This window comes from Spinacia oleracea, chromosome 5 (genome assembly GCF_020520425.1).
Source record: "Spinacia oleracea cultivar Varoflay chromosome 5, BTI_SOV_V1, whole genome shotgun sequence".
Classification (NCBI taxonomy): Eukaryota; Viridiplantae; Streptophyta; class Magnoliopsida; order Caryophyllales; family Amaranthaceae; genus Spinacia; species Spinacia oleracea.
Window position 1 is genome coordinate 11,565,156 of NC_079491.1, and position 71,747 is coordinate 11,636,902.

General features: G+C 37.5%; 5 protein-coding genes across 10 annotated transcripts; 3 read left to right on the forward strand and 2 right to left on the reverse strand.

Annotated features, from left to right (window-relative positions):
* The first annotated feature begins 1,365 nt into the window (after positions 1–1,365).
* On the forward strand, positions 1,366–6,131 carry LOC110799876 (pentatricopeptide repeat-containing protein At2g02980, chloroplastic-like). Of its 4 annotated transcripts, none has more exons than XM_022005146.2 (5): positions 1,366–3,520; positions 4,218–4,393; positions 4,612–4,716; positions 4,818–5,065; positions 5,718–6,131. In XM_022005146.2, the coding sequence occupies exon 1, from the start codon at positions 1,390–1,392 to the stop codon at positions 2,980–2,982; it is 1,593 nt and encodes a 530-aa protein (XP_021860838.1). In that variant the 5' UTR covers positions 1,366–1,389; the 3' UTR covers positions 2,983–3,520; positions 4,218–4,393; positions 4,612–4,716; positions 4,818–5,065; positions 5,718–6,131. The 4 variants fall into 4 exon arrangements, with proteins under 4 accessions (XP_021860838.1, XP_056684725.1, XP_056684726.1 ...); XM_056828747.1 differs by having other exon boundaries at positions 1,366–3,195; positions 3,282–3,520; positions 4,612–5,065; XM_056828748.1 differs by having other exon boundaries at positions 4,612–5,065; positions 5,708–6,131.
* On the reverse strand, positions 4,401–8,985 carry LOC110780505 (flavin-containing monooxygenase FMO GS-OX-like 9). The gene is made up of 7 exons (XM_056828749.1): positions 8,344–8,985; positions 7,984–8,054; positions 7,426–7,581; positions 6,899–6,981; positions 5,750–5,885; positions 5,462–5,635; positions 4,401–5,039 (listed from the first exon to the last, which is right to left on the reverse strand). The coding sequence occupies exons 1-7, from the start codon at positions 8,903–8,905 to the stop codon at positions 4,842–4,844; spliced, it is 1,380 nt and encodes a 459-aa protein (XP_056684727.1). The 5' UTR covers positions 8,906–8,985; the 3' UTR covers positions 4,401–4,841.
* Positions 8,986–28,055: 19,070 nt separating this feature from the next.
* Positions 28,056–32,400, forward strand: LOC110799891 (uncharacterized). 2 transcript variants are annotated; one of them, XM_022005163.2, is made up of 2 exons: positions 28,056–28,216; positions 31,045–32,400. In XM_022005163.2, the coding sequence occupies exon 2, from the start codon at positions 31,172–31,174 to the stop codon at positions 31,943–31,945; it is 774 nt and encodes a 257-aa protein (XP_021860855.1). In that variant the 5' UTR covers positions 28,056–28,216; positions 31,045–31,171; the 3' UTR covers positions 31,946–32,400. The 2 variants fall into 2 exon arrangements, with proteins under 2 accessions (XP_021860855.1, XP_056683839.1); XM_056827861.1 differs by having other exon boundaries at positions 28,067–28,216; positions 30,996–32,400.
* Positions 32,401–34,314: 1,914 nt separating this feature from the next.
* Positions 34,315–39,206, forward strand: LOC110799899 (uncharacterized). The gene is made up of 2 exons (XM_022005173.2): positions 34,315–34,572; positions 37,046–39,206. The coding sequence occupies exon 2, from the start codon at positions 37,083–37,085 to the stop codon at positions 38,940–38,942; it is 1,860 nt and encodes a 619-aa protein (XP_021860865.1). The 5' UTR covers positions 34,315–34,572; positions 37,046–37,082; the 3' UTR covers positions 38,943–39,206.
* A 2,690-nt stretch (positions 39,207–41,896) lies between these two features.
* Positions 41,897–45,699, reverse strand: LOC110799908 (transcription factor PIF7). Of its 2 annotated transcripts, none has more exons than XM_022005180.2 (6): positions 45,231–45,699; positions 44,153–44,762; positions 43,467–43,565; positions 43,242–43,307; positions 42,736–43,146; positions 41,897–42,121 (listed from the first exon to the last, which is right to left on the reverse strand). In XM_022005180.2, exons 1-6 carry the CDS (start codon positions 45,395–45,397, stop codon positions 42,005–42,007), a joined length of 1,470 nt encoding a protein of 489 aa, XP_021860872.2. In that variant the 5' UTR covers positions 45,398–45,699; the 3' UTR covers positions 41,897–42,004. The 2 variants fall into 2 exon arrangements, with proteins under 2 accessions (XP_021860872.2, XP_021860878.2); XM_022005186.2 differs by having other exon boundaries at positions 45,172–45,553.
* Between the last annotated feature and the right edge of the window lie 26,048 nt (positions 45,700–71,747).

The following is a 71,747-nucleotide window of genomic DNA, read 5'->3' on the forward strand; positions in this document are numbered from 1 at the left end:
AGTCATTTGTGAGGGGTATTTGGTGAATTATTGGAACTTGATGGGCATTTGGTGAATTAAGGCAAAACTCGGGGGTATTTCATGAAATATCCGCTTTTTTATTGTACTATAATGGTGAGTTACCCACCACTCTCAAATAGAAGAAAAGCCCAAAAAATAGGAGACAAATGTCACTTTCTACTTGGACCACATGAAATTTTGCTTGTTTTCCGTTAGAACATGGCTCGTGAGACGTGAGCCGAGGATGTCAATGACCCGCCAGTCACCACACTACCACAGCCCCATCCCAATATCTCATGGGCAAGCTAAGAGTCACAATCTACAATGGTGATCTCACTCATAAGGAGCAGAGAGAGCATTGTGACTTGTGAGCATAGCTGTCAAAAAACCCGACCCGAGAAACCGACTTGTATTTTTAAGGACCCGAGACCCAAAGCGTTGTTAAAATAGAAAACTTGTACCCGACTGTATCCAACCCGTTAAAACCAACGACCGATTTCGACCCGTTAATGTATGACCCGAACCCGAACCTGACACCCGACCGAAATATAACAGATAACAGAACTGAGTCAACTGACCAGACCGAAAAATGACCCGAAGCCGATTCAACACACGAACCGATGTTAACCCGAAACCGATTATAACCAATGAAACCTGTTATTGACCCAACTCGTGACAACCCCTTACCGGATTTTACGCGACCTGTTGACAACACGATTTGTCATTGAGCTAACTAAATAATAACTTAAATCAAGTTAATATTATTTTTTATAATTACCTAATCTAGAACAAGTGAAAAGCGTTAAACCAAATTTATAAAAGTTAATTATAAGGTTGAAACTTGACTCGACCTAATAGTTATTGGGCCCGGTCTTAACCCGTGTTCGATAGTGAACCCGACATGAATTTTAACCGACCCGATAATTATCCCATCCAAACTTGATCTGAACCCGAAATTAAATGCTACAAGTCTGACTCAAACCCGACTCGTTAAGGCCCGAACCCAAAATTAAATACTACAAGTCTGACTCAAACCCGACTCGTTAAGGCCCGAACCCGAAATTGTACCCGACTAGAAAAAACCCGACCTGAACCCCACCTATACCGAAATGATAAAATAACACTACGTGACCCGACAAATAATCAACCTGACCGAACCCGGCCTGAACTGAGCCTGCACCCGGATAATAAAATGACGGACACATCCGGCCATATCATGATCCAAGACCCGAGATGACCAGATCCGAACCCGATTCGAATAACCGTTTTGACAGCTCTACTTGTGAGCAACCACAAACTCACTATTGCTCAGGCTCCAAATAGCTTAACCCATGGGTTTGATTATAACTTATTATGCCCGGTGTTAAAACTAAACAGGCATTTAGGACCATGAAACTTTTTCATGGCAGGTTAACAACTCTCTCGTATGGTTGGCAACCGCCAAAATCGACATCAATTTTGAATTGTATTCTTTCTTTTACACGTTCAAATTCATCATCAGACATCAATTCTTCCTTGCATTCAACTAAAATCCTGCAAAAACTCTCAAACCCTTCTCATATGAAGCAAATTCTGGCCCAAATCATCGTCAAAAATCAACAATTGGACCAATTTTGTCTCATGAAACTCATCGATATTTGTGCTTCTTCAAATGGGTTCTCTTCCTCTGCTTTAATTTTCTCCCAATTCCATGAATTTATTGATTCTTATATTTGCAATTCACTTCTTAGAACTTATACCCATTTAAAGAAGCACTGGCATTCAATTTTTGTCTACGTACAAATGCATAAACATGGTATATCCCCTGATATTTTGACTTTCCCGGCTGTAATTAAATCAACTGCTCATTTATGTCGTCGTAGATTAGGGAAATCACTTCATTGTTGCGTGATTAAGATGGGTTTTGGTTCAGATATGTTTGCAAGTACTGCACTTGTTCATATGTATAGTTCTTGTTCATCGGTTGATGATGCACGTACTGTGTTTGATGAAATGCCTGAGAGAAATTCTGTTTCTTGGAACGCCATGATTACTGGTTATGTACATGGAAGGCGGTTCTCAGAGGGGTTTGATGTGTTTAGGGACATGATGAGGGATGGGATAGAGTTGGGGGAGGTGACTATGGTGGGGCTATTATCGGCCTGTGCTAACTTAGGTGCTCTGAATCAAGGAAGGTGGGTTCATGACTATATTAGGCGAAATGGGATGGCGTTGAATGTATATGTTGGCACTGCTCTTATTGATATGTATGCAAAATGTGGGAATGTTGAGGAGGGTTTAAAGCTTTTAAGGGCAATGAAGGTGAAAAATGTGTGCACTTGGAATGTTTTGATTTCAGCATACTCGATCAATGGACAAACAGAGGATGCTTTGATGGCATTTTACAGCATGATTTTTGAAGACTATAAGCCTGATCATGTAACCTTTTTGGCTGTTTTATCGGCTTGTTTTCATGGAGGTCTTGTTGGCGAGGGCAGGTCACATTTCAAAAGTATGAAAGGGGAGTTTGGAGTGGAGCCAAAGATGGAGCATTATGGTTGTATGGTTGATCTGCTCAGCCGGGCTGACTTAATTCATGAAGCTGTGGAACTAATCAGGAATATGCCCTTGAAACCAGACCCGACCATTTGGAGGGCCTTGCTTCGTGCCTATCAAGTTCGTGGACATGTCCACTTCACTGAGCTTTTGATTCTGAAACTCATTGAACTAGAGCCACAAAATGGAGACAACTTTTTCTTACTGTCAAATCTATATAGCCAACAGCAAAGGTGGGCAGAAGTTGAGGTAGTGAGGGAAATTATGAAGGATAGAGGCATCCAGAATATCCCTGGCTACAGTTCAATTGTTATCAACAATGAAATTTTTGAATTTGTTGCATCATATGATGTTAAACCAAGACTTGAGGAGGTAGATAAAGTTTTGGCACATATGTCCGGGGAACTAATTCTATCAAGTTCTTTTACTAATACTGAAATTTTGTAACATAATCCAATGGAAGAAGAAGATGATGTCTTGGTTTCCACTTTGGCATTTGTAAAATAACTATTACCTGGATATAAACTCTTACATGAGATTTGGCCGAAGCTAACATACTCCGGTTCTTGGGATAGCCTGGTATGAAGTGGTCGCTCCTTAAAGAAGCTGAAGGCATGAAGACTATAATGTATCAGATATACCTGATAAAATTTCAAGAAGGTTAGCTCGAACCCAGTTTTCTCTGACCAGGTTAATACATGTCACAAAAGAACGAGTGATGACTTCTAATTTTTATACTGGTTCAGGAGTTTAACTCTAAGTATTGTTGAAGTATACTGTTTGCAAGAAAGGGGATATGTAAGGAGGAGTACAGGGAGCTGCTGCATGAAAATCAATGGAGCAGTACTTTTGCAGGGAGTAAATTAGTATACTAAACACAGAATTAACTCAGATGGATACCGAAATTAGCTGGATTCTAATTTAACCAGTCCAATATGGAGTAACACATATTGGAGTTCATCCTCTTCTGAGCATATGCAGCAAGGTTAGTGGGACATATAATTCCTTGCTTCTGTTTAGTTACTGTTTTTGAAGTTATCCTTTCCTGGTGGAATTGTCAACTTTAATTTACATTTTCCCCATTTAATCATATAATCCCAATCAAGTGGGATAACAATTTTTCATGAAGAACAAATTCTCTTGTATGGAATATTATGTGTAAGATTATCTTTTTGGACAAATTAACTGTATTCCAAAGGCACCATTCATTCCCAAAATTGACTAGCTACGAGTATCTTTTGGTAAAGTTTACACTACAAAATAATCATTTTATAGAGACGAGGAATTTCGTCTCTAAATAGTCCAATTCCGTCTCAAAATGATGATTAGAGACGGATTTGAGACGGAAATAGGGCGTCTCAAAATTTTTGAGACGGAATTTTGGCAAATCCATTACAAATTTGAGACGAAAATTTTGAAACTCCATATACAATTCCTTCTCAATTTTAACTTAGAGACGAAATTTTAGTATCCGTCTCATATTCCCTCTCTAATAATGCATAATTTTGTAGTGTTACAGGAATCCTTCCCACTAAATATTTTTGAATTTATTCTGAATTTAGGCCAGTATTAATAAGATCTGGTCTTGATTTCCCACTATTTTTCCTCCCTAAACTCTTTCATTATGATACTTTTTGGCATGCAATACTTAATATGGAATGTGGTGTCGCTATGCATGACAGGTTTATAACCAAGCAGAGAATCATTTTCACTTTTCAGCATGGTGCCTGCTGCCCCCTATGGTTGAGGGGACTCTGTTCTTTTTCGCGGTGTTGGAATCATTGAATGTTCATCATGAGGCTGTGTTTCGGGGAGCATATGTTGAAGCTTAACTATGGAGTACTGTGTATATTTCTCGGTATAGCTAACAATCATTCAGCAAAGAGTCTGAATATATGCCTTACAGTTAAGCAACTAATAGGGGCGAAATGTCAAGCGGCCCTTTGGCCTTAAATCCAAATCTGACTACGATTTGCTCATTAAGGGTATTTAGGCTATTTCGCCCCCTGTTAGTTACGTAACTACTTAAGCAAATTGACTTTTTCTTATTCAAAATGGAAAACACTTTTCTTGTAGGTACAGCTTTCCCTACATGGCATAATTTTGCCTGTTCTGTTACTAGCAATAATTCAAAAAGACTGCATAAAGGGCGCCCACTATCAAATATCAGTACACAAAAAGGTAAATATGTCAACCTCAAATCTTTCACGCTGGAACTGTTGTATCATTGTATGTTGTTGTATGTAAATTACTGGTTATAACTTTGACCTTGATTTGTTAAGCTGGATGAACCAGAGTATATGGCTTTATACTTCAAATGCTTTTTCTCCAAGTTGAGTGAAATGAGGACTTTGACGAGCTACCTGAAGCAGTTCAAAATCATCATAAACATCACGATACATCTCCAAATTAGCCTCCGCGTTTATCAGAGATGACACACATAGCTCTTTCCTCCATTCTTCCAAGCGTGGAAATCCCACTTTATCTGCGTACATGTCACAGTACTGCAGAAAAAAAGCATACATTAGAGGTAACTGATATCAGAAAGAATATTGGACTTAGTAACTTCTTATTGGTAATTAAACAATCTGTTTAATTGAAGTGCTGTTATTTAGGCTCCGTTTGGTTTGGTGTTACAGTGTAAAATGATTTTCCAAGGAAAAACACAATTCCAAAATAGTTTTCCTTTGTTCGGTTCCTTAAAAGAAAATGAGAGAACACGGTAAAGTGTTTCCCTCCCTTTCAAATGAAAAAGGTCTTTCCACCTTTGAGGGTATTATGGAAAATTGTTTTTCATCCCTTGCCAAACCAAACAACGTAAAAAGATTGAAGAGGGGAAAATCATTTTTCCTGAAAATGTTTTACACTCTACCAAACGGTGATGATCATGTAAAAGGAAGATAAGTTAGAGGACATGATCATTTACCTCAAAATCAGCAATGTCATGAGTGCAATGCTTTGGGATGGCAGCAGCTTCCCTGGACTGATAAAACTCTTTGATTGCTTTCATCATTTCTTCCCAAGATGGCAATGTTTTTTTCCCTGAGAGCAGCTGAGCAATCCATTTTGCTTGTGACTCGAAGAAAGGGAACCCTATTATCTATTAATTTCATAAATAAATTCCATCACCATATCAAAATGTGTTAGTCTATAAATCTTTTGAACTATGTAGTGATTTGCAGAAGAAGATCCGAGGATTAAAGACAATATATACCTTCCTAGGTATTCCAACGAATGAAAGAGAAGGAGCGAGTGAAGGAGGGAATGTGTGCTCGTATAAAGGTCCAACGCGATCATCATCAACCTCGATGATTCCTTTGGTGTCAAGGAACGGAAATGTGTATGAATACCTACAGTAGTAAACAGTAAGTTTCTTCATGGTTAATCATCATGTCTCTTTAGCAAAATTATATATTTCTTCATGGTTACATAAAATTATAGATGTCTCTTTTGTTTACAACTGTACATAACTTAATTTCCATCTTTTGTCAGACTATCATTTTCATTCATAACACCATTCTGATTTCTGAAGAAATGTAATGTATTTACAGTACTTTCTGCTTAAGGAACTTGCATGTCACCATGATTTAATATTACTCCATACTATTAAAGAATGGTCCCATGAAGTGGGATCTGCGTGTTAGTTAGTATGATCTGTTATACTATTGTTGGAATAACTTGTAATACAAGATGCATGCTGACACAGAGTGCCCAATCTTTGAGTCACCGTACCAATTAGGGAATCATCATGTCTGTTACTCTGCTAGGTGTAAGTTTAGCGACAATTTCTTGCTCACATTCAGACATCGGGTGTAGTTTTTTTAGGTAAGGAGAAGGACCCTACTGGACCGAAAGGTCCGAAACTCCTCTCAATTATTGAAATGTATTACGGAGTAATATTTAATACTAAGGGCATGCTTGGATTGAGGGTAATACATTAAGGGGGTAATAAAATTCAAACTAAAAAATATAAGGTAATTGAAGGTGATGATGAGAAGATGAAGTGGTGGCAAAGAAAATAAGCTAGTGTTGGAAAGAAGAAAATAAAAGAAAAGGGGGAACAAATACCCTTATTATGGAGGGAATATTTACCCACCTCCCACTAGGGTGATTATTACCCTCATTTGGGGGGTAATAACTCCCTCCCTTCCTCCCTTCTCCTCACAACACCACCACTACCACAACTTCTCATCACAATACCACCACACCATCCTCCTTGCAACCACCTCAATTCACCTTCATTGGCCTTTTATTAAGGTGGTTTGACTTTTATTACCCCCATAACCCATTACACCCAATCCAAGCATGCCCTAAGGATTGCATATATATGTAACAAAAAACACAAGGAGGAGTGTTATATTACCCGGTGCAATATAAGATAGTATCAGCAGTGACACTGGAACCATCCACAAACAACACTCTTCCATCTTCTTCAAGAGAGTCAATCTGCAGTATTATTAACCAAAATCTTGACAGTTAAATTTCAGATTGCTAGTAATGCATTCTACAAGACCTGATCAACATATATGAGCACGGGCTACCGAGCCAGCTCGAATTTTTACGGGTTAGGGCAGAGCTTTTAGGCCCGGCCTGAAAATTTTAAAATTTCCCCGGCATTTGGGCAACGTAAAACTACACTTCTAGTTATAAATTTGGCCCAGCGAAAATGACAGAAAAACCGGTATTTTAGGCCCGAAATAGCGAGTTGGGCACAAAAAATCGGCCCAACTTGACGGGCTGATTTTATGTCTCGGCCCCGGCCTAACACGCCTTTTGATCAGGTTACATTATACTTACAAGGGTCGTTAGACTCTTTAGCAACGGAATATATAGAGGAATAAGAACAAGAAGTATTTATTTTTAATTTATAGTTAGTCTGAATTGCGTTACCTTTGGGCAAAGATGCAGATTTTTATGCTTGGCAAATACTTTGGAGAAACCTTCAGAGATAGAAGATTTGGCACTGAGATAGATTTCCTTTGCTACCCCCACTAATTCCATTGATAGATCTTGTCCACTCATTGAACTTCCTACAATCACCACTACCTGCAACATACGAATTCTTACGTTACGTATCCTTCATTCGGTATTGGAATTTACTTTCTCGAATATAAACATGAAGATGACTTCATAAATTTTAACATATCAAACGTGGAACGAACTGTGTGTACTTGTTGACATTGTTCTTCTCAGAGTTTGGTTTATATCGGACCAAATTGTAATTTTGCGGGTGTTTTGTTGTTGTTGTTGTTGTTGTTGTTGTTGTTGTTGTAATATATATCGTATACGGTTTGGATTTGGTTTGATAAAAAAAACCCGAACCAAACCGTAATCTGTATTCCATGAGATCTAGCTACCCTTATGTCAATTCTTACAAATGATGCATTGCATGATATTGTTATGCATGAAAATGACTGCAAATATAATATTGTGTAGCTTATACATTACCTCATCACGAAAAGGATCCGGTACCCTATAGATATGGCTGTGCATTTGTCTTCTTTTCCAACAATTCATACCTTTAAACATGCATACAAAAGCATTAGGAACGTGTGTTACGTGACCACGTTTCCTTAAAAATTCAAAGAGAACTTATTCGAAAGTTTATTAGAATTATAACAAAGGTAGAAATTCAATAAAAATCCCTTTGTTCCCGAAACAAAAACAAAAAATATATTCGAAAGAAATTAAAGAGTAATTCTCGTTATTGCATGCTTGACGTATACTTCAATAATTGTAATTTAATCCATTTTTTAGCCATTTGTTATCATGGGAATTAAGAAATGAAGATGTATGATCCAAGCATACCTTTAATTATAGGCAACCTAGGCTGAGAATAATGGCCACTAGCAACAACCACCGCATCAAACACCTCTTCCACCACTCTCTCACTCTTCTTCTCCTTACTCTTCACCACCCATCTCAACTCTTTCGCAACCTCGAGCTCACCGAACTCCGCCATGCCCACATACTCAACCCTAGTGTTAAACCTAATCATACCCCTCAACTCAAAAAACTCACAAAAATCATTTAGGTAACACAAAACTTCCCTATGGCTTGGAAATCTCCTCATGTCCCTCCCTTTCTTCTCTACAAACGGGAAGTCGGTAAACCCCATGATCTCCCTAGGAGAAGCCAACCTTAAGGAATGATACATACTACTATGAACCTTAAGAAACTTGTTTGCCCTTCCTAAAGGATCTTCTCCCTCAACTTTAGGGTTATAAAGCCATTGACCACCTATGTCATGGTTTTGCTCAATGACTACCACTTTGTGACCTTCTTTTCTTAGCTCACGGGCCGCCACGAGGCCCGATGGACCCGCTCCTATGACACATACACTCTTGGATGGGTAGCTTTCTGAAACCATTGTGGCTTAGCTTGCTGGTTTTTGGTTTGGTGGGGAATTGAAGTTGGTGAATGTTATGGTTGGAAACTTGGAAGAGAGTTTGTGTTATATATTATATATATATAGAGAGGGGGGGGGGGGGGGGGGGGGGGAGGGGGGAGAGAGTGTTGCATATTTTTGGTGGTGGTGTTGTGTAAACGAAGGTAATTAAGATTGACTCTATGATTCATTACTTGCATATATAATATAGTTGCTTCACGGGGAACACATGCGGACATACCAAATCATTATATATACTATTTCACCTTTGGTATTACCCAGTCCTCATTCATTACACGTTGTCATTGAGGAATTTGACCACTATATAATACTCCGTACTTCCTATGTCCCTCAATATTTGCACCGTTTTGACTTTTTACATTATTCACGTAATTCACTTTGATCCTATTTTATTTCTAGTATATGAAAACAAATGTTAGTATATAACCATTTTGACTTTTTGCATTATTCACATAATTTACTTTGACCCTATTTTATTTCTAGTATATGAAAACAAATGTTAGTATATAATATATATATTTTCAAAATAGTAATATTTTTATAAGTTTTTATAATATGTAGTTAACGATATTGGTGATCAAAGTTGTGCATTGGCAAGCGTGTCCAATAAAAACGGTGCGATTTTTAAGGGACGGAGGGAGTATATTTACTTACGTCTTACATAATTAAATTAAAAAAGAAAAAAAATCTACCTAAAAGAAAAAAAACGATTTATGTCTCAATTAACAAGACAAGAGGTAGGGGAATGATTAAGCAATAGATAGCATTATATGTAAGTTAATCTTCTACGTAGTGGAGTATGAGTTTAACTCTTGCTGTTTAAGCTATATTCACTATAATTAAAGAAAGTTCAATTTACATGGAGAGATGACAATGGGTCCAGAACCATGTGCGACACTTAATTTAGAACTCCTTCCGTGTCTATTTAAGTGTTCACTTTTTAAAAATAATGCTCCCTTATAAGGCCCTGACGCCTGTTCTTTTTGGCTTAATTTCAGTTTCAGAACTTATTTGGCAGTTCAGTTCAGTTCAGAAGCATTCAGTTCAGTTCAGTTCAGGAGCATTAAGTTCAGTTCAGTTTAATTCAGTTTAATTCAATTCAATTTAACTTAATAATAATAATATTATTATTATTATTATTATTATTATTATTTTTTTTTATTTATTTTTTTATTATTATTATTATTATTATTATTATTATTATTATTATGAAACGTTACAAGCTTAACAAGCTACAAAGATCAAGTAAACTACAAGAAGTTGGAGGGGAGCCGAGATACAATCTGGGCCCCCACTCCTCTAGCAATGGCGAACCCGATCCTGCTGAAAATGTGGGCAGCTGCCCGTGCCCCAATGTCTTGAGCCCTGGAGTACGTCTGGACCCGCTTCAGCAAAGAAACAGCCCCTTTCTCTAATTCCCCAAAAGAAGAGAAGGAAAAAGGAAAGAAACTGTAACCCAAAGCCCTACAACGTGCCGCATACTTATCCAGCTTTCGCTGCGCTGCAACCGCCACAACCCGACCCGGAACGAAGCCTGACAACCCCGATTGCGTCATAGGGGAAGACCCAGTCAAGTCAACACACACATCTAGACCGCCATTCCATGAATAAAGCAATATATCTGCAGGACGAAGAGCTCCATCACCCTCACTAGTCAGCCCAACATCAACCTCCTTGCGAGCAGAAATCCCCGACCGATAGCAAATATCCAAAAGGGTATATTATTATTTTTATTTCTTTTTTTATTATTATTTTTTTTTTGGTAAATAGAAATTTATTACCAAAAGGTAGAGTACAGGAAGAACCAAACAAAGCAACACCAGAAAACACTAAAAAACATACGCAAAACTGAACTGAACTATTAATCATTAATTATTTATTATATAGTTATTTAGTTATTAATTAATAATTATTCTTTAGTTATTAGTTAACATTTTTTATTATTATATATTATTTATTAATCATTAATTATTAATTATTCTTTAGTTATTATTTATTATTTATTATTTATTATTTATTATTTATTATTTATTATTATTTTATTATTTATTATTTATTATTTATTATTTATTATTTATTATTTATTATTTATTATTTATTATTTATTATTTATTATTTATTATTTATTATTTATTATTTATTATTTATTATTTATTATTTATTATTTATTATTTATTATTTATTATTTATTATTATTATTTATATTTATTATTTATTATTATATTATTTATTATTATTTATTATTATTTATTATTTATTATTTATTATTTATTATTATATTTATTATTTATATTTATTATTTATTATTTATATTATTATTATTATTATATTTATTATTTATTATTTATTATTTATTATTTATTATTTATTATTTATTATTATTATTTATTATTTATTATTTATTATTTATTATTTATTATTTATTATTTATTATTTATTATTTATTATTTATTATTTATTATTATTATTTATTATTTATTATTTATTATTTATTATTTATTATTTATTATTTATTATTATTATTTATTATTATTATTATTATTTATTTATTATTTATTATTTATTATTTATTATTTATTATTATTATTTATTATTTATTATTTATTATTTATTATTATTATTTATTATTTATTATTTATTATTTATTATTTATTATTTATTATTTATTATTTATTATTTATTATTATTATTTATTATTATTATTATTATTTATTATTTATTATTTATTATTTATTATTTATTATTATTTATTATTTATTATTTATTATTATTTATTATTTATTATTTATTATTTATATTTATTATTTATTATTTATTATTATTATTATTATTTATTATTATTATTATTATTTATTATTTATTATTTATTATTATTATTTATTATTTATTATTATTATTTATTATTTATTATTTATTATTATTATTTATTATTATTATTATTTATTATTTATTATTTATTATTTATTATTTATTATTTATTATTTATTATTTATTATTTATTATTTGTTATTTGTTATTTGTTATTTATTATTTGTTATTTGTTATTTATTATTTATTATTTATTATTTACTCCTTATTATTTATTATTTGTTATTTGTTATTTGTTATTTGTTATTTATTATTTATTATTTACTATTTACTAATTATTTCGGTAATATATTCTGTTAAGCTCAGTTCACTTCAGTTCAGGAGCATTCAGTTCAGTTTAGTTCAGTTCAGTTCAGTTCAGTTCAGGAGCATTCAGTTCAGTTTAGTTCAGTTTAGTTCAATTTAGTTCAATTCAGTTCAGTTCAGTTTAGTTTAGCTCTAAAGAACAGGGCCTAAGTGTCCACTTTCCATTTTTGAACTACACTTTTTCCACTTTTCCATACACTTTTCTCACTTTTCCATACACTTTTCTCACTTTTGCATAAATCATGATTGTTTTTTCTTACAAATTCAACACTTTTCCCACTTTTCCATCCCCACATCCACTTTTATTTGTACTTTATCAATAAACAATTATCTACTTTATCCTTTCCCCAAAAAAAACAATCTCAACCATTGTTTTTCTTACACACTTTTCATTTTCTTTAATTACCGTGAATTCCTTCAAATTAGACACTTAATAGGAACGGAGAGAAGTATACCTTATGGGTAAGGGTATAGTATGAGTCTATAATGTACTCCATCCGTTTCGATTGAATGATTACACTTTAAATTTTCATTTGTCAATGTAAATTTTGAACATTAATGTCTCTCATTTTGTATTCATAAAAATTACAAAAACTTGATATTCCGAAAGTACATATTGAGAAGGATTAAATCAGATCTCGCACGACTATATTTTTCCTTGCACATAAATCCTAACTCATAAGTGATAGTCTGTAATACCCCGAATTTTTAAAACTCGATTAAGTATGCTTAATTATTTTTATTTAGCTAAAATCATTTTAAATCCTAATTTCGAATATTTTAATAAACGAAATTTTATTTCACTTGAATTTTTAATATTGATTACACGATTTATCTTTCAAATTTTAACAATTTAATTTACGAGCTTAAGCTATTCTTTAAATCTTAATTATTTCGTAATTTATTTCGGATTTTGAATAATTTCGGAACGTTCTTATTTTACTCGGAAACTAAATTTATTTTTCATTAACGATATTTTTATATAAAGAATTATTTAAAAACATGATTTTAATTAAACATTTTTATTTCTAACAATTCCTAAAGTAGAAACCAATTTTCAGAAATTTCGGCCTAATCTTGTGAAATGACCAAAATGCCCTCAAAAACAAAATTTCATTTTCTCTTGTTTTCTTGTTCTTCACGTGTACCAGGAAGAAGACTTCCTTCCCCCTCCTCCCTAAAATCAGTCCCCATGCATAGCCAATTCCAAATATGCTTCTTTTTCTTCTTTCATTTACAAATTCAAACATTTCAGAATTCAATTTCAATATCAAAAACAAAACCCAAATTCAAATTCAATTCCCTTTGTTTCTCTGTAATTCGAAACACCACCTTCCCAGTTACCCTCACCAACCACTACCACCACCGTCTCCCACCACCACTACTGCCCAACCTCACCTCCAACCACCGTCGACCAACATCGCACCCTCTGTCCCCGCTCTCCTCCTCCTTCGTCGCAACTCTCCCCCTCCCCTGCTCTTCCCTCTCACGCACTCCCCTGCTCCCTCCTCCCTTTCGCCTGTCGCACCACCAACGCCACGCCCCACCACCTTCTACCATCACCAACACCAGCGCAACCCTGATGCGCCGCCCAGACATTCGCCACCGCCCTTTCTCCTCCCCAAAACCGAACGAAAAACCTCCATAAAACTCCCCTGTTTTTGCCCAAGTCGCGCCCCTTTCTTCCTCTCTCTCGCCGTTCTGCCGCCACCAAGCAACCACCACCATCATCGCCTCGCCTACGGCGCTGCGGCAAACCACCGAGCCACCCAGACCGCCGCCTCCCTTCCTCCTCTCCATTCCCTTTTCGTGCTCCCCTGTCTCACCCCACCCTCTGCCTTGATCCTTTCCAGAAACCAAAATCAATTTTGGTTTTGGTTTTTATTCTCCTTAAAACCCACAAATTAGTTGGGCCACTTTCATTTGGGCTTTTGGTAAGTTAGAACCTAAATTGTCATTTTAGATTTTCTAAATCATTGATTTTCATGTTTTAATAAACTTTTATGATATAATTATTAACTAATAAATTGTTTAATATTTTCAGGTTTTATTATCGATTTTAATAAAATAAATTACTAGCTTGATTTAGCAAAAACCGAATTTATATAATATTTCCATGTAAATCGATTTATGAAATATATAAGTATAATTCGATTAAAATTTCGTTTAATAATAATATTTAAATAAAATTCGAAAATTATACTTTTTATAAAAATTCGTTAATTATAAATTCATTACTTATAAATTTATTATTTATAAAATATTGATTTTAGATTTTTATCGTTGTAGTACTAATTCACTAATTTAATATTCTGAAAGAAATCGGACTTGGAGCTCAGGAAGAACGATCCTTCAGACGGAAAGTATAAAACTACGGTTGAGGTAACGGCTATTGCTAGTACCCGCAATCCCCTTATAAATATGATTTATGAAAATATGACGTTATGATTGAATTTATGAATTAAATGTTTTGACATGTTTTATGGATTGTGGGAATGAATTGTGATTTGTTTTAATTATTCTTTATAATATGATTTGATTGAGTTTTCTCATGAAATGATATTTATGTGATGCCATGAAAGAAATGATATTTTATTGATTCCAGGATCAAAATGATGTTTTATGAGTTAAATGAGTTATGTTATTTCAACTGAAATACAAGCCAAGGCTGAGTAAAATACATAAAACATGATAAATGAAAGTGAAAGGCATAGTTTGTCTGGCGGTATATAAACTACCATCTTCCTATCTATCGGTCATGCATGCACCACGGACACCTGTCCACCCATGGATTACGAGCCCAGGCTCAGGGCCCAGGCCCATGTTACGATGATGAGCCCAGGCTTTTATGGGCCCAGGCCCAGTGGAGAATTCCTTCACGGTTCGTACTTGCGACACCTAGCATGTTAATTAAAAGTTTATGAATGACGTTTTCATTAAAAGTTTATGAATGAATTTAATATGATGTTTTATTAAATGTTTTACTTATTCTGTTCTCCCTGTGTTATTAAATAAAATGAGTTGAAATGAATTTACGTTGCTAGGGTAGTCGTTACTGAGTCTTCGGCTCACCGTTTAGTTTTCTGTTTTAGGTACTGCGGGGAACGATGGAAACGAGTAGTGGCAAGGAATTTCACTATAGTATTAATCACCTAGTTTATGCTTAACGTTTTAATAGTTTAATTAAAGACCTTTAGTAAATTATGTACTTGTATTTTGGGAATATAAAGGATTATTATAATAATTTGGGTTTTGATAGCTTATGTTATGATAGTTGCCTTGTAATTTCCAAGAGGGAATTACGGCAGGTAATGTCCCGACCAAGTTAGGTTAATTCCGCTGCTAATTATGCTTTAATAAGTGATTTAGAGGTCGGGGTGTTACATAGTCAAATTAAAACTTGCAAGTAGTGTCAAAAGTCAAAGTATAACTATTAATATGAAATGGATCCGGAGGAAATATCGGGTAGGGTAAGGCCGGATAAGGGTCGAATATATGTTTTCCCACTCATACCCCACCCTTAAGACCCAGACCCTATATAACCTAGAGCGGATCATTATGGGCCCGTCCCGAAAATTAGCGGGTTACAGGCAGAATATCCCGGCCCGGCCTGAACTTTTTTTAAAAAATTGCGGGTTTTGGGCAACGTAAAACAACAATTTTAGTTATAAATTTGATCTGATTCGAAAATGGCCCGAAATGCCCGTTAATTTTGCCCCGAAGTAGCAGGTTTTGGGCACAAAAAATTGGCCTGAAGCTTGGTCTGGCCCGGCCCGACATAATGGATGATTTTTATTCTCCCGGCCCGCCTTTTGATCAGGTCTAATACAACCCAAAACTAGACCCATTCTATTTATTTATTTATTTTTAAAAAAAGAAAAAAAGAAGGAAAAAATACTCTGTAAATCTGTATTAATAAAAAAAACTTAAGCAATCAACCGCATTGTGTGTTAAAGAAACATGAAACTCTAACTCCGAGCACCGGTATAATTTGTGGAGTTATATTCGACTAGGTTTTTATTTTTTTTAAAATGATAAATACGGAGTTTTATATTTTGCACATTAGTAATGGGGGTTTTTATTTGACGTCTTATTCCGCTAAAAACGCTCTCATTTTAATGGTGAAAGTACATAATGTTAGGTTATGATACATATGACATTACATAGATCATGCGGAAACAACCATTAACCCAGGACAACATATTATTTACACATAATCATATAGCATAATTTAGATGCATACTCTTTGTTGCGTGCCCTCCCTAGCTGCGCCCGAACCGAACAAGAACAAGTCTTTAGGACTCCAAGTGTCGTCCCTCCGTAGATAGTCCACAGTACGTCCGGATCCGCCTTAAGATTGACCAACTAGAATCGCCCTTAAGGTACTAGAAAATTTCGGCACTTTTATGAGCAAGATGTGTGTTTTAATTTTCTCTCAAAAACTCACTTTTGAATACTTTGAAACTTCTTATAAATTGTGAGCCCTAGCCTCATATTTATAGGGGTATGGAAAGGGAATCGAAATCCTATTCAGATACAAATTAATTAAACCTAGAATCCTACAAGAACTCTAATTTTAATTAATTTATCAAATAGAATTAGGAATTTAATCATTAACCGAACTCTGCATGTTTTAGGAAACGTGCACGAACACAAACAGTTGCACACACACGCACGGCTGCCACGATGGGCCCCATGCGTGCGCGCGAGCAGCAGCCCACGCAGCGCCCGCGCGCGCTGCGCGCTACGCGTGCTGTGCGCGCTGTGCGCGCTGCGCAGCCTGCTGGGCCTGGCCTTGCGCTGGGCCTGGCGTGGCTGTTTGTGCGGCGCGCTTGGCTTGCTGGGCGATGGCCTGGCTTCGTGCTGGGCCTCGTCCGGCAGGCCTCGTCCGATGCTTATTCGTACGATGCGCTTCCGATTAAATTTTCCGATTTCGGAATTCATTTCCGATACGAACAATATTTAATATTTCCGATTCCGGAATTAATTTCCGTTTCGAACAAATATTTAATATTTCCGTTTCCGGAATTATTTTCCGATTCCGGTAATATTTCCGATTCTGACAATATTTCCGTTTCCGGCAATATTTCCGATTCTGGCAATATTTCCATTTCCGATAATATTTTCCGATACGTACCATGTTTCCGTTTCCGGCAACATCTACGACTTGGATAATATTTATATTTCCGATACGATCCATATTTCCGTTTCCGGCAATATCATCGTTTCCGGAGTATTCATTTCTTGCCTGTGACGATCTTAGCTCCCACTGAAACCAAGATCCGTCGGTTCCGAATATTCATAGATGGAGTATTTAATGCTATTAAATACTTGATCCGTTTACGTACTATTTGTGTGACCCTACGGGTTCAGTCAAGAGTAAGCTGTGGATTAATATCATTAATTCCACTTGAACTGAAGCGGCCTCTAGCTAGGCATTCAGCTCACTTGATCTCACTGAATTATTAACTTGTTAATTAATACTGAACCGCATTTATTAGACTTAACATAGAATGCATACTTGGACCAAGGGCATTATTTCCTTCAGTCTCCCACTTGTCCTTAGGGACAAGTGTGCATTTCCTAATTCCTTTGTCGCTCGATGCTTGCTCTTGAACATAAGGTAAGAGTTGTCATCCTTATTACGTCCAGAGGTGTTCCTCGGTTTCAGAGTTCAACTGATCAAATAAACAGATAATCATAGCCTATGATTCATCCGAGCACGGCCATGCATTTCACAGTTTCTAGCTCTCCGAGTGGCCTTGTACAACTTTTAAGCATCTCATCCCGATTTATGGGAGGACAATCCCAATCTTGCGATCTTGAGATTAGACTTCGTTTGATAGGTGATTACCTGAGCGTTGCCTTTATAGCCTCCTTTTACGGTGCGACGGTTGGTCAACGTCAAAGCAACCAGTTCTCAAACAAGTAATCTCAAATCACCCAGGTATTGAGGATTTAGTGTCTAATAATTTAATGAAATTTACTTATGACAGACTTTCATCTCTTACAGTAAAGTTTCATAGGTCTTGTCCGATACTAGTCTTCCCAAAGTAAGTATCTATGCAAATGATTATGACATTGCCATGTCCACATAGTTCAAGAAACAGAACTACTAGTCATCTTGCATTCTAATCGTCTAACGTTTTCTATGCGTCCAATTTTATAGAAAACTCCGATTAGGGACCATTTTCAACCTTTGACATTCAAGTTCACTTGATAGACATTTCTTAGTCACAGGACTGGTCCTGACAGTCTATCTTGAATATATCGTCAAATTGAAGGGACTCATCATTTAATAAACCACAAATTAAATGGAAAAATGAATTCATTTCATTTATTGTGAATGATTAACCAATAATGTTTTACAAAAGATTTAAACTCTAAAACTTTAAAACATTAAACAGAGACATCAAAGCCATTCTCCAATATGCTTGATTCCCATAGCTGCAGTGTGCGAGTTGTGCTTCGCCTGCGGCAGAGGTTTAGTTAATGGATCTGATATGTTGTCATCAGTTCCAATTTTGCTTATCTCGACTTCTTTTCTTTCAACGAACTCTCGTAGAAGGTGAAATCTACGAAGTACATGCTTGACTCTCTGGTGGTGTCTAGGCTCTTTTGCCTGTGCAATAGCTCCGTTATTATCACAATACAGGGCTATTGGTCCTTTAATGGAGGGGACTACACCAAGTTCTCCTATGAACTTCCTTAGCCATATAGCTTCCTTTGCTGCTTCATGTGCAGCAATGTACTCCGCTTCAGTTGTAGAATCCGCAATGGTGCTTTGCTTAGCACTTTTCCAGCTTACTGCTCCTCCGTTGAGGCAGAAGACAAACCCAGACTGTGATCTAAAATCATCTTTGTCGGTTTGGAAACTTGCGTCCGTATAGCCTTTAACAATTAATTCATCATCTCCACCATAGACTAGGAAGTCATCTTTGTGCCTTTTCAGGTACTTCAGAATATTCTTGGCAGCAGTCCAATGCGCCTCTCCTGGGTCTGACTGGTATCTGCTCGTAGCACTGAGTGCGTACGCAACATCCGGGCGTGTACATATCATAGCATACATTATTGAACCAATCAATGATGCATATGGAATCCCATTCATTCGTCTACGCTCATCAAGTGTTTTTGGGCATTGAGTCTTGCTTAGAGTCATTCCATGAGACATGGGTAGGTAGCCTCGCTTGGAGTCCGCCATCTTGAACCTATCAAGCACCTTATTGATATAAGTGCTTTGACTAAGTCCAATCATCTTTTTAGATCTATCTCTGTAAATCTTGATGCCCAATATGTACTGTGCTTCTCCTAGATCCTTCATCGAAAAACATTTCCCAAGCCAAATCTTGACAGAGTTCAACATAGGAATGTCATTTCCGATAAGCAATATGTCGTCGACATATAATACTAGGAAAGCAATTTTGCTCCCACTGACCTTCTTGTATACACAAGATTCGTCTGCGTTCTTGATGAAACCAAAGTCACTGACTGTTTCATCAAAACGTATATTCCAGCTCCTGGATGCCTGCTTCAATCCGTAGATTGACTTCTTTAGCTTGCATACCTTTTTAGCATTCTTTGGATCCTCAAAACCTTCAGGCTGTGTCATAAACACAGTTTCTGTTAAAACGCCGTTTAAGAAAGCAGTTTTGACATCCATCTGCCATATTTCGTAATCGTAATATGCAGCGACTGCTAACATTATTCGAATAGACTTTAGCATTGCAACTGGTGAAAAGGTTTCATCGTAATCCACACCGTGGACTTGCCTGTAACCTTTTGCGACCAATCTAGCTTTGAAAACTTCAAGTTTCCCATCCTTGTCCTTTTTCAGTTTGAAAACCCATTTGCTTCCAATGGCTTGGTAGCCATCTGGCAAATCGACCAAATCCCATACTTGGTTTTCAGACATGGAGTCTAATTCAGATTGCATGGCTTCTTGGCACTGCTTGGAGCTAGGGCTCGTCATAGCTTGCTTGTAAGTCGCAGGTTCATCACTTTCAAGTAATAGAACGTCATAGCTCTCGTTCGTCAAAATACCTAAGTACCTTTCCGGTTGAGATCTATATCTTTGCGATCTACGCGGGGTAACATTTCTAGATTGACCATGATTCTCACCAGATTCTTCTAAAGATCTCTGAGTTTCATCCTGAATGTCATCTTGAGCATTCTCTAGAGTTTGTTGTTCGACTCGAATTTCTTCGAGGTCTACTTTTCTCCCACTTGTCATTTTGGAAATGTGATCCTTCTTCAAAAAGACACCATCTCGAGCAACAAACACTTTGTTCTCAGATGTATTGTAGAAGTAATACCCCTTTGTTTCCTTTGGATAGCCCACAAGGATACATTTGTCAGATTTTGGATGAAGTTTGTCTGAAATTAATCGTTTGACGTATACTTCACATCCCCAAATCTTAAGAAAAGACACATTTGGAGGCTTTCCAAACCATAATTCGTATGGAGTCTTTTCGACAGCTTTAGACGGAGCTCTATTTATAGTGAGTGCAGCTGTATTTAGTGCATGTCCCCAAAATTCTAATGGAAGTTCGGCCTGACCCATCATTGACCTGACCATGTCTAGCAAGGTTCTGTTCCTCCGTTCCGACACACCGTTCCATTGTGGTGTTCCAGGAGGAGTCAATTCTGATAGAATTCCACATTCTTTCAGATGGTCATCAAATTCATAGCTCAGATATTCACCGCCTCTATCAGACCGCAGTGCCTTAATCTTCTTGCCTAATTGATTCTCTACTTCACTCTGAAATTCCTTGAATTTGTCAAAGGATTCAGACTTATGCTTCATTAGGTAGACATAACCATACATACTGAAGTCATCAGTGAAAGTGATAAAGTAGCTGAAACCACCTCTAGCATTTGTACTCATTGGTCCACATACATCTGTATGGATTAAACCCAATAGTTCATTGGCTCTTTCTCCAACTTTAGAGAAAGGTTGCTTTGTCATTTTGCCAAGTAAACATGATTCGCATTTACCATAATCCTCTAAGTCAAATGGTTCTAGAATTCCTTCCCTTTGAAGTCTTTCTAAGCGTTTCAAGTTTATATGGCCTAATCGACAATGCCACAGATAGGTGAGATCTGAATCATCCTTTTTGGCCTTTTTGGTATTTATGTTATATACTTGTTTGTCGTGATCTAATAAATAAAGTCCATTGACTAATCTAGCAGATCCATAAAACATCTCTTTAAAATAAAACGAACAACTATTGTCTTTTATTATAAAGGAAAATCCCTTAGCATCTAAGCAAGAAACTGAAATGATGTTTTTAGTAAGACTTGGAACATGGAAACATTCTTCCAGTTCCAAAACTAGCCCGGAGGGCAACGACAAATAGTAAGTTCCTACGGCTAATGCAGCAATCCGTGCTCCATTTCCCACTCGTAGGTCGACTTCACCCTTGCTTAACTTTCTACTTCTTCTTAGTCCCTGTGGATTGGAACATAAGTGTGAGCCACAACCTGTATCTAATAACCAAGAAGTTGAATTAGCAAGTATACAGTCTATAACGAAAATACCTGAAGATGGAACGACTGTTCCGTTCTTCTGATCTTCCTTTAGCTTTGGACATTCTCTTTTGTAATGGCCTATTCCATCACAATAAAGACAGCTTGATGTGGACTTGTCCTGCTTTGATTTAGCATTGCCCTTGGACTTTCCACCTTTCTTGAACGGTCTCTTTCTAGCCTTGAGTAAATCTTTGGCTTCACAGTCCAGTATTATTTCAGCCTTTCTGACAAGGTGAACAAATTCTGCAACTGTTTCTTCTCTTGGTTCACTTAGGTATAGTTGCTTGAAGCGACCAAACCCACTGTGTAGTGAATTGAGCAAGACAGAGACTGCCATCCTTTCGCTTATTGGTGTTCCTAGTAGACTTAGGCGATCAAAGTATGAACACATAAGATCCACATGGAACCTCAGTGGGACGCCTACCCTCTGTTTAGTGCGAAGGAGCTGAACATGTGTTTCTTGGACCTCCATCCTATAACACCTGTTGGGAGAACTAACCTTTAGACCAGACATTGATTCAATCAACTCATGGACGTTCAGGTCCCTGTCCTCCGTACTTCCACGACAGATATCCCTCAGATTCTTGATGAGCGTAAAAGGTTCATAGGCTACAAACCTTTTAGCCCAATCATCAGGGATATTGTTCAGCATGAGACTCATAACCTTTTTGAGATCCGCATCCCAGGCGTAAAATCTCTCAGGGGTCATGTCTCTGGCATAGTAGCTTGGCATGGGATGTGACAGTATATACTCAAGTCCATTGAGTTTGACTATTTCAACTAGCTTAGCTTCCCATTCAAGAAAATTTGTCAGGTTCAGCTTGACCATAAGCTCAGAACCCATGATGATGTTTTGATTGTTGTTTGCCATATTAAAACTACAATTGAAAAGAATAAACAAATAAATAACCATTCACAGTTTCTCTTAATAAACTTAAATTCTAGCATACATGCATAATTCAATGTTTATTAAGCATTTTATTCAAGTTATGTGTTCCGGCAGGTGTGAATAAAATGATTCCAAGATCCTAAAATCATTGAAGAACTAAGCACAGTTTGTCGACTTAATCCTAGAACATCTTAGGTAAGCAAAAGCCTTTTGCTAATAGTCTAGAAACTATTCTTGGTTGATAGGTACGTCTAAGAACTTATTAGGTAAACCTATCGAATTTGCCACGACATAAAAGGACTCCTTACTTATATCGTTGAGTTTCACCAAAACTAACATGTACTCACAATTATTTGTGTACCTTGCCCCTTTAGGACCAATAAGTAACACCTCGCTGAGTGAAAACTATTACTAGATTGATGTAAAGGATATCCAAGCAAGTGTATATTTTGGCATGGCACCTTTTAACTCAATTTTTAAGTTTGGAACTTAAGGCTCTTACTATGTTGGTTAGATTTTAAGTGAACTAAAATCCTTAATCATGCAACATAATCAAGCTTTTGATCTCATGCATTTTAAGACATATTTAAAAGCAATAAATAACTTAAAACATGCATAAGATATTTGTGATCTAGTATGGCCCGACTTCATCTTGAAGCTTTGACTTCAAAGTCCGTCTTGAAAATCTCCGTGGGAGGCACCATTTTCTTCAAATAGGATAAGCTATAACTAATTACAACTATTTGATGGTTCGCAGACCATATTTGAATTGAAAAATAACTTTGGTACTTTAGACCAATTACATTCAAATTAATGGTACGCAGACCATATTTTCTATCCTATTTGGGCCATACTAGTCACTTCATAACCTGCAAAACAGTACATATACAATATATACCATTCACCCATTCATTATCATGAATGGCCCACATAGCTGGTTAGTAAAACACATTATGCATCACGTAAACATTTGCAGCAATTAATCAAGGGCACCAATAATCTACCAATTATTCAGTCCTTATTAATTCTAATCAAGTTGTTTTAACCTTAAGGATTTGTAGACCTAATCAAGAGTTTATGACTAAAAAGCGCTCCCACTTAAACCAATAAATTTATATGCTTTACTAATTTTAAACATAAAAATGTATTTCTAGTCTAACCGGAAACATACAAATTTAATTAAAATTTAAAGCTCATATAAATTTATAATTGAATCCAAATTGTTTAATTTAATTTCAGTCGTATTTAAATTAATTCATGATTTTAATTTTAGTAAAATAATTAGAATAAATAACATTTATTATAATTACAATATTAAAAATTAAAATCCAAGAAAATAATTTAAATTATTAATTTTAAAATTAATTAAAATTACGTGAACTGAAATTTTCAAATTAAACATTCAAAACGATCTAATCGTAACGCAAACACCCTACGCATTGCACGCCCATGGGCCGCACGCACAGAGCCATCGCTGGCCATGTGCGCGCAGCCCATGCGCTCGTCGCATAGCTGCTGCATCTCCATCGCAAGCCTCCGCACGCACTGGTGCTCGCTGCGCGCGCACTGGTGCTCGCTGCGCGCGCGACATCGCTCGCTGGGCGCGCGACATCGCTCGCTGGGCGCGCGACATCGCTCGCTGGGCGCGCGAGCCATCGCTCGCTGGGCGCGCGACATCGCTCGCTGGGCGGGCGACATCGCTCGCTGTGCGCGCGAGCAATGCTGGGCGCAGCGCTCGTGGCACGCGAGCTTGCGCTCGCTGCGCGCGAGGCTGCGCGCTCTTGTGCGAGGCAGCGCGCGTTGTGGCGCAGCTCGCTTGCTGCCCACACGCGACTGCCTTGGCTCGCCCTTCGCCCATGCCCATTCGTCCATTGCTCGTGGCACACGACACAAGGCAGGGCTGCTGCCTTGTGCTCGTGCACTACGCCCTTGCTCATTGCATTCGTGCCGCACGGGCGACGAGCTCCCTTGCTCGTCGTCGCATGCCCGCATTATACAACACCCCTTAAGGGTAACACGAAGCGTCCATTGCTTCGTGCGTGCAAGTTTTATGAACGAATCGCATAAAAATTTAAAATTTATATTTAAAATTAATGACAAATTAATAAATAATATTAATTTCATAATTTTAGGGCGAAAAATCGAAAATTTATTATCCAATTGATTTCCGATTGTTATGGATTCAAGTCTAGGTCATAAAAATTTAAAATTTATCATAAATTTACAATTTTTATGGTGGTTTTTAATCATAGGTTTCTAATTAAATTACAATTAATTATGAAAATCAAATTAATTCTAAATTATTCTAATTTTCAACAAATTAATCATAATTACAAATTAGATTGCATAATTAACAAGACTAGGCATTCAAACTTGTTAAACATATGCAGTAGGTCAATCAAAAATTCAAGATTTATCAACAAGAATCGCAAATATTTAATTTAACATCTTAAATTTACGAAATTTTGCATTCGAAAAACTAAAATCTTCGAAAAGTCATAGTTGGGCTTCGAATTTGAGAATTCTGGGTTCGGCAGAAAAATATTATTTTTGTCAAAATTTTAGAATGCCTTTTAAATGCGGAATTGACACAAAAATCACTCAATTCGGATGAGTAACGAAGAAACTGCCGAAAAACTGCGTACGTATAATTAAATAAACGCAATTTGCAATTAATTAACAATTACGAAAATTAATCACCCCTTTTAATTCTTGCAAATTTGTAATATTTAACCATGTTCATGCAATTTAGATTATGAAAATAATAAGGGGCTCTGATACCACTGTTAGGTTATGATACATATGACATTACATAGATCATGCGGAAACAACCATTAACCCAGGACAACATATTATTTACACATAATCATATAGCATAATTTAGATGCATACTCTTTGTTGCGTGCCCTCCCTAGCTGCGCCCGAACCGAACAAGAACAAGTCTTTAGGACTCCAAGTGTCGTCCCTCCGTAGATAGTCCACAGTACGTCCGGATCCGCCTTAAGATTGACCAACTAGAATCGCCCTTAAGGTACTAGAAAATTTCGGCACTTTTATGAGCAAGATGTGTGTTTTAATTTTCTCTCAAAAACTCACTTTTGAATACTTTGAAACTTCTTATAAATTGTGAGCCCTAGCCTCATATTTATAGGGGTATGGAAAGGGAATCGAAATCCTATTCAGATACAAATTAATTAAACCTAGAATCCTACAAGAACTCTAATTTTAATTAATTTATCAAATAGAATTAGGAATTTAATCATTAACCGAACTCTGCATGTTTTAGGAAACGTGCACGAACACAAACAGTTGCACACACACGCACGGCTGCCACGATGGGCCCCATGCGTGCGCGCGAGCAGCAGCCCACGCAGCGCCCGCTGTGCGCGCTGCGCAGCCTGCTGGGCCTGGCCTTGCGCTGGGCCTGGCGTGGCTGTTTGTGCGGCGCGCTTGGCTTGCTGGGCGATGGCCTGGCTTCGTGCTGGGCCTCGTCCGGCAGGCCTCGTCCGATGCTTATTCGTACGATGCGCTTCCGATTAAATTTTCCGATTCCGGAATTCATTTCCGATACGAACAATATTTAATATTTCCGATTCCGGAATTAATTTATGTTTCGAACAAATATTTAATATTTCCGTTTCCGGAATTATTTTCCGATTCCGGTAATATTTCCGATTCTGACAATATTTCCGTTTCCGGCAATATTTCCGATTCTGGCAATATTTCCATTTCCGATAATATTTTCCGATACGTACCATGTTTCCGTTTCCGGCAACATCTACGACTTGGATAATATTTATATTTCCGATACGATCCATATTTCCGTTTCCGGCAATATCATCGTTTCCGGAGTATTCATTTCTTGCCTGTGACGATCTTAGCTCCCATTGAAACCAAGATCCGTCGGTTCCGAATATTCATAGATGGAGTATTTAATGCTATTAAATACTTGATCCGTTTACGTACTATTTGTGTGACCCTACGGGTTCAGTCAAGAGTAAGCTGTGGATTAATATCATTAATTCCACTTGAACTGAAGCGGCCTCTAGCTAGGCATTCAGCTCACTCACTGAATTATTAACTTGTTAATTAATACTGAACCGCATTTATTAGACTTAACATAGAATGCATACTTGGACCAAGGGCATTATTTCCTTCACATAACTACCCTTATAAAAATATCCTCCCTCCCTCTCCCTCTTGCAGTCTCACCTCAACCCTTCCTGTAGTCAATCTCCACCACCACTACACTTGCTCCCTACCTTCCTTCAATCACCACCACCATTACACACTGCACCACACTTCAATCACCACCACTCACACCGCACCGGAATTGCTGAGGTCCTGCTCATGCCCTTCACTACCCATCCAACCCCGTTGCTGCTCCTGCGCCGGAGAGGAAAAGAAGAAGCATGGTGGCCGATTTTTTTTTAAATTGAGTGTGGCTGCCGCTCAGAATTGGCGGCGGAGCTCCATGGTGGCCCGCCCAGAAAAGGCGGAACCCACCATGGCCCAGCCGCAGATCTATGGTGGCTGAGCCATGGTGGGTTTCGCCTTTTCTCGGCGAGCCACCATGGAGCTCCGCTGCCAATTCTGAGCGTCAATCACACTCGATACAAATTATAAAAAATAATTCGGAGGGAGTGATACGTAATCTAAAAAGTCAAAGTTATATTTTTCAACATGTTTACATGCACAAGCTTGAAAACCAATATGTTCATTTATACGGAGTAATCACAACCTCTTGAGTTTTGTAGAAGTACTAGAGTTGCTTTTTATTCACCTGATTTTTTCTTTTTAATTTTTTTAATTTATCTTATTAAAATTTATTTTAGTTATAAATTTTACTTCGTATTTGGTCAATCTTTATTTTTTCCTGATCAGAACGTAATATATAATTTTGAGTGTTTATTTTGTAGATACAATCATACAACTCAAAAGTTTATCATTCCATAAACCTCCAGCACAAATTATTAGGTACACCCGGTTGTATGTAGCTCTACATGCAACCAGATCGTTTTGTATTTTTTAATCCCTCAAAAAAAGCACATTTTTCAGTTTAAAAGCACATTTTAAGTTTAAAATCACATTTTTCAGTTTAAAATCACATTTTTACAATTTTAATGCACATTTGTTTTTCAAATATTATGATAATGAATATCTTCTTCCAATTGGGAAAAAACCTAAACTTAAAAGGTGAGCAACCAACATCAGTTTACATATCCTCTCAAATTCTTCGCGCTCGTATGTTCTTTTGTACTAATAATGTGTTATTTTGAAATTTATCTGCTTTTAAGCTATAAAAAATGTGCTTTAACCTGTAAAAATGTGTTTTAAACTATAAAATTGTGCTTTTTAAGAGGTTAAAAATCATAACTACCCGGTTGTATGTAGAACTACGTACAACCGGGTGTACCATTTACCAATTGCTCCAGAGATAATTGAAATCTGCTACGACAATAATAAAAATGTAAAATTACAATCCGTGTAAATGAAGGTTGAAAAATACAGTTTGAAAAGTAGTACTCCACGACGGTCCATGTGATCCGGTCATCCTTACACTTGGACCCGCTTTTACCTTCACAAAAGATCTTCTCTTCACCTCCCACTATTACCTTCTCTCACCTCAATGATTCACAATAACAACGACGATATCACTTGATTATCTACGGTTTCTTCAGGTAATTTTCTGTCCTCAATTGCAATTAATTATCACATTTTCCCATCAATTTCACTTCAATTCAGATCCCCCTTTCCAACATTTTTATCGCGCTGCAATTTTTGACATATTGGTTTTTGCTTTTGTGTTCTGGGTTTCGTTTTTCTGTGAATTTTCTGATTGATTCATGATGCTGTTTTGTTGAGGTTTTTGGGTTTTTTCCCCCCAATTTTATTAGGGTTTTTCATCCCTAAATTTTTTTGGTGTTGTTTGTTGTACTCCGTATTTTGATTGAATTGGCACTTTAGTGGGTAGGATGAAATAATTGAATACAACGCTAATGTATTGAATTATTTCGGATTGATACTCAAATCGAAGCTCTGTGTGTGATTATGGAAAATTAACTTCATGGATGAATATATTATTTGTGATTGCTCTTGTGTATAGTAACTGAGTAAGTTTGTGTAAGACCATAACTACTAACACAAAATCATTACTGTTAACATGAAACTTACAACTATTCATAAAGTATAATTGTATTCTTATACTCATAAGACGATCTTAATTAATTAAAAGTTTGTATCTTGTATATAATGACTGGAAAAGTAGTCATATTGTCTAGCTTGCTGCTTATGTTTTAGTAGCACCCTGCATTGTGTGTTATAGATGTTGCCATGTCGGTCCGATGAATATATCATTTGTAGTTGTTACTTCCGTGGATTCGTGATTCTCTTACACCCTAGTGAATCACAAATTAGGTTCCAATATTGATTTGTGTTTCCCCGGCATACTAAATTGTTGAGGATACGACTTTGTACTCCATTCAACAAACTCTTACAGCATAGCGGTATTGTTGATATGTTGTATGGATTAAACCCAGTTCCTTGGGAGAATGCATTGAGTATTGTACTTCATTTGCAATCCTGGGTAACCTTTGAATTAGGTAATCGTGTTTACGTCACACCATTAAAGGCGAAGTATATCTTCATGGCTTAAATGTCAAACAACCCTATATTGTCTGACCTATATTGTTCTCAGTAAGTGATTCCCCTACGGTTTCTAAGTTAGTTGTTACCTGTATATTCCGGTGATAACGATTTGTTCGACCTTGATCATATAAATTTCATAAAGACAATACGAAAAGATAAGTGCATCAAGAAAGTGTGAATAGCCTTGCGCTGAACAAAAAATCCGCTGCATATCCGATGGAGCCTTACGCGATGTATCTTATGCTACTCCTAAAAGGTGTCATATTTCTATATATTTAGAGATGAGCAACACTCATCCTAATGTGACACAAAATCCACTTGTGGTTCTTGTGGGATATTGGAATCTTGAAAATATGCCTCATATAGTAGATTAGGATTTGGGACTATTGTTTACCATTTGCAAAGATGAAATATTGGAGGAAAGGAAACCTACTGACTATCTTTCATTTTTTTTCCGGTCATATAGTAGATTAGGATTTGGGATAATGGGCTCCCAAGCCGTTTGTTTTTCTAGCAATGACAGTTTTTTACTCTCATCGTAGCGCCGTCTAATAACGTTCTTCTTCACTTCTTATGATAAGATGTTTGAAGAAGCATCTATTTCAAATTACCATCTTTGTTTCAACCTTGTTTTTTCTTTACTGCAACTGCTTATATTGTGTGAGCTTAGTCTCCGTGGACATTAGGTTAAACATTGAAACTATTTGAAGACCATTGATGGATCCCTTTTAAAAGCCTACAAACTTTTGGAGACCTATATAAAAGTGGGGATTCTTTTTAAGCTCTCCGTTCTCATGCAGTGATCTTGATTTTTTGCTTTTCTTTTCCCAGCATATTCTTGGAGATTCTAAAACAGAGCATACTTTCCTAGACAGTGACGTAGTTTTATGGGGCTTCATTTGTTACTTTTTTTGAAGGGGATTGACTTGTTACCTAGATGCATCGTTAGACTGGAGTTTTTATATATTTAGGTGGCAGTCAACGATACTTTAATTCATCTTCTAGTTGGTATATTCATTCTCAAATATAGTCCAGCACAATATAGGAACCAGAATATGTTTCCTACCATGGTGGGGCAATATGACTCTCCAGCATATGGAATATTTTGGGTTTGTTAGGAAGAATTCAGATGATAGTGTTGTATGAGAATGTCTAACTTTATTTTCCCCTTATTACTTGACCCAACCTTCTCCAAATAATCTCCCACATCCTCTTTGCAAATTGATTTTGCTGTTGACGTGTTTCTCAAAGTCACCGCGTCCAAGAAGGGATTAACTGTTGCCTAGTTTTGGAGAAACCCCATATTAGTGTATCCAGAGCATGGTGAGGATGAGACCCTGTCCATTTGTTACTGCTTGCCAGAAGAAATGGCCACTAGACTGTCACTAGGTAGGGAAGGGAAAAGGGAGGGGGAGGAGACAAGAGACGAGAGAGTACATACGATGAGCTGTAACTTATGAGATCCAGCTTGGGGACTATGGGGAGTATGATAAGGCTTGAGCCTTTTTTTAATTAATGAAGGATATCTTAATATTTTCATAATTAGGGCTCACAAGTCATGACACTTGAGTAGTTTGAAAATTAGGCATGATATGTAATTTCCTGTCTGTTGATTTTCTTCCACCTTAACTGTTTCTGTTAAAGTTTATCTTAACCTGTTAGGAAATCCTTGCGATTTAGTATTTGCTAGTTAGGAAATCCTTGCGATTTAGTATTTGCTAGTTCACCTTGCAGTTTGAACTTTGAATTGTAAAGTTGCAGACATAATTGATTTTTTTTATGACGTAAAAGATGCATTCTTAATCTGAACAGGTGTTTATTTGGCTGTTGAGCTTTTATATGATGATTTCCATTCTTTCAGATCAAGCGGTTGATCGCTGATGCTGCTGACTTGGTGATCACATTTAGAAAGAGGAGTCTATGAATCCGTCTTATGGCCGACCATAAAGAAATAGAAAGTCAGCTTTAACTCTGTTGACTTAGTTATAATGTGGGCCTGTACTTCAAGCACCACATCTGGCGGTGTCAAGTTGAAGGATGGTCTTTCAAATTCAAATGCAGAGTGCTCAGATGACGATGCATCTTTTGATACCAACCGTGAGGAAGGGTTGGAGTGCCCAATTTGCTGGGAATCCTTCAATCTGGTTGAGAATGTACCGTATGTATTATGGTGTGGTCACACTCTGTGCAAGAATTGTGTTCTGGGACTTCCATGGGCTGCTCTGAAATTTCCCACTCTCCCAATCCAGCTTCCATTCTTCATCTCCTGTCCGTGGTGCAATTTACTCTCTCCTCGGATGATGTACAAAGGTGCTCTGAGATTCCCTCGGAAAAATTACTTTATCCTCTGGATGGTTGAGAGTATGAACGGGGATAGGACACGGTCTTGTGCATCTGGACTTGGGGAATTTCGTTCTTTGAATGGAACTACAACTACTGGTATGTCTACCCATTCGCATCATCGGGAAATTCCAGAGTCACAAGAAGGGAATCACAACAACATTACCGTTGTACGTCAGTATTTCAATAGAGAGAGACTCAACATGTCACTTCGTAAGTCTTTGGCATTTTTAGTTCACTTGACTGCTAAATTTCCCCTTGTGGTGATATTCCTTCTTGTCACCCTTTATGCGATACCTGCAAGTGCCGCCATCTTGGCTTTGTATCTTCTCATCACTGTTCTTTTTGCCTTCCCGTCTTTCCTCGTGCTCTACTTTGCTTACCCCAGTTTGGATTGGTTGGTTAGAGAAATTCTCACCTGAGATTTAAAGTGCTCTTTCTCTCCCACCTTCTATATCACCAAAGAATAGCACTTGCCTTATCTGCAAGTGAAGTAATTAATTTGCCGACTACCCCTTTTTTCAAAGTGTCCACAGAGTTTACCTGCCTTACTGTTGCAGAATTTTAACGAAATATTCTGTGCTGAAAACCTGTGTTGTCTTGAATATCGCTCTATTGTTTGAGGTTTGGTATCTGCAAACTGATTCTAGGCTTGCCTTCGTGTAGCACTATGACGTATTGGAATATGTTCGATGTTGCCTCCTTATTTTGTTGGCCTTGTCAGTTCTGTATTGTAAGTTATGATGAATTTTCAATATTTTTGGTCACTTGTCTGAGACCAGCTCAAGGCAGTACTTGTATTACATTGGTAACCAGTTGTGGAAGTCATTGCTACAGAGAAGTGTATTATATGTGAAGAAGAGTGTGTTCATTAGAATTGGCATAACCTAGCTAAATTTAGCTATATGCTTCTGTTAGAGGAACTGATCCCTGAGATTAGGGTAAAAAAGATCTCGTCTCAGATGTTTTTACTATGCTGCTTAAGTTGCTGAAATATCAAAGATTGCTCAGGGATGATTGCACTGGAAACTGTAAAGGCCAATCTCTGGCAGTGTTTTATCATTGCTCGCACAACTTTTCGAGTATATGACATTATTACCAATATATAGTATGTTTACAGGAATGGTTTTGAGGTTTCTTGTCAAATCAGGCGTGCCGTGAGTCGTGACAACTACTTTCCGAAACATGTATGTGAAGAATAGCGCCTATGAAGGCTATGATCTGTCAATGTCATTGTTCCTATGACCCCTTCGTCCCCTTTCTGCTTTCGTTGGTTGTTTCCGATAGCCATTGTTCTGATGAATATATTCAGATGCTCCATGGTGCAAGAATTGACCTTAAACAACATGGTGAATGTGATCACATCAAGTTTTCACCTTTTAAAGACCTCTTTGGTTTCTGTTTTGCGGTTGGGTTTTCTTTTCATTAAGGCTGTTTGACATATGGGATTCCTTTTGATGTCATGTTATCATTATTCCACATTAGCTGGGGTCTGGGGCTGTTACTGTTGAATTATACAAACAGCACCTTTTTTTATTGTTTTTTTTTTTAAATTTAAATATTAGCTTATTTGGAGCAAGTAAGAGCAACTCTAATGGTAAGCTAATTTGACAATTAGCTTGTTATGCCACATAAGATTTCAAGTTATTTTATTGTCTAGCTAATTTATGCTCCAATGGTTAGCAAATAACTTGTTATTTAAATTGGTCCTACTTGTTCCACTTGTCAATTATTTATTTGGTAAATTTGGGAGCTAGTTGTCAAGCAAATTAGCTTGTTTAAGCTAATTTGCTTGGCCAAGCTAAATTATTATCTTCACTCCAATGGTCTAGCTATTAGCTTGAAACTTTTATAAATTTCAAGCCAGTGCCTAGCTACAACCATTGGAGATGCTCTAAGAGCCACTCCCTTGTTGGCTATAAGTATATCATATTATAGCTTGGAATGCCACATCAGCTTTTATTTAAATACTTTTGCCATCTAATATTGCCTTTATATGAAAATATTCAAGTCGTGAAATTCTTTGCTATCCCACACTAGTTAGGGCTGAATCACATTTGTTTAACACATCATCCAGTTTTGGGGTTTAGGTTTATACAATTAGTCTATTCAGTTCGGCTCATATTCACGTCTTTCGTCAATTAGATTATGATAATAAGTTAATTTAACATTAGACGCATTACTTTTTTTTGGTTTTAGTCGGTTTTGGTATTGAGTTTTGCATTTCAAACGGGGTTAAGTTGAGTTCAAATTAAATCGAATAATCAGATTACATGTCAGTTTTACAGAGTATAACCCATTTCATTCAATTTTCAATCATGAACTTTCTTGTATCGATTATTATCAAATAAAGTGAATGTAATTGCATTTAGAAAAAGCTAAATACTTAAAAGCTTAAGATAAATCAAAATAAAAGAGGTTCGAGTATTAATAACTAATCATAACAATGTCATTTCAAACTCAACAATCTCACTCTCACCATATGAATGAATCCACATTTCAACCAAAAATCATTCTAGAATTCCACCAAACACAAAAAAAAAAAACTCCCATCATATCCCTTTGCCAACCCCTCTTTACTTTTTTTTTTTTTTTTTTTTTAAGTCTCCCCCTCTCTTTACTTTAATTAGAGAGAATATTGACACCTAATAAATATATTTAAATATAGGTTTAATCGAGAACCTCCATCTTATTACCGGGTATACGGCTAAGTTAAAAAAAAAAAAAACACACAAAGAATGCCTTCCTCCCTTTAAAGTGGTCACTTAGCTGCACGGCCGTTTTGGCGGGACCCTTTTCTTTCTCTAACAAACGCGCTTTCACCAAGTCATACCTGCCTTGCTTTTGTTCTTCCAAGTCATACCATTTTCTCTTTTTTTCATCAACTTTTACATCACAGCAAATTCCTTCTTAATTTGGTAAAACCTCTCCAAATATCCAGAAAATATAATAAATAAATCCCTAATTTTTTTTCTAATGGATAATTAAACACTTTTTGTGTTCCCCTCTCTCTATCTTTATTTTCTGAGTCGGAGATATTTTCATCAAGGTACCAATTTTTACCCTTTTGTTTCTGTAATTTTTCTTTGTACCTGTATCAAATTTGATCGCTATTGCTAAGAATGTTTCATTGCTTTGTAATTTCGATTATTATTTTCTATGTTGCTTAATTTTGAATGTTGATCGAAAATGGGTTTGTATAAATTAGGTGGCAATCGCGATGATCCCCTCTAACTTTTTTTCGTTTTCTTTTTCCTGAGACGGGTATCTTTTAATTTGTGAAATTTTGCCAGAATTGTATGAGAAATAGGTTTTGATGGGGTATTTCGGGGAGTAATCGGGTACGAGTCAGTATTGTCGGGTCTAATAATGATTTGTATCCTTAAAGTTTGTGTTTTTGTGTGTCACAGCCTCACAATTTGTGTAAAATGGGTAACCCAGATTTTGATTTCATATCCCAATTTACCATTTTTGAATTGATCATTTACTTGATTTAAGGATATGTTGAATACTTTGATAGTTTGATGAGTAATAATTTTGATTTGATTAATTGATTTTATGATTTAGAAATCGGAATATTTAGGAATAAACCAAATGGGGTATTAGGGTTTGATTTTTTCCTTATTTGATTTTATTTATTTATTATTCTTTGGTATTTACTGTCATTTTCATGTCAATGATTTTTGGGGTGACTTGTGTTTTTTACTGGTTGCATGAAGTTCTCTAATAACTGTAAGTACTGAATTAGAGTAATTGGTAAAAAAAAATGCATTCTTCTTTGTTGATATGTAGTGCTTGAATGGTGAATAATTGCTAATCGAAAAGTTACTTTTTTGTGTTTAGATGATTGATAGAGTATATACATAAAATCATAGGCTAGTAGATTGTATTATATGAATTAGTTGTCCTACAGCCTACTATACTCTTCATTTCAAATTATTAGGTTAGTAGATTGTGTCGGAAAAATCAATCGCGCATTTGCAGTTTCTGTTGGGGCATCTGGGGAGGACACTGAAAGAGTTATCCGATAAGTGTTGGAAGGACTTTTTGCGTGGTGTCCTCTTTTTAATGTCCGGTCCTACTTGAAATGATTTGTTTTAAGCTGGATATATTGTTGGCTAATGTTTTTATCTTTAGTGTTGACTGTTGAGGGAATACTTGATAGGTTGTCAATTTAGGGTGGAATTGATAGTTCAAAGTTCGAACACAAGGCCTCATTAGGTTTTCCGAGCTGTTACTTGTATTGGAACAATCTAAAGGTTGTACTTGGTAGTTTGATACCATAGTGAGGAATACTTGTTTACAGGAGATATTAGTGTTTGGGATACAATTGCACCCTTATCAGCCGACTTATCGAGCAATATTATGGTCATAGTAACAAACAAAAAAAAATAGAGCTGCTATTGAATACACAGTAACAGTAATGCTTATCTGGTCTCCGCATCTTAGCATACTGCATTATCGATGTTAGTCTTAGCAATCCCATCCCTTTAGAGCTACAAGTAGAAAATTCCTAGAAAGTTAAACAGTCCTGTCAATTCCTCAATATTCCACAAAATATTTCAATTGTCTTTTGTTTACAAGTAGAAAATGATTTTTTGGTGAGTTATGTATTTCACCAATCTAGTCACAGGCGAGTGCTAGTGCTCTGCTCCTCTTCTCTTTTCCTGCATTAATAGATGGAGGAAGAAGGATATCCTTTAAGAAAAACAATAGGGATTGTATCTTCTTTTAGTCCCAACACTTTGTTGAAATTTTAGTTGCAACAGACCAGATCAACCACATTGCTTTTGTCGGAGCATTTTCCCGTACCACCTGTTGGAATCAAATATGGAATAGTAAAATGAAATATTATGAAGGCAACCTAACTGTTGGTTTTAGGAAGGGGTACATCTGTACATGTTATTTTCAAGTTACCAGGCAGCAAGAGAAGGAAATTTCTTACTACTGGTCTTTTTTTTATCTTTTTTTTTTCCGGCTGTTTGCTTCACCTGTCACTCGTTCTTGTAGATGGTAAGACTTGCATTAAAATCAAACTGAGGTGATAATTTCCTAAGAGCAAAGAACAGTTGTAATAATATCACATCTCAGACTGTAATTTTGTTGTTATTTGTTTCTTGTATTTTGCTTCTCCTATCTCTGTTTTGTAAGGTGGTAAGAGTTACCACAGTTAATTATTCAAAGAGTTATAAATATCTTGTAATCTTTATCAAGTATAAACATAATATTGGTGCACAATTAAGGTTCTTTGCCTTTGAGTTGCGCCTTCAAAATGACGTGTTTTTTAGTCTAAAAAGTGAAGAGATAGGGTTTCGTGCAATAAGTTTTGTAGTATTGTATTCTGTCACAAAACACCCTCACAATGCTGCAAGTCTGCAACTAAGTTTCTGAATACTTCTCATGTATTGCATGTAGGAATAATGATGATAGTCTTGTCTGCCTAATATACATTTAATATTTTTAGTCTTGAATGAGTTCTAATCTTTGTTTCTCGGATCCTTCTAAATTTGTTAATGCTTCAGAGTCTTGAATTGCGTCCACATCTCTTTCTTTTAAAGAATGGCGGAGGAAAATGATGATAAGGCTGTAGCATTTGAAGATATGGAGCTGGAAAGTGGTGATACAATGACGAATGACAAACCATCAGCAACAGAAGCTACTGATAACAGCATTTACCAGAGTAAAGTGGAATCTGGCATTGTTGATGTGGAAGAAGCAGATAAATTGACCGATGGAACGTCTGATGCTTCAACCAAGGAAGAAGATGAAGATTCCAGAGGCAATATTACAGAGAGGGTGCTTGTAGAAAAGTTCCCAACCGAAGATACTGATCTTTCTGTAGGCCATCTGAGGAAAAAATCTGACATAGTTCTTGTTGGTCCAAATCATAAGTTTGTTGTTCGCTCTCGTTACCGTAGTGCTTCAATGGGTTCCTGCCATGATTTGTGCAAAAATGGACATAAACATGAGCCAGAGAAGAAGATTAAAAGACTAATAACGAGAACAAATAGAGAAGCTCAGCCCCTAATGAAGACAACTAGTGAAGACCTAGGAAAACGTGTACCAGAGAAAGTGGCCAAGAAAAAAGAAAATAACCGACGCATATCTCTTTCAGGTCCCCTACCAGAGAATTCTCCTCTAATGCGTATGGACAATAGTTTTCGTAAGAAAGACATAAATCAGTTGAAGATGAAGCATACAGTTCCAAGTCCTGGAAATTCAAGCAGCAGTAAGATTGAAACTCGAGCTTTCAGGAGAACATTGACTGAAAGTTCTAATTCGCAGAACAGCTCTACCCAAAAAGTCAAAGATATCAAGAAATTGAAGGAAGTAGGGAGCTTTAGCAAGGGTGAAAAGGAGGTCAAATTAAAAGAGCTAGTGTGTAGCTCTCCAGAGACGTCAGTTAAGGACGCTGATCATAGCAAGGGTGAAAAGAGGATCAAAGTAAAGGATTTGATGAGTAATTCTCCAAAGACACCTCTAAAGAAATCTCCAAGCTTCAAAGCAAGACTTTACAAGAATAGCAGGAGTTCTTCTCGGTCCAAAAAACAGATTAATCCTGAAGAACCAGAAATTGATGGACATGATGATGATATTCCTAAGAAAATATTGGGTATGATCGAACCAAGTACCAGAATGAAACCAGCTGAGAAGACTTCAAACATTATTCTACCTGGTAAAACTCAAGGATCTAAAGGTAACCGGAAAGGAAATGGGTTCAGTCTTCTGTCTTCCTCATCACGACTGTCTTCTCGAAATCAGGGAGAGGATCAGCAAGGTTCAGAGGCGGCTACAAAGAACAAAGAATTTGGTGTTAAAACAGAGGATGGTGGGTCAAAAACTAGAACAGCAAGAGCAAAATCAGCTGTGAGTCGCAGAATGAAAAATTTAGAGTTCAAACATACCAAACAGAGTGACACAATACGAGAAGATGGCTGGTCTAAAACTAACAACGCTTCAAGAGCTAAATCAACTGTGGATCCCAAATTGAAGGCAATAAGAAAAGACAAAAGTCGTTTGGAAGAGAAAGATGCTTCAGCTTGGAAGGTGAAATTCAAGAGAGGCACTGTGGTTGCCCTTCAGACTACAAACAATGCTCCAAAGAAACTCAGATTTAAAAGAGCTAAATATTTGGGTGAAGATGAAAATGGCAAGTCTGATGCTGATAGGAAATCGAAGAACGAGAATGATGTGGGAAATGAAACACATGATGCCGAACTTGGACCAGAGAAAGTTCGTTTGAGACACCAAGAAGCATCGGAGAAAAAAGACGATGTAGATTTGAACAATGTTATTGAAGAGACTGCAAGTAAGCTTGTCAAAACTAGGAAAAGTAAAGTCAAAGCTTTGGTGGGTGCTTTTGAAACTGTGATGTCTCTTCGTGATCGCAAACATCTGGTAGAACCTAGTGCCTCCTGACATGCAAAAGGAATGGTATGTATCATATAGCTTTCTTCTGTATAGTAATAGCTTTAAACTCAGGTGACATGGTGTGAAGATAACCATTTATATATGTGTTTTCCTTTGTTTCCCCCATATTCATCCATGGAGATGTTTGTATTTGTTTTGATTTATACCAGTGCTTCATTTCGGAGGCTATTGTTTGTTTCTCGTGGATTTATTTGGGGATTTTCAGTTGTGAATATTTTTTTTGTTGGTTACTTTCCTAGATTCTTTCCTATCTTTTCCCTGTGTCTGGTATTTTCTAGTTTCAACCACTTGGAACTGAAGGAATTCTGAAGTACCGAAGGCCAAGTGTTATAGCAGTAGTTGAATGTGGTGTATCTTATACAAAGTATATAACCTTTCAATTTCATTTGAAAAAGACTCTTGATCAATTTGTTGAGATGGTACATTCACAATGCCAACCTTAAGGTTAATGAATATATTCAATAACCAAGGTTGTAAAAAAGAGCTGAACAGTTAAAAAAAAAAAACTCCATGATTAAATGTGTTCTGCACAAAAATTTAATGAGATATTGCATCTGTCAATATCTGCTCACTGTGACAGTGATAACTGATAAAGCAGTAAAACTGTAAAACCTAAGAAATGTATGTCTGTAAATTGATTATGAACTTGAAACAGATTCAGAAATCATACAATTATTACATCAGGAAATGCAAGCCCATGAAACATTATGTGAAGAAGTTGCTGTCACTATGATTACTGACATTGCAACTTCACCAACCACAGAAAATACTAAAGATGCTGTATATCTTTCCAGCCTGTCAGATGTCAGAAAATGGCTCCATGGACATTAGCTCTACTTATCCTGCAGACAATCATTACCTTAGCTTACGGTTCCCTCGAAATCTACGGAAAAAAAACTGTACGTAGTTGTAAGGCGAAAACGGCCCGTTATTGCCAACTTTCAAAGACATACTGTGGGAGTTGGGACTGAACTGTTGTTTCAGCTAGTTAAATTTACAGGGGATTAGGAATCATTCTTTCTTAAAACTCTCCACTTGAAGAAAAAATGTATCAGAAAATGAATTGTTAACATCCGGTCAAAATTGGATTTTACTGTAATGGAAGTTAACTCAAGTTATGACTTATGACATTCTAGAAGAACAGGAAAACAACAACTGAGTTGAGAGAGGTTGGCTTTGATGATAATAAATATTCACAGAACTGTTTTTTGAACATTATTGTATGAACCCACCGCACCTATTGACAAGATTTATGTCGGAGGGCCTTCTTTGTCTTTGTCATATGGACCCGAAATCGCGGTCTTCTTCATTCACTTCAGAATAACCAGAAAACTCTAGCTGAGTTCAAATTTAGTTGTTTGCTACATATTCATTGCATGTAGACGAGGCATGGGAAAACAAGTTTAGAACAAAATTGACCATACCCGATTACCCGATCCTAATTATTTGCCCGGAATTTGGATTTGAACCCTCAGAAGCTGCACGAGTAAAAGTTGTCATTTAAGTATAAGGACGATTAGTCTGAGTGAAAGGCCTGAAATTTTAGATTTATTCACCCTTTTGGTAGGTTGTTTTAATAGTCAACTGACTTGACATTTTCATCCTATAATGTATCTGTCAGTTGTCCTTGTTTTACAACTCAGATAAATCGTCTATTTCGAAATACGTAAAACAAGAAATAATCTTCTTAACTCCGTACATGGATCTGCCTGTTGCCTACAATGCTGGGTAGTCTGATTTATCGTATTCAAACAATGTATATCTTTATGTGAAGTTGTCTTTCCTCTATGATTTTTCACAATGGTCCCACTTATTATGAGCATATCAAAATTATGGTGTGAATCTGCTGGTCCTGTCTATGCAATGTTCTGAGAGTGGATTCTGCAGGATAAAATTTGTTTCCTTTTTTTTTTTTTTTTTTTTTTTTTCTGTTTCTTCTCTTTCTTTTAAAATATAACATTATGGTGAATCAGTCTATCCACTTTCCCTATAACTATACTTAAAACAACCTCTCTAATATTCCTAACGGGGTCGGAAAAAAAGAGCATTGTGTATGCCTTACTGTGAATTTCAAGCCACACAGAGAGATGGCTAAAAGGCAGAAAAAAGAAAGTAGTTATGCTTTTTCTGAGGCAATCTGGAAGTCTGATTACATGGTGGGCACAAGTTTATCATGTTTTTAGAATTGGATCTTAGATCTTCATTGGTGTAAAGAATAATTAGGATAGATTTTGGCGACTCGTTCTGTGGTCCTGACCTTCAGAATCCTATTTCACACTGTGAAAGATAATGTTGGTGACTTGAGCCAACTCTCCACTCCACCAAGAGCACCAGCCCCGCCCGCCACCCATCCCACTTTAAAAGGCAAAAAAAAGGAAGAATTGTTTTTTACTGAGTTTTTTCGTATTATCAAAGAGTTAAATAACAGGCAATATTCATATTTGATTTGTAGTAATAAAATAAATTAGTCATCTGACTGAGTTATCTTCTGCTTGTTCTCAAGTTGTTTTGTTTATATTTTTTCTTTTTCTTGTGATTTTGTTGGCCTGTTGATTTATCCATGTAAAACATTTACAAAAAAAGGTCTGTTAAAATTTGTTCAAAGACAAACAAAAGAGGAAAGTGTTAACACAAAATAAAGACGAATGGAGTACTGGAGTAGCCCGTAGTGGACTTTCGTGGATTGATTTAGCATAGTGCGAACTTGAACATCTGTGTAAAGCTATTACATGCAAATGGATGTATGCTAAATACTTACGGACGTGTTTCATCTATGTACTGTTAAGATGAAGAAGATGAAGTTGGAAGATGCATTTATGAACAACATTTCTTGACTACTCTTTTCTCCTTTTATTGTATATCGTTTTGATGGTTATTTTGTATGGGTGGTACAATACATGTTTTAGAATAGCTTTAAATCTGACAATGAGGAACAGAAAAGAGAAAAGAAAATGGCTTATAATCATCTACTAATAATCTAAAGCATTTACATTTTACCAAAACTGCACTAAAGGGAGCTAAAAAAAACCTCTAGATCGCAAACAATCGTCTCAACTTCGTTGAACATGATGATGATTTGACTGTAATGGATTGTTTGTTTGTTGTGATGATGTCTGTTGTTGCCTCTGTAAAGCTGCCATTCTGTTGTAAAGATCTATGTTCATAGACTGCATATAAACCACGATGAGGTTAATTTCTGAACAGAGGGTATTTCTCAATTAATCAAGTTACTGTTACTGATTATCTGTTTAAGAAGCGAAATTTGGAACTATTACTTTATATTGACTGGAATCTCCTGAAAAAAATCACTCCCTAAGTTTGAAACTCAACAAATTCTTGTCAATATGGAAATAAAATCAGAAAATAGGTTCTTCTTATGTTGGCAACAGAAGGGGAAATATTTTATATAGTGGTCATTTTATCTAATTACACTTGTAATTGTCTTAATCAGCGTAAACATGGAAGTTACATCAGATGATTTTTTAGCTGGCAATTCAGGTGAATGGGTTGTGTTTAGGTTTAGGTTTGGCTACGGGTCAATTTTATGTTATGCTTAAATATATTAAAATCATGGAAAACATAATACAGAGTATAATTAAGTAAATGGGTCAAATTCAGATTAACCAAGTTTGTGTTGTTTTGAGTCCGGCTTTCTCTTAGTGACTTCAGGTTAGGTTTTGAGTCGATTGCCATCTCCAAAAATGGCAAGTTCTGAATTTTTCTTATTCTGGTAAATGTAAAAAGTTTTAAGAAAATGTGTGCAATACTATATTGTACTTGCCTGTGCCAGAAGTGTGCTGTAGGGATCCTGTAAAGGAGCAGAACTGCTAGTACCAGGATCTACAGAGTTTGGCTGCTGAGAAGAACCAGGAATCATCTGAGGGACAACAAAGGCAGGTGGCACAAATGCGGAGGCAGTAGTGGCAACTTGAGTTGGATGAATCATTGAGGGTATTGCCTGAGATGCTGGATGAGCGGCGCCCATACTAGAAGTGTCTAGCATACCCATGCCCATTCCTAGGCCCGCTCCCATTCCCATTCGGGCCAAGAGGGACATCTGATGAAAGTGTTGCTGCATCCCTAAAGGCATCATAATCTGGGGCATAAATCTTGCATTACTCATCATCTGAACCTGTGCTTGAAGCTGCTTCAGGTACTCTATTACCTCATCTAACATTGATGCTTTATCTGTCTGTTACAGTTTAAAACTTAAATTAGTACTAAAGTAATCAAATATGATTATTTATTGTTTTTCCTGTGGATTGCAACCTTTTAAAATATTCTTACTTTGCTGGCATTAGGAACTAGCTTCTGCAGAGCTTTCATCTTTTGGTTGATGCGGTCTCTTCGTCGCTGTAACAAGTAGAATCACAGTCATATCAGGTATCTATTTTTGCATTTGTTCCAGAGAAGATTACTAAGTACTTTCTGATACTAATTGAAACAGTTGTAGATATGAAGTACTGTATTAGAATTGCTATATGGGACAAAGATTTTGGTAATCGAGATTACCCTCTCAGACTGATTATGAACAGCAGCTGCCCGTCCTTTTCTTGTCGTGTATGATCGACCTGTTTCTCCTTTTGTGTCTCGATCTTCCTCCTGGTTTTCCTACAGTAAGGTCAAAATAAAATTTTAATTCTAGTGCTCGACTTTTTATGGTTGTGGACTATCCACAGACAGAGAAGAAGGGATCTTTATAACAAATTTCTGTCATGATTTAGTGCCAAATGAGAAGATTTGGGACAAAGTAGGGAATTCTTTGGGGTTTTACTACATCAAAAGGTTTTACAAGGTTCAAGCCTGGATTGTATTTCAGAAATAACCTAGTTACTCATCTGGGATAAGGGCCGGATTTTTCGAGAATTCAATGCTTGATTGTTCTGATTTGGGTTAAACAGTTCAATGAACGGAAACAGAAAAACCCACTGAAACAAAATCAGAAAGGAGATACTTAGAGGAAAAAGATAGGAAAATCTAGGGTGGTATACTGGTATCTGATAGAATTTTTTTTGAAGGTACAAGACAGTTTAGGGATGTCTTCTTGAGCAATTGAAAATTTATTGTAGTAAAAAAAAAAATACTTAACATAGAAAATAGCTTTCCCCTTCCCAATTAATTTTGGTTGATTGCTTACCATTTTTTCAGTTGTTTAAAGTGAAAAATCAGGTATAAAAAGGGGAACAAGATGAACTTACCGAGCCATCATGGCAAGCAGAATCCTCATCGGTGGTAGTCTTGGTCCTTGTACAACTCCTAGGAGACTCAAACGACGCCCATGTCATCATAGTAGTGTCATTATTGGTGTTATTGTTATTGTTAGTATTATTATTACTGCTATCCTTACAAAACGCAGCATTTGCACTAGCACACGCGCTCATCTCATGATCGTTGTTATTGTTTCTTGGTGCGCAGTGTTCAGACTCTGAGCGTGTCCGTTTCTTCACCAGTCCCGGAAGAGGGGGTGGTGGTGGGCCTACTACTGGTGTCTGTTGTATGTGTCCGGAATTCTCGGCCCATTTCCCTCCAGAAGACGCCACAACTGATGACCCAACATTTTTCACGCTCTGATGACCTGTTTGCGGCTGATGAGGTACTGAAGTAAGCATTAATTTTGGGGTTTGTTTGTTGTTGCAGTAGGTTGCTTGGTGAACTATGGATTCTAGTGTGTCTGTTACCCTGCCTACGCCACCACCCCATGCCGGTTTTGCTGGGGTGGTAGTTGTTGGACCGGGAAATATTCCTCCTAGTTCGTGCATGGCTAGTTGTCCATTTTCCCATGTTAGCTCTGCTACCTCAAAATTCGACCTGCAAATATTGCAATACACATTAGATTATCACCATCAATTCAGAACTTAACCCACAAACTTCCCTTTCTGTGTTAATTTCATCTAAACCTCAAAAATCAATCTCTCCACCATGTAAAGAAGTTGATAAAACATTACTGTATAAAGCTGAAACACAAGATTCTGCTGTTATAGCAGGAAAATCATGAAACAGATATGGAAACATTAAAACAAAGTCAGAAAAAAACATAAGTGGCTCTTAAAACAGGCAAAAGGGTCACTAACTTCCTACAGAAAACCAGTTCACACTAACCAAATTTTCCTGTATGAGTAAAACAAGTGTGAAACAAAACATGACTGTGCAAAAACAGCAGAAAAAAACCCGAGGGGCTCAGACAAACATGTCAGGAGTCAAATGCACGCAACTTTACCCTTAACAGATAGATACTCGGGTTAATGCAAAAGAGAGGAAGGGAGTAATCGCGCATACATGGGAACGAGTTGAGAGAAACTCTGGTGTTGGTGGTGTTGCTGAAAATGGCTATGATGGGAGGAAGCTAAGTCCACGTGAGAGGATCTGTTTCCTTCTTCAGCTTGGTTGTTAAGGTCTTGTCTTTGGTGACTTAGATTCCAATTGGGTACCATACACTGACTCATGATGTTCTCCTCCAACTTTCTTTTCTGTTGCTTTTTTTTTTCCTCTGTTTATTTTTTTTTCTTATTATCTATAAATAAATCCCTCAAAAAAAAGGAGGTGTTTTTTTGTGAATGTAATGAGAGCTGGAAATTAATTTGATTTGGCAGCTCACAATGCATGTATGTATGTCTCTATCACTTTGATATTGACCATTTTTTTGGTTTTGTTGATAAGGAGTTAACACTCATCAACTCAACATACATGTGGTTAAGCAAAGAAGAGAATATTACCACTAGTTTTTTTAACAACTTTGACTCTCTCTCTTGTGAGGGAACTTTGATGAGGGGGTCAAGGAATAATTAATGGCCTGTTTGGCAATTAGGTTTTAGCCTTTTAGCTGTTAGTTGATTTGAAAAATTGTTAGCGGTTTTTATTAGTTGGTTTGACTACCTAGTAGAGTTAGCAGCTTGTATAAAGTGTGTGGAAAATAGTTGTTAGATGTTTAACGTGTAAACTGATCATTAAGGACATAGACCTAAAATGATGATGTAGGTTGGTAAAAGCTGCAATTTAGGCAATATAGTAAGCTTTTTAAAATTAGCTTTTTCATCAAAAAAATTCTCTTCCAAAACCCTCATAAACCATACACTCCTATTAGCTGTTTGAAATGGTCAAATCTCTGATTTACCTCAAAAGGCTCTTTTTCTCCAAACCTCTCATGATCAAGCACTTCATATTTTGGACTAGATTCGGAAATAGAATTTAAAAATAGTCATTTGAATTCAGATTTCGCCTATCGTAATACATTTAACAAAAGGGTATCTATATCCAGTCGGTGTATTCAATATATATTGTTTTTCCTGTATTACTCAGACTCGGATACTCATGTCCGACTTTTCCACTTTCGGGTTTTATCCATAGCCGTAGCCGTAGCCGGGCCCGCCTAAGGGGTAGTAGTTATTAATAGTAAAAACCAAATAATTAAGCATCAGTTATCTACACCCAAATTGTGTAAATATCTGTGTTATAATTTGGTATTTTGTGGATGGGTATAGAACTGTAGATCAAAGTTTGATTACTGGGTGGGTCAAGTGGGCTATAGTAATAATTGAATGGCTAAGGTCCCTTGCTAGTATTGTTGCTTATCACCATCAAATTTTATGGTTGTATGGACCATTCTTATCCCCCCTTAGCTTCCTTCTATTCCGCCCAAGAGCTTAGTCTCATCAGCCTGTTCACACACTTCCCTTCATTATTGCCAATGGGTGTTAACTAATATTGACATTGGGAATTTGCTGCAAATAATGACTAACTTTTCGAATAATGTGTGCCAAATAATATGCAGGTGATTGGAATAGAAATATAATGATGTTTGGCGAATAAAGTGGTTTGTTTCTGTTCAACTCCATTTTTATTGGATTAATTTCGATCAATATTGAACTTTTTTAATACTCAAGATTTACTCCGTAGCTAACAACTTGTTAAATACGGGCCTAGGTCACGCCCGTTACCAAGAGAGAGAGTCCACTTAACAAGATCGTAGGAGGTTCTACCTTAAAACCATATGGCAATAAGGGGAGTAGCCCATCGGCCTTATTAAGGGATCGCCTGGAATGAGAGTAGAAGGAGGGGAAAGATCGCAAATTTTTTGCTATACCCGGGTACAGCCAAAGCTGGCTGTACCCCCATCCAAAACGATGTCGTTTTGTGTTGTTTAAAATGAACATTAATATACTGGTACAAAAATGAACATTTACTATTTCGAAAATGAACATTTATTTATTTATTTGGAATGAACATTTACTATTTTGGAAATGAACATTTATTTATTTATTTGGAAATAAACTACAAAAATGAGCATTTACTATTTCGGAAATGAACATTTATTTATTTATTTGGAATGAACATTTACTATTTTGGATATGAACATTTATGTATTTATTTGGAAATAAACAATATAGGCGCTTGTAAAAATATAAAAGACCAATGAAGTGAACAATTTCATTATGAACATTAACCATATATTTATTGTGAACAAACAAATAAACAAGAAAGAACAAATAATTCAACAAAAAAGAACAAACAATATAAAAAAGAACATAAAATTCCAGAAAAAAGAACAACCAAAACAACAATTATGAACAATTTTATGATGAATTTTAAAGCCAACATGAAAAAACAAACAATAAAACAAGAAAGAACAAATACTGGTACAAAAATGAACATTTACTATTTCGAAAATGAACGTTTATTTATTTATTTGGAATGAACATTTACTATTTTGGAAATGAACATTTATTTATTTATTTGGAAATACACTACAAAAATGAGCATTTACTATTTCGGAAATGAACATTTACTATTTCGGAAAAGAATATTTATTTATTTATTTGGAATGAACATTTACTATTTTGGAAATGAACATTTATTTATTTATTTGGAAATAAACAATATAGGCGCTTGTAAAAACATAAAAGACCAATGAAGTGAACAATTTCATTATGAACATTAACCATATATTTATTGTGAACAAACAAATAATTCAACAAAAAAGAACAAACAATATAAAAAAGAACATAAAATTTCAGAAAAAAGAACAAACAATACAACAATTATGAACAATTTTATGATGAATTTTAAAGCCAACATGAAAGAACAAACAATAAAGCAAATAATTATTATGAACAAACAAATAAACAAGAAAGAACAAATAATTCAACAAAAAAGAACAAACAATATAAAAAAGAACATAAAATTCCAGAAAAAAGAACAAACAATACAACAATTATGAACAATTTTGTGATGAATTTTAAAGCCAGCATGAAAGAACAAACAATACAACAATAAGTTTGATGAATGAATTTAAAAAACAACAAGAAATAACAAACAGTACAACAAGAAAGAACAAACAATACAAAAAGAAAGAATAAAAGATTAATGAAGAATTTAATTATGAACATTAACCATATGATTATTATAAACAAACAAATAAACAAGAAAGAACAAACAATATAAAAAAGAACATAAAATTCCAGAAGAAATAACAAAAAATACAACAATTATGAAAATTTGATGATGAATTTAAAAAACAACATGAAAGAACAAACAATACAACAAGAAAGAACAATCAGTACAATAAGAATGAACAAAAAGTACAATAAAAAAGAACAAACAGTCGACAAAAATGAACAAACAATATGAGCGCGTCGTTTTTGGGGGGTACAGCCAGAGCTGGCTGTACCCGGGTACAGCAGTCAGCAATTAGGGAAAGATTAAAGGAGTAATTATTATGGGCTTTTTTAATGTTTGGATTGAGGGAGAAAAATCATAGAGTAATCTATTCCCCTTATTTAGGGAGTAAATAATTACCCTAGCCCCCCCCTAGGGTAATAATCTACCGGATAATAATTCTTCCTCCCTTATCTCATCTCAGTCATTTTCTCTCTCCACCCCCATCTAACTTGTCAATAACAACCATCTCCACCAACTTCCCACCATCGTCATTGCCACCAGCTTTCCACCGTCGTCATCTATGCCAGCTTGTCACCGCTGTCATCAACACAAGCTTGCCGCCACCGTCATCAACCTTCGTTTGTCGACGCCATATTAACATCCTTCATCACCACCAATACGTCACCGCCGTCGACTAATTATAATCGAAGGAAGACCCTCAAATCACAAATTATAAATTGGATTTGTCAATCTACAACCTCTATCATCACATGCGATTCTCTCTTCTTCTTTCATTCAAATTGAGTTTCGTAGATCTACAAATTTTTGTGAGGAATTTGGGAAAACAATTTCTACCATTGAGATTAGAATTGAATTTCTTGCATGTTGATGTCACCAATATCCAAAAATACTAACTTTGTGGTGGTCGCCGCCGGTTTCACCGCCATGGATGGTGGTGGTTATTTGTAAACTCAATTGCTGAAGATAAAGAGGGAGAAATTGAGCCTTAAATGTCTTGTTAGGGGAGTAAAGGTTACTAATGAGCCAAACCTTAGAAATGAACAATCACCCTCTAAATAACTTACCCAGTATCATTTACTCTCTCATTTATTCCCCCTTTAAAATGTTCTTCCAATCCATGCGACCCCTAAGTGTTTAACTCTCTTCTCTTTTATCAATGTGGGACTCTTACAACTCTTCACACGATGGGTCAGATCTTAACACAACTCTTTTTTCCTCTTCATTATCAATTTACGTACGTAATATTCTTGTGGGCTTTGATGCTTACTTTTGAAAAATAAAATAAAATGTAATAGACAACTAGCAATAACCATGAAACTCCGGAAGGTGACCAACTTGAAAGATTCCTCGTCAAAATATAACCTTACCGAAATGGCTACATGTACCCTTAGGGTATGAAACTCTGAGCTGTGATTGGTCTAAAATTGCAAATTCAAATACCATTTGATATTTTAGATTTAAATTTTAATCCCATGTGGGGTTGATTATGTGAAAACAACCAATGGGAGCCCATGATATGTTACTATTTGGTACCCTGGGGGTACATGTAGCAGCTTCTTAACCCAACACCGATAGACTTGACTGGAATACGAGTCATTGGACCTGATTGTCAGTTTGTCACCATCTACTACTACGAGACATGCTACATCGCTGGTGGACAGCGACAAAAAGAGTCCATACCAAGGGTAAAATGGTATTTTCGCTACATGAGTTGAAAAGTCAAACAAATTACTAAATATCGGTAATATGACAGTAATTGATACAACAATGACAGTATTTAAATACAACAATGACAGTATTTATTTAAACGATGATAATACTTATATAACACTTGTATACATATTTTTATCTATTCATTTAATATGCAACACTTTTATCCATTCATTTAAGTGATCCCTTTACTTTTTCTATTTCATTACACTTGTATACATAATTTCCTTTTTTTGGATGATTGTGACAGTATTTTAATACAACAATGACAGTATATATATAACAATGACAATACTTATATTACCGATGACAGTATATAACAAGTTAGCAACACTATTTAAGTGTGGGCCATCTTTTCAACCTTTTTTTTTTTTTTTTTAAAGGGTGGGTATGGATTTTTTTTTGTCGCTGGTGGACAGCGATGTAGCCAACCTCCTACTACTACTACTTAATTCACCTTGTGTAGTGTTATACTCCATACGGTAAACAAACATAATAGTTGAAGGGCGTTGTGACTTACCTACACACAAAATCGGCCCGAAGTTGGCCCGACCCAACATAATGGACATGATTTTCAGATCATGACCCGGTCCCGAAGTTGGCCCGACCCAACATAATGGACATGATTTTCAGGTCATGACCCGGTCCGAACCCGACTCGGCCTGCCTTTTGTTCAGGTCTACCATTTCATAATTGTAATATAACCTGAAGTACATAAATTTGATTCTAACCTTAACTGAAATTGACATAATATCAGAGTTCGGCCAAAAATTATTACGTCCGCTATGATAATACTCCGTATTTATTTAGTTTTCTTAAACATTTGGTTGTTCTTAACCTAAAACATGACCTACCTCGGTATTATGACCCGAATCGAATCAACCCGATTGGAATGACTTATTAGTGTCAACCCCAAAAGGTTCATACACAATTTTGGAAAAGTGAAACACTCGAGTCACATAGTACAAGTGTACAACAGTTAAAAATAGAATGTACTTGTATTACCATATTGCTGGAATAGTGAAACCTGAAAGATTTTGTTTGTATTATTATAAAAATTAAATGTGTTCCTAATTTCCAGATTTGGTTGGTTGAGAGGAATCTTCGTCCATTCATTAGGTTTGGTGGAAGGGACCCAACTTACCCAATTAAGAAACTAATCATTGCTATTATTATTATTTTTAATTTTTTCTGCCAAATCTAGTAAACTTAATTCTTATTACCAGTACTAATTAATTTAATACAACAAGTACTCTTTTTTGGTCTCAAGTTAAGGTACTTTCTGTACCATTTCAACTTATTTTATTATTTTATTTGCATGTGATAAACCATTGTTTGTTTTAGAAAATTAGTTTGAAAATGTCATCTTAAAATAAGATTGGCATGTTTGACTTTTGTGACCTTTGGGAGGTTTTATTAAAGAAAAGGAAATGATAATAGTATGATTAAACATGTTTGTTATACTAAAGGCTATTATTTCGTAAGTATAACTAGCTTCAATTCTTTTTTAAATACAGAGTATAAATTTAAGGTGATAAAGTTAAAGTTGAAATATAAAGTCAATATTATAAGACTTATTTTACAATAAGACAATGACTTCTTACTTTTTAATCCTCTTTTAATTTCATCAATATAATCTGAGAGTACATGAGGATACTCTGCTACGGAGTAATTTTAAATGATGTATATACACTTGCTTAGATCTATCACTAGTATTCACTATTCAGTTGTATACATGCCTTTTGCTTTCATATCTTTTGAAAAAAAAGAATGGAATGTGCTTTGATAGACGAATTTCCTTATTAGGACCTCTAGTGATGGCATGTATATTTAAGTTTATGAGAATGACTAAATTGATTGTGTATGGAGCATTCATTGCTAAATTTGAGTAGAACTAGCCAAGTTGCTGGCTTAGTCAAGCTTTTGTACCCCCACTAGGACGAGCAATTAGGGGTAATAGGTCGGTTTCGAGCTGAACTTTAATGTAATCAAACAAAATGATAAATGAATTATATTAGGATAAAGGTGCGCTTCGCTCAATTGATTTTCACTTATTTGACCTTGTGTATCCTATATTATTTGAACTCATAAGATTTTATTAGAACTTAGGAGTTCGTGATGGACTCTTTTCCAATCGGGTAGATTTTTATTATTATTATTATTTTATTTTATTTTATTTGTAAATAGAAGGGATCCTGATCATACCTCAACCCTCATAGTATTTTGATTTATTATTTACAAGTCGGATAATTGAGAGTATGAGAAGAGTAAAGGGATACGAAGATCCAACTAGCACGATTCGAATCTCATATCTCATTATTTAAGGTTCGTAAAATAACCTTTCAACTTGTTTAGTCCAACGATTTAGAGTTTTAGACTATTATTCCCTCTGTTCCTAAATGTTCTCCCCGTTTTTATTTTGGGTGTTCCTAAATGTTCTTCCCAGTTTGAATCTATATTATTTTTAGCCATACTTTTTGTTTCCAAAATACCATTATATTCGATTCTATTTACCAAAATGCCTAAAGATTGTACCCATATTCTAATCTAAAATTCTCAACCCCCAATATTTAGGAATATCATATGCATGATGCATCGCTGCAGTTATACAATCCTTCATTTTTTTTTATAATTACAATCCTTTCATTTATTCTGGTTAAATCCTTGCAATATTTTGTGTTTTTTTTAAAATTTTTTAATTTTTGAAGTTCAAAGTAAACCAAACAACGGGTATAGGATAAATAATCCATTCCAAAGCGAACCAAACATAACTGCTTAGGAATGGGGATGTCATTTCATACCTCTCTGGTATGGGTTTACATTCCATTCTATTCCAATTTATTGAACCAAACGACCCCTAAATTCATTAACCCTTCCCCGTAAACTACACTCTCACCTCATTTTTTACCCATCCTTATCACCCCTCTCTCCCCATAAATATCACTCATTTACCTTATTTCTTTATTATTTTCTCTCTCCTTTATTTATTCCAATTTCTTGTACACATTCATTACTCTTACACACAATCAATATTCTTACACCCAATCATTAACATATACCCAAACAAATCAAGATTTCAATTTTCTTAATTTCCTACCCGATTTGAACCGAAAAGAATTTAAAGAAACGGAGGGAGTAGGACGTAAAAATAGATAAAAGTCACACTTGGGTGGCCAAATATGTTTATACAAGTGGGGAGCATAAAAAAGTATTTAAATATTGGAGTTAAAAAAGCAGACAAAGTTTAATTAATTAATCTTATCAAAGAGATTTATTTTTGGTTTGATTTATTGCGTGGGGCAAGGCAACGTGTCCCCTAGTACCACATGTTATGTTTTGACCTCGGAATTGGCTCCTTTGCTGTGGTCCTCTTACCTGGCCACCACGTGTCACTACCAATCATTTTCGACCAATAGGATCGCAGATTGAGATTCTCAACTAACTGCTTTTGATGTGGCTACTATATTTCTGTTCCTCTTCGCTCCTTGATAAATATGGAGCATAATACTTCGTATAAGACATAGCTATAATTTTAAGGAAATTTTGGTAATTATTTCCTCCGTTCTGTAATAGATGCATCGTTTCTCTCTTTGACAGTATTCAGTAATTAACTTTGATAATTATTCTTTCACATTATGTAAATACAAACATAGTCAAGTGAGATCTTGTTAAATTCGTATCAATGTGAGATTCTAAAATATCATTTTTTTTTTTATAATTTTTACTTACACGCAATTTGAGATATTAATGTTCAAATAAGCATGTTATGATACGTGAAAAAAGAAATGATGCATCTATTGCGAAATGGAAGAAGTACTTCTTTATGAAATTTTTATTTTAAATTATTACTTTAAACTTCCAACTTTTTATTATTTACTACCACTTTATAGTTTTCTCATTTTAAAATTGAGAGATCTATTTTCATTTCCTAATGGTTTAAAACAAACTTTTATATAATGCGGTCTTACACAAAAAACCACATTGGTATTATATAAGTTAATCACTAAAACTAATTAGTTAAATATTGAAACCAAATAGTTAAGCAATGAAACTAACTAGTTAAGCACTAGAGCTAGTTAGTTAAGCAATGGAACAAATTAATTAAGCAGTGGAACCAATTAGTTAACCAATCAAAGTAGTCTTTTCGGTAAGGCGGTCTTACACAAAAGTTGTCGATTGTTTAAAGTGATTCAAAGTTTATTATTTTTCTTTTTCTATAGGGATTTCATTGAGAACGCCATTTCAAAACAATTCGTTTGATAATTCATATAGATTTTAAAATTGTACAAATAATATTTAATTTATTTTACCTTTTACAAAATGTTAAAAGCAAGATCCCTATGAAACCCTTACACATAAATGAGAATAATGGATTTTTAATCACTTAAAATGATTAAGAAACGAAAGAGATATCTCAATTTTAAAATGAGAAAACTGTAAAGTGGTAGTAAATACAAAAAATGGAACTTTAAGGTAGTAATTTAAAATAAAATTTGCATACGGTAGTAAATACAAAAGTGGTGTATTTTTAAGGTAGTAAATACCAAAAAATCCTAATTTTAATTAGGCAAAGTTGGAAGATTATAGTATTATTTGATTGACAAAAATATGTAGATTTAAAAAGATTTATTTTTTATAAAATAAAAGAAGTTCTTTACCTTGTTAGGTTCAGCGACGAAACCAAAAGCTAGGGGACCAATCTATATTCTTTTTTTTTTTGGGAAATTCTCATTAGTACACTCTTATTATCGGCTTTTACCAATGATACACTAGCTTGTTTTTAATTATATTGACAATGGTACACTAAAACTATTAAGTTCCTTATTATCTTGATTTTTCCATTAAATAATTTAACCATAGTTAATTATTAGGATTAAAAATAAAAAGATAAAAATGAAATAAATATATCTTTTTTTTTTTTTTGAAATAATTGATAGGATGGATAAAACAAAAACATCCTCACCTTGCTTATCGTGAAGCTACGGAGTATATTTTTGACACTTTGAGTACCAAAATCAGAATACCTCATTACAAGTAATAATAGTTAATGCTCGTCTCAGAAGACAATCTTAAATGTACCAAAGCAATATCTTAAATCTTCAAGTTAAAAAGCTCGAGTATGAACAGTGAGATACCAAACCAATAACATCACACTTTCAAACACGACCTGTCATCTCCTTCACCCTTCAATCTTTCTCATATTCAGACTTCTGTTTAATAGCAACTGGATTCAACAATTGAGGTGAAATTGATTGATTTCCCGATAATTTTAAAGTTTTAAAATTCCAAAGAATATAGATTGTATAGTTTTAATTAGGTTTTTGGATGGCAGAGGGAGAAGAGAGGAAGATGAGGTTTTTACTTTTTAGGTTTCTGCGTTAATCTCATCAATGTTATGTTTTATTTTTTATTATTTTATTCCTAATCCTAATAGTTAAATATGGTTAAACTACTTAATGGAAAAGTCAAAACAACAAGGAACTTAATAGTTTGAATGTACCATTGGCAATATAATTAAAAGCAAGTGTATCATTGGTAAAAGCAAATAACAAAAGTGTACTAATGAGAATTTCCCTTTATTTTTTGCATTACTTTGACTCTGTCTCTACTAATCCTAACACTTATAAAGCTTCATGCTTTGATTACTATTCACCCAATAGTGCATTTACGTGCATGCCCTTCATTTCCTTCTTTGTTTTATTTTGTCTTATTCTTATCAATAGAGCATTTACGGTTTCACCTCTTTCATTGCTATACAAAATATATTGTTTTCTTTGGGTATAATTTCCTACATATTGTACCTTCGAACTATCAATTAAAACGTATATGGTTTTTATTTCCTGTTACATGTAAATCCAACATCTAACTTTAACATATCATTTCTAACATTTACCATAAATTGTAAGTTCCTAGCTTTTAAGTAACATTTTTACAAAAATAATTTTGTATACCTTGGGGGATCGTGCGAGCTAGCGCATGATCCAACAACTAGTATACTAAAGGTGTTCTCTTTAACTTATAAGGCCTGAACTTATCTTATATGAACTTATCTGAACTTATCTGAACTTATAGGATCTTACTTAACTTATAGGACCTTATAGGTACCTATAGGACCATACTGGAACTTATAAGACCTTATAGGAACTTATACGACCTTATTGAACCTTATAGAAACTTATACGATCTTATTGGACTTTATAAAACCTTATAAGATCTTATTAAACTTTATTTCAATTCTATTAGATTATTACTAAATTTTTATATTAGAATATTGAAATAATTATCAAAATTTATAAAAATTCAAGTACGAAATCGACCGGTTTGTAAAAAAAAAATTATTTGTGATTAACTCTTAAAATTATATTGATAATAATTAATAATAACATATTAATTAATACTTACAAGTAACTGATAATTATTAACTTCAATTAGTGATCACAAAGAATTTTAATACAATAACATAAAAATGATGTATTTATTATAACAACACAAATAATCATAATATTACATATTTTATTTAAGAACTTATAGGAACTTGTACGACGACCTTATTGGAACTTATAGGACCTTATTGAAACTTGTATGACCTTATTGAACCTTATTGGAACTTATAGGACCTTATTCAAACTTATAGGATCTTATTGAAACTTATAAAACCTTATTGAAACTTATTGGAATTTATCTGAACTTATAGGACCTGAAAATAAGGTCTATAAATTGAAGAGAACAAGGCCTAAGTTTTCTATTGCATGTTTGTATCCACTGCCAAAAAAAAAAATACTAAGTTTGACTTGAATTTTTACCAATATATATATAATCAAAGTTATTATATAAAATGTTGTTGGATTAATCACAATACATAGTTTCATAATATCAACTTTTTATAAATTTTACATATAGAAAATTAGATATATTTAACGGTTTTTTCATGAAATGCCCCCCAGTTTTCACGAAATTCACCAAATACCCCTCGACGTTTCAAAATTCACCAAATACCCCTAACATTCAATGTAATTCACCAAATACCATAAATGACTTCATCATCCCCTAATTAACCCAATTAGCCTCTAATTAACCCATACTATTTTGTTTTTCTTTCCTCCATTCTTTTCTGTCTCCCCCTTCCTTGTTCCATTTCTGTTCCTTTCTCTTTCCTTCACCGCCACCACCGCCATCGGCCATGGCCCTGCCAGACCAACATCGTCGCTGACACCACTCTGCCTTCCCGCCGCCGACCTGTCTTCCTACCTAATATCTTTCCTTCCCTTCCCTTGATTTCTCTCTCCTCTCCACAAACAAAACCAATTAAAACTTCAGATTTTTCCTTTTTTTTCTTTTACGCACCACTGTGATTTCTTCGGCCGAAACTACCACGACTCCTCTACAACTCCGCCCTGCTTCCCCTCCGTTAATTCCTTCCTCTGGTTCCTCCACATTTTTATTTGGTTTAGTTGAAATTCATGGTTTTTTGTTTTTTTAATGAACAAGCTATCTTGGATGTTAATGGCAGCCGTTGTGAGGTGTTTTCCGACGACTTTTCAGCTACTAAATCCGACCCGTTAGTGTAGGATGGTATAGGTTGAATTTAGGATTGGTTAATTAAAGATACCCCTTTGTTTATGGACTTATTCCACGCTGACTGTGGAGATCGTCCAAATCGGAGATAGAAATTACTCCGTAGCAGGTTATTAACTTATTTAAATTGTTATAAGAGCAACCAAATTTGTGAAGCGTAGCTTCCTTCTAACATGAATTCATGATTTGTCAACTGAAATTTTGGAGGAATTTACACTTTTATTGCTTTTTTTACTTTGAGATTAGATGCATCGCAAGAAATTGGCTGATGTTTCCTATTGAAGGAGCTATAGCCTGGTAAAATTGAAGAGCAGTACAGCTATGGCGGCGGCGAGTTGAAGAAATTGGGCAAAGTTTCTAGGGTTTTGGTATTTTCTTTGGGACAAATTATTGTTGGACAGTGTTGGAGGTAGAAGAAGGGTGGCTTCCATGGCATCCATGAAAGAAAGTGAAGAAGGAAGGGGGAGAGAGAAAAGGAAAATAAAAAAAAAGAGTTAAATAGGGGATTAGTGGGTTAATTAGAGGTTAATTGGGTTAATTAGGGGCAGATGACGTTATTTATGGTATTTGGTGAATTATATTGAAGGTTAGGGGTATTTGGTGAATTTTGAAACGTCGAGGGGTATTTGGTGAATTTCGTGAAAACTCAGGGGCATTTCATGAAAAAACCGTATATTTAATGGTCAAATGATACATTAGTTTGTGTGGCGATCCAAGTGAGCAGGTAAAAAAAATAGGGGTATATCTTAAGCAACATAACAAAACAATAGACTAGTAAAGCAAGTGTTGAGGCTCGAACCTCATATTCATTACACCTACACCAAAAATTCAAATGCATGCTACTAACTCAACTAAATTTGTTTTGAATACTTATTTGCAGCACTAAATATATAACTAATTCTTAGGGGGGCCATGGTCTACCCAGGCACCCTAGCCTCACCACTTCCTAGGTTTCCATATGTAAGTGAAACTTTACGTGAGAATTTACATTTCATGTTTAACCAAACAATATGTTTCACTTCCTAGAAAATGCTACATGACTAACATGGAATAAGCTTCTTCTGAGAAGTTTTACTTCATACTATCAACTAAACGGTCATTTCCTAGGAATTTCTACTTCATATAATCAACTAAACAACCCCTTAAAAGTGGTAATAGATTGTGTTGTATCGTGTCAATTCATATACATGCACTACGAATAGGTAGGTGCTAAATAAGATCAGCAAGTGCTCCATGTTATGGTTAATTTTAGGTTAATTGTGTACTTATGTTGTGTTTTTGAATCATTAGAATTTGGACTTCTCATATGGGGCAGAAATTTAAAACTTGTACAATAGAGTAAATAGTAATAAAATTCCACTTTTCATTGGTTTTTTCATGTTACATTCTATTAATTGTATCCATTGAGTGTGACTAGATGTGGAATTTTGTCCATGATCAGTCGCAATTTTGTAGTATGCGGTTGATCCGAGTGTGTTGATTGATCGACATACGATCCAACGAGAATCATTAAAACAAACACACATCTCAAGATTGAAATCTTGTTCTCTTATCATCCAAAATCACTTCAATTTAACACCAATTGAATATTATGATGTGCCATTGTAGACAAGATTGAATAATTATTATTATTGCCTTTCTCTTTCCATCAATCTAGAATGTTGAGACCACATGCCACCTCGTCTAAAGTCATAGCTTATAAACCTTGCCAATTCGACCTTATCCTTTCCTACGTATGTATTCTCCATATGAACTACTCCTATCTTTTAGCGGAAATTGATTTTGGCACACCATCTAGTTAGTAGATCAAGAAAAAAAAAATAGTGTTTTTACAATGGGTGTGTCAAAATCAGTTCCCCATTCTAATCGGCGGTGAAACTGAGATTTAGTTATAAGGTCGGGGTCAAGAAAAAATATATTTTGCATTTAGAAAGTAAAAAACCACTCTCCTATGAATCAAACTCTTGACTAATGATAGCTCAAGAAGCATGTTTACCAACTGAGCTATTGTACGTTTGCATACAAATTTTATAAATATGTACTAATATTTTGGATGCCCAAATTCTTATATGAGACTGTCCTCATCATCAACTGATGGTGAGACCAGTTCACACATGCAAATTCAGGTATGTTACTTCTATAGTTTAGACATGTTACTTTTTTTTTATATAATTTTAGAAGAGGTACTTTTTTTAGTTTAGGTATGTTACTTCTATAGTTTATACATGTTACTTTTTTTATACGGAGTAGTTTTAGGGGAGATACCTTCTTAGTTTAGGTATGTTACTTCTATAGTTTAGACATGTTACTTTTTTTTTTTAATAATTTTAGAGGAGGTACAAAAACACCTTTTCGTGTCGCCTTAATCTATAGTTTATACATGTTACTTTTTTTTATACGGAGTAGTTTTAGGGGAGATAAATTCTTAGTTTAGGTATGTTACTTCTATAGTTTAGACATGTTACTTTTTTTTATATAATTTAAGAGGAAGTACTTTTTTTAGTTTAGATATGTTACTTCTATAGTTTATACATGTTACTTTTTTTAGACGGATTAGTTTTAGGGGAGATACCTTCTTAGTTTAGGTATGTTACTTTTATAGTTTAGACATGTTACTTTTTTTTAATAATTTTAGAGGAGGTATTTTTTTTAGTTTATGTATGTTACTTCTATAGTTTAGACATGTTACTTTTTTTTAATAATTTTAGATGAGGTACTTTTTTAGTTTAGGTATGTTACTTCTATAGTTTAGACATGTTACTTTTTTTTATACGGAATAGTTTTAGGGGAGGTACATTTTTAGTTTAGGATAATTTTAGAGGATGTACTTTTTTAATTTAGGTATGTTACTTCTATAGTTTAGATCTGTTACTTTTTTTTATAGTTTTAGGGGAGGTACGCTATTGATTTCGTGCTCGTCACACCATCAAGTTGATGGTGTGACTGGTCTCACAGGAGACGCGCTGTTTTGGATGATGGGGAAGCCATGGCAGTATGGCACCTCCTACCTCCCCTGATTCCGCCCCTGGTTATACTCATTCAATTACACTAACGTTTGATCGAACACTTCAATATAGAATTGTGTTTGGGATGTCGTTTCACACATACGTAGTGTTCCGGTGTTGTAAATACGGAAACAATGGGCTTCGAATGAAGGCCCTTTCGTATGTGTTGAAGATCTTGCTTGTTTGAATGAGTAGAGTCCGAATTCACCTGCACAAGAGCAAAGTCACTAGCCTCGGGGGTGTTTCCGAGGAAAGCCCCTCCGATGCCTAAGTAAGAACGATGCTCGGATTCTAGAGAGAAGTTCTCTAGAAGAGTAGTCTTAAGGCGATAAATTGGACGTACCTTGAGGTGTGAGCCTTGGCGGCCTATTTATAGTGTTTGCATAATAAATGCCCATAGGTCATTTATTGCTTTTGGGCCTTGGGCCTTGATGGATGGCTGGCTAGCCATTGGTAGGTTTGATGCTGTTTGTTTAGAGCCATTGGGCTTTGGACTTAGTGGCCCAATTGAGAATCAATTGGGAGCCAAAACAACATGCCCCCCAGACCCGGTCCATTTAGAATTAAATGGGTGGGTTTCCAGCTGTCAGAAGTCCGAAAGTTCCCTCTCTTTTTTGAAAAGGGATGATTTGCATTGATGACAAGTGTTGGGAGTTGAATTGTGTCGTGGAGATCGTGGGTTGAGGAAGTTGATGCGCCTCCCTTTCTTTTCTATAAATACTGGGTGCTTTGCTCCTTTCGAATTTTTTACTCCTTCTTTCAAACTTATTCTCTCTCTAAATTCCGGCGATCGCAGTTTTCAAATTTCTTCAGATCTACGAATTTCGGCCAGCTTTAGACTTCGGGAACTTGGGTTATTCGTTTTATCGGCGAATTCCGCTTCGGAAAAAGGTAATTTGTTTCTGAATTTTCTTTTCCTCTTCGTTTTTCCTTCTACCCCTCAATCTAAACCCTAGGCCGAGAATTCGCGACCATGGCAAAGAATAGGGGCAAAAGCAAGTTCGTCGTTGGGTCCTCTAGTGAGAGGGAGAACGTGCCTTCGGGCAGGTTACCGAAAACTTCGAGGGGTCGGCCTTCGGAGAGGCCGGCGGAGAGGCGTTCGACTGGTTGGGATGCTTCCAAAGATGATGTTGTTGGCGGGTCTAGCGTGTCTGAACGCGCAACTTCTGGTAAGAAAGCTGGTTTTTCGGGTGTGCGCCGTCCTTACCCTGAGTTTCCAGTTCATTGGACTGAAGCTGATCCGCAGGGCAAGTATGCCCCGATCCTGCATGAGACCACTAAGATCGATGGTCCTTTGGAAAAATCGGTTAGTGGTGACTGGTTGGTGGAGGCGAAGCTGGGGAACTACCATCGGAGGGCCGAAGAGTTATACGGAATCCAGCACGCCTTGGGGTACTGGTGCGAGCTTCCCGATCAGGAGCGTCCTCGGGTGACTCATCCGCCGAGGGGGTTCATCTCTGTGTATACTCATCACTTGGAGAACGGTCTCCGCTTTCCCTTGGATCCCTTCATTTCCGAGCTTCTGGTGTCGTACAACATCAGCTTGGCCCAACTTACCCCCAAATCTATGAGGCACATCATCGGATTTAGATGGGTGTGCGATTTTATTAACTTTTCCTGTTCTGTTGCCGTGTTTCGGGATCTCCACGATCTGTCTTTCAATCACGCTTCCAAGGGGGATGGGTATGGTTGGTGGACCATCATCAACAAAAGGTCCCGAAGGAAGGGGGAGCCGAACTACATTACGGCCTACCCTTACCTCAGCTCTGACCATAATTGGAAGACGGAGTGGTTGTTCGTTCGTGTGCCGACAGATCCGAAGCATCCACATTTTTACCGCCCTCCGAAGTGGTTTGTGACTCCTGATCCTGATATGCGAAGCGTGGCTGCTCCGGATCGGAACCATCACCACTACGTGGATCTCCTCCAGTGGTTTTTGGCTCGGGAGGACAACTACAAACTGCCGTCCAACTGGCTCCCGAACCTCAACTATATCTTGCGGGAGGACATTCTTGCTGTTGTCGGTCTCAGCAGGATTTTTGACAGGGGTAGGTGTCTTTCGGCTGGGACCGTGCTTTAGTAAGTTTGTCCTCCTCCTTTTTGTCTCGTTTTATTGACTTTGTTTTGTGCTTTGTTTCTGCAGAGTACGGCTTTAGCTGCGTTGATCCTGTGGTTTTGGGCATTTCTTTGGATCTGAAGACCATTCACGACTCGGCTCCTGATTACAAATTCGGGAAAGAGAATCCTCGTAATCCTCGCTTGAAGGATTACGTGCTGTCTCCGTCGGGTGTCGCTCGGATATCTGAAGTTCGAGCTGATCCGTGGGATTCTGCCTCTTCTCCCGAAGCTGTTCCAGTGAAGGTCGTGCTCCCTGATTTGAGGACAACCTCGGATCCGGTGAGTGTTTCTATATCTCGAAGTCTTTTGTTTGTCTTTCTTTCTGGTTGGCCGTCGGCTAACGTCTTGGTCCTGGACCATCTTTTTAGGGTCCTGGGACTGACGCTGTGCCGCGTGCCGTTCCTTCGGTTTCATCTCCGGCTCGGATAGATATCTCTTTATCTAGGAACCGGGTACTTCACGGTTTTTTCTTTATTCCTTCCTTTGTCTTCTTTTACATTTATTGACCCTTGGTCTCTTCTGTTTAGGATCAGCGCAAAAGGAAGGGTAGCACTCTTTTGAGGCCTTCCGCGCATCCGAAGAAAGCGAAGGCTTCTCAGTCCTCGGAGAAGGTATTTGTTCTGACTTGGAGCTTTTTGTAGTCCGTTCTCTCTTTTTCCGAAACTGACCTTTGAGCGTTTGCCCTGTAGGAAGCGGTTTCGGAAGTCATGCCTCCTCCCAAGAGTCTCCTTCACTTCATGCCCTTGCTAGGGCAGAAGTTGAAGAGTGTGGTGGTTGCGGAGCCGCCGCCCGTGGACCAACCGTTGGCTGAGGAAGATACCATCCCCTCTCCGCTGAAGCCGTCTGCTGCTTTAGGGATCGAGATCCAGGATATAACCAATGTGATGGAGGCGATTGAAGCCGACCTTGTTCCTGGCTCGGATGTCCCTATTGTGGCCGAGCAGAAGGAGGAATCTGCTGACGTTTCTCTCGAAAGGGAGAAAAGTCCAGATAAGGAGATGGTGGATCTCACCGAAGCTCACATAGAGGTTCCCGAAGCTGAGAAGGAGGTCCCTTCTGCTGAGGAGGAGCAACCCGAACAGGGTCTGACGAGGAAGAGGCGCCACTCGATCTTGGGCTCTACTTCGACCTCGACCCTGGATAGACTGATCCACGCTGACCCTTGCTCGGATGTTCCGCTGAAACGGATCCCCGAGGAGGTAAGGGAGGCGATGGCTCGCTATGCTAGAGCTCCGGTTTTGGGGGAGAACCCCATGGCTCACGTGGGATCTTTGGTGGGTCCCGAAGCTGCACGGGAGAATCTTCTTCGGGCCAACCCGCAGTGGAGGGTTCCTGGAGCTGAGGAGAGGAACCCAGCTATGATGGCCCAATACTATCTGAATGAGGTAAGTGTTGGAAATTCTCTTTTGAGTTCCGTTTTTGGTTTGTTGTTTTCTTCTTTCCTCATCTTTTCTCATCTTTTCTTCTTTCCCAGGCTGTTTTCTGGTCCTCGTTCGCTTCCGAGTGTAGCTCGGTTGAGGAGAGACAACTGAGGAGATATCAGGAGGCTTATGCTCGTGATATCCCTATCTTGGACCAGAAGGCTGGGCAGCTCTTCGCCGAGCTGGTGGAGGTCAAGCAACTGTACCTTCAGTACAGTCGTGAGGCTAGGGAGTCGGCTGAGCAGATCGGGGCCGAAGTTGGGAAGCTCACTTTCCAAGTCGAGGAGGATGCTGAAAAGATAGCTTCCTTCGACAAGGAGAGGAAAGAAATGGCCGCCAAGTTTGCGAGCGAACTTGAAGAAAAAGACAGTCTTCTCAAGGAGATGACGTCTAAATTTGAGGCGGCCATTAAGCAGAGCCAGGAAGCGGAGGCGAGGCTTCAGCAGTTTGTCAAGCATCGGGAGATTATTCAGAATCAAGCTGACAAGGTGCCCGTTCTCCAGCTGAAGATCCGAGAGAAGGATGCGGCCATTCGGAAGTTGGAGCAAGAAAGAGTTGACCTCTACACTGCTGATCAGTGTAGAGAGCAATACTGGAATGGCATCCTGGGTGCTCGGCGCATGTTTGCGAAGCACATGCCTCATTTCCCTTGGAATGAGAAGGTTCCGCTCTGGATGAGGGCCCAGGATCACTTGGTGGAGTGCCAGGCCGATCGAGACGAAGCTGAAGCTGAACGTCAAGCTGCTCTTGCAGAGGCTCGGGCCCAGAAGGCGTCTTCCGAAGGTGACACTACTGCTGGGGGTTCTTCGAAGGATGCTCCCCTAGGGGCTGCTCCTGAGACTCCCAAGAGTTAGGGATTCGGGCAGTCGTCTTCTTCAGAGTCGGTCGGTTCCAGTTGAGGACTTCCGAACATGTGCTTGCCTTTCCCCCTTTTGCCTCGGCGCTGCGTTGTACTCATTTCTTTTTGTTTTCTTTAGTACTTCGGTAGGCCGGTATTGTCTGTTGATGGCTGCCGATTTTAACTGTTTCATTTTGTTTTCAATTTTTGAGGTTTTCAATGTATTTGTACTCCCCCCAAATATTGAATAAAAAATGAATGTTTGTTACTTGGCTGCTTCTTTTCAACTTTGTACTTTCGCAATTTTAGGTCTTTGAATCCGTAGATTTTTCGAGCTCCTCTTTCTGTAGACTTGCTAAAAACCTTTTGATCTTGCGAGCTCTTTAAATCCGTAGATCTGTTAAGAGACTTTTTAACTTTGTGAGTTCTTCAAATCCGTAGATCTGCTAAGAGACTCTTTAATTTTGTGAGTTCTTCAAATCCGTAGATCTGCTAAGAGACTCTTTAGTTTTGCGAGTTCTTCAAATCCGTAGATCTGCTAAGAGACTCTTTAATTTTGCGAGTTCTTCAAATCCGTAGATCTGCTAAGAGACTCTTTAGTTTTGCGAGTTCTTCAAATCCGTAGATCTGCTAAGAGACTCTTTAGTTTCCAGACTCTTCAAATCCGTCGATCTGCTCAGAGGTTTGGATTGTTCTTCCGATCTCTTGTGGTTCGGAAACCTGGGCAAGAGATCGCTAGTCTGCCTCTTAGTTATGCCTTCGGCGATCCGTGGATCTGAGCCGGAGTTTTATAACTTGATTCGAGCGACTGTTTGTGGCGAACAAGTTTTATTTGGTTATCGCGAATCCGAGGATTCTGGACGATTCCCTGAAGTGTATGATTTGGTCATTTCTTGCATTTTATCAAGGAATGGGCAAAGTCAACCTGTTTTTAGTCTCGGATTGATCAGATCCGAGGCTGCATATATATAAGGGGACAATAAATATAGAGATAAGTTTAATGAAACACATGGTGCCAATGGCTTTCCTCTTCTCATTAAACAACTTACTTGGTTTACAGACAGAGATCATACAAAATATTTCTTGAGAACATCGGTATTCCAATGGTTCTTCAAAATTGTTCCATCTAACTGTTTCAGCATAAACGTGCCTGGCCTTTTTTCGGAATGGATGATGTATGGTCCTTCCCAAGTGGCTGAGAGTTTGCCATGGATCCGTCCTTTCTGAACCGAGGCGGCGTTTCTGAGCACTAGATCACCGACTTTTAGGGGTCTGGCGTTGACTCTTCGGTTATAATGCTTGTTGACCCTCTGCAAATAGGCTGCGTTGAGTGTCCTTGCATCGTTCCGAGCTTCGTCCAGTAGATCGAGAGCTTCAGACAGAAGTTGGTTGTTGCTTTCTCCTTGGAGCCCATCATACCTGTTGTATGCCTGGATCCTCAGGCTTTCTGTTCCGATTTCCACAGGGATTACAGCTTCGGATCCATATACAAGGTGGAACGGTGTTTGCCCGGTAGCTTCTTTCTCAGTGGTCCGAAGGGACCATAGCGTTCCGGGTAGCTCTTCTAACCACTTGTTTTTGTCATCCTCGACTCTTTTCTTGAGTGCATTGAGGATGAGTTTGTTAGCAGCTTCGGCTTGCCCGTTGCTTTGTGGGTGGCAGACTGCCGAGTAAGCTAGGTGTATGCCGAACTGTTTGCACCACTTTTGCAACGGGGTGTTGTCGAACTGTTTCCCGTGGTCGAAGACCATCAGTCTTGGTATGCCGAACCTTGTGATGATGTTCTGCCATATGAACTTGCGGACCTGAGGTTCGGTGATGGAGGAGACAGCTTCGGCTTCGATCCATTTGCTAAAATAGTCGACTCCTACAATCAACCACTTCTTCTGGTTCGTCGCTGAGGGGAAGGGACCAATGATGTCTAACCCCCACTGTGCGAACGGTAAGGGATACAGTGTTGATTATAGGGTTTGAGCTGGTTGATGGATGGCTGGTGCGAACTTTTGGCATTTCTCGCATTTCCTTGCCATCTGCTTTGCCTCGGAAACCATAGTGGGCCACCAGTACCCAGCCCGAAGGGCTTTATGTGCCAATGTCCTGCCTCCGATGTGGTTTCCGCATATCCCGAGGTGGATTTCCCTTAGGATGTAGTCAGCGTCTGTTGGACCCACACATTTTAGCAGCGGAGCAGATAATGATTTCCTCATGAGCTCTCCTTCGGCGCTGATGATGAACCATTTGTTGAATCTTTTCAGTTTTCTCGCCTGCAGCTTATCTTCGGGAAGTTCTCCCCTTTCTTTGTATGCAACTACTGCGTCCATCCAGCTGGGTTCGGTACGTAAACTGCATACTGTGGTGGGTAGCAAGTCAATGCTTCTCTCTTGGTGAACTTCCACGTGGACCGACCTGTTTAGGTCGATGAGTGTTGAGCTTGCGAGTTTTGACAGTGCGTCTGCTTGCGTGTTTTGTCCTCGGGGGATGAGGATGACTTCAAAGGATCTTAACTTTGACGTTAAGGATTTAATTTTTGCTAAGTAGGCTGTCATGCTGGGCCATTTGGCCTCATACTCCCCTCGGATCTGGTTGGCTACAAGCTGGGAATCAGTTTTGAGGCAAACATGCTCGGCCTCCAGGGATAAGCAAAGCTCTATCCCTGCGATTGCGGCCTCATATTCGGCCTCGTTGTTAGTTGCTTTGAAGCCGAACTTCAATGCATACTCTATGCTTTTCCCCGTCGGGGGGATTAGTACAACTCCTGCTCCTGAGCCGTTTATTGTGGAAGATCCGTCAGTGAAGACCTCCCAAGTGCTTTTCGTATCATCCAGCATTTCCTGGTATGAGCACTCGGCCAAGAAGTCTGCCAATGCTTGTGCTTTGATTGTTGTCCTCGGCTGATATTTGATGCCGAACTCTGATAGTTCGAAGGCCCAGGCAGCCAATCTTCCTGACCTCTCTATTTTTTCGAGTACTTTCTCGAGCGGTTGGTCAGTTAGTACTGTGATCTGGTGGGAGTCGAAGTATGGCCTCAGTTTTCGTGCAGCTACCACTACTGCATATGCGACTTTCTCGATGAGCGGGTACCGGGTTTCGGCCCCTGTGAGTGTTCGGCTGGTGAAGTAGATTGGCTGTTGCTTCTTTTCTTCTTCCCGAAGAAGCACTGCGCTGACGGTTCCAGGGCTAACTGCGACATATAGGTACAGGGTTTCCCCCTCCTTTGGTCTGGCCAGTGTCGGCAGTTGAGCTAGGTGGGCTCTGAGTTGCTGAAAAGCTTCTTTTTGCTCCTGTTCCCTATCAGTTCGGGATCCACTTTCCTCGGGACCCCCTTTTTCTTGACTGGTTATGCTTCTCCTCCGGGGAGGTTCTTTGGTTTCAGTGCTTTGAAGAAGGGGGCTCCCTTGTCCGAGGCTTTTGATATGAACCTTGTTAGTGCGGCTAACCTGCCGGTTAACCTCTGCACATCTCTCTTGGTCTTCGGCTCGGGTAAATCCAATGCCGCTTGGACTTTGTCTGGGTTCGCATCAATTCCTCTTTCGCTCACCATGAATCCGAGGAACTTCCCTGACTTCACCCCGAAGACGCATTTTTTTGGGTTCAGCTTCATGCTGTATTTCCTCAGATTTCCGAAGGTCTCTGCCAAGTCTTTGACATGGTCTTCCTCCTTGATGCTTTTTACGATGGAGTCATCCACATAGACCTCCACATTCCTCCCTTTCTGGTCGGCGAAGACGTGATCAACTAACCTCTGGTAGGTGGCTCCGGCATTTTTCAAGCCGAAAGGCATCATTTTGTAGTTGAACACTCCTGCGCTTGTGATGAACGCTGTCTTTGCCCTGTCATCGGGGTGCATGAATACTTGGTGGTAGCCTGAAAAGGCATCCATGAAGCTGAACAGTGCATGGCCGCTGGTGGAGTCAACCAATTGATCTATCCTTGGCAGGGGATAGCAGTCTTTGGGGCAGGCTCGGTTCAGATCTGTGAAATCCACGCACATTCGCCATGAGCCGTTCGCTTTTTTGACCATCACCACGTTGGCCAGCCACTTCGGATACATGCATGGTTCGATGAATCCGGCCTCTTGCAACTTTTTCACCTCCTCGGCGATGGCTTTGTTTTTCTCCGATGAGTAATTTCTTTTTTTTTGCTTGATTGGCCGAGCTTCAGCGTTGACGTCCAGCTTGTGACAAATCAGCTTCGGATTTATCCCTGGCATATCTGCTGCTGACCATGCAAAGATGTCTTTGTGATCCCTGAGTAGTCGGATCAAATCGATTCGGAGCCCCGAGCTTAGGCCCTTGCCTATTCGGACGCTCCTGTCTGAATTATCTTCGAGGAAGATATCCTCCATTTCTTGATCTGGCTCAGGAGATAGGGTTTCGGGGCGAGCATCAACTTCTGCGGGAGATAGGCTGCTCGTGCTTGCTCTTCTCCTTTTTGCCTCGCTTTCCTCTCCCGTGGCTCCTTTTTCTTCCTCGGGGCCGTCCCCTAGTTTGGGCTTTCGGACAGCAGTGTGGCAGGTTCTTCTCGCCACTTCTTGATCACCTCTGATTCGTTCGGCGAATCCTGCATCCGAGACGTATATCATCAGCTGATGGTATGTGGAGGGGACTGCTTGCATCTTGTGAATCATGGTTCTTCCCATGATTACGTTGTATACGGAGTCGCAGTCCATCACCAGAAATTCGTCCCGAAGGGTTTTTGTCGCCTGGCCTTCACCCACTGTGACTGGTAGGGTGATCTTTCCTCGAGGGATAGCTGCGGATCCGTTGAATCCGATCAGAGGATAACTGACTTTCGTCAGTGCTTCCTCTGATTCTTCGAGGATCAGCTGCTCGAAGCAGTTTCTGAAGATGATATTGACGGCACTTCCTCCGTCAACTAACACTCGATGTACGTTGTGGTTATTGAGGTCCATGGAAATGACTAGAGGATCGTCATGTTTGTACTGGACTCCGAAGCAATCATCAGCAGTGAAGGTCATGTTCGGGGGATGTGGCTGGTTGTCTCCCACCGCGCTGAAGTTGACCCGATGGGAGAGGGCTCTTAGGTGTTTCTTGCTGGCCTGGCCAGACTTCTGTCCCCCGAACACCACTAGGATGTCGTTTTTCTTGTGTCCTGTTGCTTCGTAGACCCTCTTCTGGGGTTGCTCATGTTGTTTGCCACTGGCGGCCTTTTCTTTTTCCTCCCTTCGGTCTAACAAGTACTGTTTCAGGTAGCCTCGACGAACGAGGTCCTCAATGTTGTCTTTCAGCGAGTTGCATTCTTCGGTGTGGTGACCGAAGTCATCATGAAACTCGCACCACTTGTTCTTGTTTCTCCGAGCTGGGTTGGACTTGAGCTTTCCCGGTAGTTTCCACTTTTCATCATTTCTGTTGAGGCTAAAGATCTCTTTTCGGGGCAGAGCTAGTGGAGTGTAGTTAGTGTATTTGGGTTGAAGTTCACCCCTTCTCCCGTCTTTCTTCGTGCTCATCTCTCTAGCTCCTACTTTCTCTTTCCCTTTCCTTGAGCTGCCCTCGGGCTTGCTCTGGGTATTCTTTGTGTCTCTCGGATCCGACGATCCTTTCAGTCTTGCAGCGGCCTTGTTGAACTCTTCAGTTCTGATGAACGCATCAGCCATTTGGAGCACGTCAGCTATTCTGGAGGGGTTCTTCATTGAGAGTTCGTCACGGAACTTCCCCTCCTGGAGCGCGTGCTTCAAGGCGAAGATGGCCACGTCTGGCTGCAAGTTTGGTATGTTTGTTGATTCCTTCATGAATCTGGCCATGAATTCTCTTAGACTTTTGTCTCTTTCTTGTTGGATTGAGGTCAGTTCTGCTGTGGTTCGCTCGGGGCGATTGTTGCTCACGAACTGTGTGCAGAATCTCTTTTTCAGCTTTTTCCAGCTCTTGATCGATCCCTTCGGCAGCGATCTAAACCACTCTCCCGCCACTCCAGTTAGCGTGGTTGGGAAATATTTACACCAACATGCTTCGGAGTAGGGACTCAGGAACATTTGCTGCTCGTAGGAGATGACATGATCCCTCGGATCTGTGATTCCGCTGTAGGTTAGGTGTGCTGGCAGTCTTACCTTTGGTATTTCTTCCATGATTAGCTCGTCCGAGAAAGGGGATGACGTGGGAGTCATGATTCTTTTCCCGAGTCTAGCCCTGATGCCTTCGTTTGCCGAGGTTCTGTGATTAGAACGTTCGGGCGTACGATGGGGGCTAGGGGTTCGATCATGCCTCCTGTCTCTTCTTCTCTCTCGGCTACTGACCTCGGGTCGTTCGCCAGATCTGCTTGGCTCGCCTACCCCGAGTCTCGTGTGGATCGAAGGTCTTAACCTTGAGTGGACCGAGGGCCTCAACCTGCTGAGCACCGAGCTTCGGATCCGAGTGTTACGAGTAGTCGATTCGCTTTGGAGAGCTGTTGGAGTAGGCGATGGTCTTGCAAACCAATCTGGCTGTTGTTGTGCCCTTTTTTGGGTGTCCCACGTGCTTTCCATCCATCTCGACGTCAAGTGTGTTCCTGTCAAGGGGAGGAGCTCTCTTCCGGGTCTGGACACTTCTACACTGGGCTGTTCGTTCAGCCTTCGCCTGGTCCTCCTTTCTTCTCTGCGGTCGTTTGCCAATCCTTGCTGCTTCTCATTGAAGAGGAAGTTTTGCATGATGGTCATGGCCGCAGTGAGCTCTTCCCTAGTTGGAATTGGAGGTCCTGCGTTTGTGGCGGTCGTAGCTCTGCTTGGCTGTGACCTCGC

Excerpts from the sequence above, each read along its gene's own strand:
- LOC110799891 (XM_022005163.2), top strand. The coding sequence starts at position 31,172 with ATGTGGGCCTGTACTTCAAGCACCACATCTGGCGGTGTCAAGTTGAAG.
- LOC110780505 (XM_056828749.1), bottom strand. The coding sequence starts at position 8,905 with ATGGTTTCAGAAAGCTACCCATCCAAGAGTGTATGTGTCATAGGAGCG. Across the intron at positions 7,582-7,983 it reads CGGATCCTTTTCGTGATGAG|GTAGTGGTGATTGTAGGAAG; the intron begins GTAATGTATAAG and ends CGTATGTTGCAG. Across the intron at positions 5,886-6,898 it reads ACTATCTTATATTGCACCGG|GTATTCATACACATTTCCGT; the intron begins GTAATATAACAC and ends TTACTACTGTAG.
- LOC110799908 (XM_022005180.2), bottom strand. The coding sequence starts at position 45,397 with ATGAGTCAGTGTATGGTACCCAATTGGAATCTAAGTCACCAAAGACAA. Across the intron at positions 43,566-44,152 it reads CTGCTTGCCATGATGGCTCG|GAAAACCAGGAGGAAGATCG; the intron begins GTAAGTTCATCT and ends ACCTTACTGTAG. Across the intron at positions 43,147-43,241 it reads TAGTTCCTAATGCCAGCAAA|ACAGATAAAGCATCAATGTT; the intron begins GTAAGAATATTT and ends AAACTGTAACAG.
- LOC110799876 (XM_056828748.1), top strand. The coding sequence starts at position 1,390 with ATGAAACTTTTTCATGGCAGGTTAACAACTCTCTCGTATGGTTGGCAA.
- LOC110799899 (XM_022005173.2), top strand. The coding sequence starts at position 37,083 with ATGGCGGAGGAAAATGATGATAAGGCTGTAGCATTTGAAGATATGGAG.